We start from the raw sequence: 70,699 nt of genomic DNA, 5'->3' as shown, positions 1-70,699 counted from the left end.
ATGAGATTTCCCTATGCTGCCTAGGCTCATCTCAAACTCCTGGGCTCAAATAATCCTCCTGCCTTGGCCTCCCAAAATACTGGGATTACAGGCATTAGCTATAATGCCCAACTGTACAAACTCTTGCAATTTACAGAATTATAACAGGCATAATTTGTTACTTGATCAATGGAATTTTTTGATAGGCAACATTTTTCAAAACATTGAGCTCATGGAGAAATAATAAAGGAAATGCTAGGTGATGAAAATAATGGAAACAACTCACTTAGAGAAATGAAGCAATATGAGCTGGATGCAGTGGCTCATGCCTGTAATCCTAGCACTTTAGGAGGCTGAGGCAGGGGGACCAAGACAAACCTGGGCAACCTGGCAAAACCCCTTCTCTACCAAAAAAAAAAAAAAAATTAGCTGGGTATGGTGGTGCATGCTTGTAATCCCAACCACTGGGGAGGCTGAGGCAGGAGAATCACTTAAACCCGGGAGGCAGAGGTTACAGTGAGCCAAAATCATGCCATTGCACTCCAACCTGGGTGACAGAGCAAGACTCTGTCTCAAAAAAAAAAAAAAAAAAAAAAAAAGAAATGAAGCAATATGAATCTTGCCCTGTGGTTTCCAGTGTGTTGTAAGACATGATCCCACAGCAAGAAATTCTCAGACTGATGAGAAAGAAGTGGGCTTTATCCATAGAGGTTTCCAGTCAATGAAATAGAATGTGCTAGCTTGGCAGTGGAAAGAAGAAATGGGTCTGCAGGATCCAGGACAGATGGACCAGGTGTGAATCTGAGTGTTTGCTTGCTGCTTGTTTACCATGGTGGTCCTCAGGTTTCAGCACATGCCCTCTCAATTTATTATGAATACATGTATAATTAATCAGACCTTTAGTTAACGTCAGGCCACATCCACGATGGATCAGGGTGAGTTGCAGCTAACCCTCGATGCCGGTTGCTAATGGAAGAATTTCTGGTGGTATTAAATCTTGGGGCAAGAGATCACCCAAAACTATCCCCTATTTGGCTTATACAGATATTCTGGGATGATTCATTAAAATATTCATTTGACTTTTGAATAATTTGCTATATAAAAATATAATAGACACAGTCTAGAAATGTTGAAAAATATGAGTTAAGAGGGAGAGAAATACAGAGGGGAGAGAGAACATTCATGTTCTCAAAGCCAAAGAGAATTACAATTTCTTCCTAAACTTTCTGTTATTTTAATTAGTGTTTTTGTTTGTTTGTTTTGACAGTTTCACTCTTGTCACCAAGGCTGGAGTGCGATTTTAGCTCACCACAACCTCTGTCTCCCAGGTTCAAGTGATTTTCCTGCTTCAGTCTCCTAGTAGCTGGGATTACAGTCATGTACCACCATGCCCAGCTAATTTTGTATTTTTAGTAGAGATAGGATTTCTCCATGTTGATCAAGCTGGTCTTGAACTCCTGACCTCAGGTGATCCACCTGCCTCTGCCTCCCAAAGTGCTGGGATTACAGGCTTGAGCCTCCATGCCCAATCTCAATTAGTTTTTATTATGAAATATTTATACTTAACAAACATAATATCCACAATATCAAATGTATATGCTGTTTTTTGTTCTTTTTTTCTCTTTTTTTTTTTTTGAGATGGAATCTTGCTGTGGTCACTCATGCTTGAGTGCAATGGCGCCATCTCAGCTCACTGCAGCCTCTGCTTCCCATGTTCCAGCGATTCTCCTGCCTCAGTCTCCTGAGTAGCTGAGATTACAGGCACCTGCCACCACGCCCAGCTAATTTTTTTATTTTTAATAGAGACAAGGTTTCACCATCTTGGCCAGGCTGGTGATCCACCTGCCTCAGCCTCCCAAAGTGTTGGGATTACAGGCATGGACTACCATGCCCAGTCTTTTGTTTTGTTTTTTGAGATGAAGTCTTGCTCTTGTTGCCCAGGCTGGAGTGCAGTAGCGCAGTCTCAGCTCACTGCAACCTCTGCCTCCCAGGTTCAAGCTTCTCCTGCATCAGTGTCCCGAGTAGCTGGGATTACAGGGACCTGCCATCACGCCCAGCTAATTTTTGTATTTTTAGTAGAGATGGGGTTTCGTCATGTTGGCCAGGCTGGTCTTGAACTCCTGACCTCAGGTGATCCACCTGCCTCGGCCTCCCAAAGTGCTGGGTGGGATTACAGGTGTGAACCAGTGCACCCAGCTGGTGGGCAACAGAGCAAGACTCGGTCTCAAAACAAACAAAAAAAGAAAACAAATACTGTGTAGTTGTTACATGGATTAAGAACCAGAACATCCTTGGTTGGGCAAGTTGGCTCATGCCTGCAATCCCAGCACTTTGGGAGGTGGATCACGAGGTTAGGAGTTCAAGACCAGCCTGGCCAATATGTTGAAACCCCATCTCTACTAAAAATACAAAAATTAGCTGGGTGTGGTGGTGGGCACCTGTAGTACTAGCTGCTTGGGAGGCTGAGGTAGGAGTATCGCTTAAACTCAGGAGATGGAGGTTGCAGTGAGCCGCGATCATGCCACTGCATTCCCACCTGGGCAACAGAGCAAGACTTTGTTTCAACAACAACAACAAAAAGAACTAGAACATCCTCAATACCTTTGAAGTGCCTTCTGTGCCCCTATGCAATCAGTCCTGTGCTACTTCCCCAGAATTAACCACACTCTGGAATTTTGTTCATCATTCTTTTTTGAGACAGAGATTCCCCCTTGTTGCCCAGGCTGGAGTGCAATGGTGCAATTTTGGCTCACTGCAACCTCCACCTCCCGGGTTCAAGCAATTCTCCTGCTTCAGCCTCCCAGAGTAGCTGGGATTACAGGCATGCACCACCATGCTTGGCTACATTCTTTTTTTTGTTAAAGTGTTACCTTTACTTAAAAAACAAAAAAAAAAAAGTGTTACTTCTGAATGTATACCTAAACAATACATTGTTTAGTTTTGCATATTTTTGAACTTATGTAAACAAAACCATAATGTGTATATTCCTCAGTTCTAGGTGTTGTTTTGTTTGTTTTGCTTTTATCCTTAAACAATTTTTTAAAGAGATGGAGACTTCTTATTTTGCCCAGGCTGTACTCAAATTCCTTGTCTCAAGCAACCCTCCCTCCTCAGCCTCCTGCATAATTGGGACTACAGGTGTGCACCTTTGCTTCCTAGTTTGTTTAGGTCAACACTGTGAGGCTTATCCATATTGGTTTGTGTTGCTGAAGTTCATTCATTGACTCTGCTTATTAGTACTTCACTGTATGACTATCCCAGGCTTTATTATCTGTTCTCCTATGGATGAACATTTGTATGGTTTCTAGTTTTGTTATTATAAGCAATGATGCTGTGAATATTCTTGTACGACATGTCTCTGGGGATCAATGTGCACGAATTTCTGCAGGGTAATTTCTAGTCTTTTATGCACATGTAGTTAATTATTTTTTCCATGATGAAGTCTCGCTCTGTCGCCCAGGCTGGAGTGCAGTGGTGCTATCTCCGCTCACTGCAACCTCCACTTCCCCCTGGGTTCAAGCCATTCTCCCACCTCAGCCTTCTGAGTAGCCAGGATTACAGGTACACGCCACCACACTCCGCTAATTTTGTGTATTTTTAGTAGAGACAGGGTCTCACCATTTGGCCAGACTGGTCTTCAACTCCTGACCTCAAGTGATCTGGCCACCTTAGATTCCCAAAGTACTGGGATTACAGGCATGAGCCGCCGAGCCTGGACTCAAGTAGTTATTATTTTTATTTTTGAGACGGAGTTTCGCTGTTGTTACCCAGACTGGAGTGCAATGGCACGGTCTTGGCTCACCACAACCTCCACCTTCTGGGTTCAAGCAATTCTCCTGCCTCAGCCTCCCGAGTAGCTGGGACTACAGGCGTGCGCCACCATGCCCAGCTAATTTTTCTGTTTTTTTTTTTTTTTTTTTTTTTTTTTTTTTTAGTAGAGACGGGGTTTTACCCTGTTGATCAGGATGGTCTCAATCTCTTGACCTCGTGATCCACCCACCTTGGCCTCTCAAAGTGCTGGGATTACAGGCGTGAGAGCCACTGTGGCCGGCAAGTAGTTAAAATTTTTTAAAAAAAGATTCCAATCATATAAACTATATGAACACATATACTGAATTTTGTGTTGTGCTTTTTCTGTAACCTTTTCCTCTAATTTTTCTAAACCCTTTGGAACATATTTCAAGTGCCTATGCTAGGTGTTACTTGAATATTTCTCTTTTAATATTTATATTGTTAAAAGATTTTTTTCGTTCCTTTTTCTTTTTTTTTTCTCTAGACACAATCTCACTCAGTTATCTAGGCTGGAGTACAGTGGCACCATCTTGGCTCACTGTAGCCTTGATCTCCTGGACTCAAGGAATCCTCCCACTTCAGCCTCCCGAGTAGCTGGGACAACAGGCATGTGCCACCAAGCCCAGCTAATTAAAAAATTTGTTTTTGTAGAGACAAGGTCTCATTGTGTTTCCCATGCTGGTCTTGAACTCCTGGGCTCAAGTGATCCTCTGGCCTCAGCCTCCCAAAGTAGGGGGATTACAGGCATGAACCACTTTGCCCAACTGAAAGTTTCTTTTGACAGTTATTAATAGCATGTCTTTATTAATTGTTTTTTGTTTGTTTAGATATTTTAACCCCCCTTTTTGTTTCTGCCTTGAAAAAAAAATCATGATATCATGCCTGCAATCCCAGCACTTTGGGAGGCCAAGGTGGGAGGATTGCTTGGTGCCAGGAGTTCAAGACCAGCCTGGGCAATATATCTCTATTAAAAAAAAAAAAAAAGTTAGCTGAGCATAGTGGTAGCTTGCCTGTAGTCCGCACTAGTCAGGAGGCTGAGATGGGAGGATCACTTGAGCCCAGAAGATCGAGGCTACAGTCAGCTCTAATTGTGCCACTGAACTCCAGCCAGGGCACAGTGAGATCTGTTTCTTAAAAAAAAAAAAAAAAAAGATAAAATACACATAATAAAATTGACAATTTAAGCATTTGAAGCATAAAATTCAGTGGCTTTAAGTACATTGACACTATTGTACAACCATTATACTACCCATCTCATGAATTTTTCCATCATCCAAAATTGAAATTTTGTACCAACTAAGAATTTATCCTTTTGCTTTGGCATATTTTACTTAGCATAATGTTTCCAAAGTTCATCCATGTTGTAGCAGGTATCAGAATTTCATTCCTTTTTAAGGCTGAATAAATTTTTTTTACATACTAGATTTTTGGTAGAGGGGTTACTCAGTAATGTAATTTCTAAGTGAAAGAGAAATGCATTTTTAAAGGTTCTTGTTGCCTTAAAATTGTCATCCCACATAGCCATATGGAATGTTTATTTCACTATATTCTTGCTAGTAATGAGTATTATACATTTAACAAAACCACAACCTTATTGTTTTCATGACCTGCTTAGTTTTTGTTTTAATTTAGCCTGCTATAAAAACTGGTTTGCTTTCTCCTTGGGTGTTCATAGCTATAGGTAGGACATTCAGTGAACATCTGCTCTGGCTGAGGAGCTATAACGGATGATCTGGGGACCGACTAGAAGGTCTGTCTTGGGGTGATATTTTTACTTTGGATGACATACAAAGTAACAAATCTTTATGTATGTAGTTAGTGGGGTGCTAGTTACACTTCCAGAAGGAAGACCCTAAGAGAGCTCTTGTCAGTAGGTGTATGTGGGCTACCTCCTTGAGATTGTCATCCTGGCTGTGTGGCATTATAGGATATCAGAACAGCAAATGGGTCTGCAGCTAATTCTGATGGCTGCTGTGAGCCTCTATGACCAGACAAAACTGTTATGGGAACACAACCAGGGAGCAACAAGCTCAAGCTCTGAGATGCCCGTTGGTTGCTATTTTTGATATAGACCAATTAGCCTTTTAAATGCCTGCATTTAATTGTATTTCATCTGATTGTATTGTATTTATAAAAAAAGAAAAGGCACTTACAGGCTGAAAACAGCATCTTATCTGATCACATCTTTTCAGATAGTATCAAATATACTTGTTCAATATATTTTTATTGGATATCTGTCAGCACCCTTAGACACCCTGGGTGATACAAAGTCTTTGCCCTCAAGTATTTGATACATAAAATGCTAATTACAAATTTAGTTATAAGCAAGGTAGGACATGGAAAAATGACACAAAGAAGTAAAAGTGTCTGATGAATGTTCAGCCAACAGAAACTGGGAATACTGGAGCAGAGTTGTTCTGGGACCTGAATCACCCCGTGGTTCTCCTCAAAAATGTAACAAGTTTCCCTTTTTGTTGTATCAATTAATTCAAGCATCTCTGCATTCTTCCCTTTCACTAGAAATAAGTTTGAATAAGAACAAGTTAGTGATAGTAGGAGAGGGAGAAGAAAAAGGACAGAAAGTTTGGAGAGGTATATTGATTTAAAAGAAGGAAGAAATGAGTGAGGGGCAGAGGACTAGGAGAATGATAAAAGGGGAAAGAAAAGCAACAAAGAAAAAGAAAAATTGAAAAGAGGGTAAAGGTAAAGGGGGAGGAGGAAAGGAACTGACAGTGTCCGGAGCGGGAAGAAAAATGGAGGAACAAAAGGAGAGGGGGAGGAAGAGAGAGGGGAGGGGCAGGGGGAGGGGCAGAGAGGAAGAGGAAGGTAGGAAAAAAGATGGATCAGGAACCTCATTTTAAAGCAATTTAGAAATAACTCTAGTTTTTTCCTACACACTTTATAAACACATTTTAGAAATGAAAACTCTAAAAATGTACTGACTAATTTATTATACAAATGCTCACCAAATATTTTCAGGTTGTGTTTAAGAGTAGAAATTAAGTTGTGTTGATAATAATTCTTTAAAAAAAATGTGGGGGTGTTTATAGGAGAGCTGGGTGAACCAAAATTCTTTTCTTTTTTTTTTTTAACATGAGCAAGGATTTCAGAAATCAATAGAACCAAAATTCTTTGTAGATTGTTAACTCATGAAAATCAGAAGTCACTTTTAGAACTGTAACTGTTTAGCCAAGTAACTATTTAAAACAAAAATGCAATACTATTAGGCTGAGCCTCTTTTATTTATAAATCTGGTTTGTATATGAAGACAAATTGAACTGTTTTAAATACATTTTTTGGTGATGAAATACTAGTGAAATAATATGTCTTAATTTTTTAAACTTAAAACAAAAACAACAAAATACCCCAACACAGCATTATCCCTTAATAACTTTTGTGGCAGCTCCTGAACAACAACAAAAAATCCTAAACAGGAGCAAAGTGAATTAATCTAATCATTAGGGGTAAAATTTTTAAAAAAGCAAACGAAAATAATTTGCTGTTGAGTTAAAAAATTATTTTAGTTTTACAATGTATAGATGTGTAGCTAAAATTGAAACTTCATGCAGTTTGACATTGTAACTGATTCATTTTGAATTAAAGTAATTTAGATACTTACAAGATATGTTGATTTCAAATACAAAATTGTGTCATTACTATTTCCACCTTAATATTTATATGTGGATTCCTTCTCTTTTGTTGCTTTTTACAATTTGGTTTATTTTGAAAAAATAACATTTATTTCCTTGTCTTTTCTTGAATCATACAATTCCCCCCCAAATGAATCAGTGATCTATTTTGTATTTTGTGCTGTAGGAACCAAACAAAATTGTGCATTATCTTTTACTCAAATGACTCTGGAGTAAAAAAAATTGCAAAAGGGTGGTAAGAATGTAATATAAAAGATGTTATTGACCATTTCTTTTCCATGTGTTAATAGGGGCTGGGTGGAGTAGTTTAACTTACTAACAAAATGAATTTGAAAACATCTCTTTTTAAAGTTAATAAAATAAATGATTCCCTCCTTACCTAAAAGTTTTTACATTGCAAACCTGAACCAAAACAAAAAATTGAGAGGTTTTGTCAAATACACTGTGTAACCCACAGAAAAACAAATGGTTGTCCTTCAGTTCTTTCTTCCCCTTGAGCCTCTTCTGTCTCTGGAATACATACATTGCTTTCTCAGGTCTTAAACACTGAACACTTTTGAATGAATGATAATTTGAAGCAGGAAAATTTCCTTTTCTGCTTACAGTTTGCTTACATTTTATGAGATATCCTAAACACATACTTATCCTTATTTATTTGACAGGAGAAAAAGCTGCATGTGCTTTTAAACTGGAACTAATTTACACTTTCTCAAAGTTTATAGGCATTTAAAAGAACCACACTAAGACTTTAAGTTGCAGGAAGAAACAAAACATCCCAAAGTGGTAACAGTAAAAAAAAAAAAAAAAAAAACAAGCAAGCAAAACCAAAAATAAATAAAATAAAATCCCACCAAACAAAAAACAAATTCCTCTAAAAAAGCACCAATATATCAGAAAATGTGAGCTTTTCTTTTTCTGTATTTTGTAACAACCATAATTTTATTCCAAAATCGATTGATTAATCAGAAAATTAAAAAATTATATTTTAATGTATTTCTCTCCTAGCTGCTTTCCATTTGTTTGTTCTTTCTTCTGTAAAACATGCTGAACTTTAAAAATAGAAAAGTCAGTAAGTGTTAGATATAAAATGCAATATATATTCTGGGGATTTATCCAAAGGAGCTAATCCAAAAAAGGAAAAAGTTATATTCCCTAAAATATCTATTCAGCACTGTTTACAAAAGTAAAAAATTTGATGTAACATATATCTAAATATCATGATTAATGATTACATATATAACTGTACTGAATTGATAGTTAGGAAAACTTGAAGGCAGCCTGGGAAAATACTTATGGTACAAAAACAAGTAAAACATTAAGATATAACAATGACAAAATTTGAAACTAGTATAAATGAACAAATGCTGAAAAATAAACATTTAAAAGTTCATTTTCTATGACAATGATGAAATTATTGATTTTTTATTCTTCTATTTTTTCATTCTTTAAAATTTTTTTCTTTCCTTTTTGTTTCTCCTTTTTTAACTTGGCTTATTTCTCCAAAAAAAATATTCTTTTATTTTTCAATCTTTAAAAAAGTTGTTTTATTCTCTCAAACTTTTTTTTCCTCTCTGCATGTTTTTCTATGTTCACACTGGAGGAAAATGGATTAGAATCCTATCTTTAAAATGGAGTCAAATGTCAGTGTTTCTGAATTCAGATAATTAAATTCCATAACTAGACCAAACTGTTCTCCAGAAAAAATAAAGAAGGAAGAGGAGGAAGAGAAGAACAAGAAGTGAAAATATAACAGTAGTAATATTACCATATAGAATATACAGTATATATTATATAGGATATGCATTATAAAGGATAAGAACAATTATTAAAGAGAAAAAGAACATTTAATCTTGGTAGCTGTATTTTTAACTCTTACACAAGTTAAATGTAACTCTGCACTGAGTATTTATGTCTCAAAGAAGCAATGTAGAAAAAAAATTGAAAATAAATACAATGTTTGATAGTAGTCTTTAATATTAACAAAAACAAAGAAAAGAAATATGAAAAGTTATGGTACCTCAAGTATGCCCATTTTTATCCCTAACCTAGGAATGTCAATCTAGACGAGAAATAACCCTTCTTTCAGGTTAATTTGAGTGCTGGGCTCATTCAGAAGGGAGAGATGAAACACCAATCAACATGATTTAGTTCCCCCAACCCCAGCCTGAAATGGCCAGGTCACTGAGGCAAAACTGATTTGGGGGCTAAAAAGATCTGTATCTCACCCCTGTTGTCTCCTCTCGTATTCTTGCAGCCTTTGCAGCTTCTAACTATACACACATCAGCCCTTTTTGGGGGGGTGGAGAGGAGTAGAATTAAGTAAAACAGCTGATTTTTTAAAAAAGAACTAATCAGTTTCAATTTAGCAGTCATTGGTAATTTTTAATTACCTAATTTAAAAGGATTTTCAAATAGCATATTGTTCGTCAACTTATATTTTCTCTTCTAATATTATCTTAAATACCCTTAAACTGAGTCAGCTAACACTTAGCTAGTGTTGGTGATTTTTACATGGAAAAACAATCAACCTAAAGGTGAGCTGAATTCAATGATTATTAAAAAAATTGTTTCCCATTGAATTTAGGATGGTAAAAAGTTGATTGCATTTTACAGGAGTTTAAGAGGTCTGGATGGAGATTTTTGTGGGGTGTAACTTGCTTTTGTTTTAAGCACACAGAGATGGGGTGTTGGATATGTCCCCCAGGGAGAAAATCTAAGAAGTACTTTTATTATCACCTAAAGATTCAAATTAAATGAAGGAAACAGCACTTAAAGTTTCTAGGAACTGCGTTGCCTTCCTCCTTGTTCCCCAATATAACAGAAAAGATTTAAGGAGATTGGGGCTCCTCTTTAGAAAAAGGCCAAGAAACACAACAGCCTTTTGGAGACCATCTTTTAGCCCTTTCAAAAGTCCACACACACATCACCAAGAAAAGTTCCCGGGCAACAGAGCCACACATTCTGGCCAAGATAATTTTTTTCCCTCTGGACTCGAATTTTCATGAATTCTCTTTGTGGTACTGTTTGTTTTAGATTGTTTTTCATTTAAAAAATGTTTATTGAGTGCCTACTATGCGGCATGCACTGTTTCCAGCTCATTGGTTTGTTTTAAAATAATGCTTGTGATCAAGAGCTAACTATTAAGAGTCAGATAAGGGGGGAGGGTCAGAGGTGTGTGTGTGTGTGGGTGAGACACAGATGTCTCCCATCTTCTTGGACAGAAAATATTCTTTTTCTACTCAGTAACAAATAGCTTATAGTATTTTAATTTCTGTTGTTCCATGGGGGAAAAAAAATCTCAAAATCAAAAATCCGAAAAACACGTGGCTGGGTAGAACAAAACGCTCATTGGGGAGGGTGGGCTCTAAGGTGCTGGAGGAGATAGAGAAAGCGAGTTGGAAGCCCTCCCCCGCCCCCAAGTCCCAATCCTATTTCTTTTCAGCGCGCCGGGAAAACGGGGAGGGGGACAAAGGTGCTGCGTGCTGTCTTTCAACTCCCGACTTTTTGAACGGCATACAATCATCCAGTAGCAGAGCGTTGAGCCGAAGTCGGAGTCAGCTCTGACTCTGCAAACGAAAAATAGTAACAATAAAAAAAATTCAAGGCATTCATATCGGTGTAGTCAACACGTGTTGCCGAGTCGGCCCGGGCCGCAGGCGACTGAGACAATGGGGTCGGGGACTGGGGAAGGGGAGTGACCCCCTTCCTCACCTGCCCTCCCAGCACGCGTACCCCCGACAGAATTATCCTCCCTCCTGCAGAGTCCAGAGTAATAACCCAGTTTCCGCCCTGATCACGGGGACTCCAGAATTTCTGGGGGTCGACCCTCGCTTTTCCCCGTTCCCTAGGCGAGGGGGTTCCATAGTCTCCCGGCCGCGCTCTCCGCCACCCCTGGCGCCATCCCAGCCCCCGCCGCTAGAAACTCGTTGGCCTCGCTCGGCGCTCAGCCGTGGAGCCAGGGCTTGCGCGTGGACCGCGCGTCCCGCTCTCAGCCGCGTATCCGGGACTCCGAAACGCGCGGCTAGCCGCCCCCTCCCCCACCGCCCAGATGGGGTGCGACCGCCCACGTGTCGCCCCTAGCCCAGTCCGGTCCTTCCCTCGGGCTCCTGGAGTCAGAGGATCCGGAATGAGTTGGTCAAAGCCGAGGGAAGGGACCCGGGCGGATCCGCTTCCCCCTCCCCAGGAACGGAGGGAGGGGGGAGGGGCTGCCGCCCCCTCCCCTAAGCTCCCGCCCCTCTCTTCCCCGAGAACGGAGCGGAAATTACCCCCTCCCCCCGCGGGTCTGACCTGGGGACGTGGGCGGGGCTTAGCGCTTAGCCCCCCGCCCTCCGTCCCTCTCCCGCCTTCCCGCCGGGAACGGAGTCCTGCACCCCAAACAAAGTTAGGCGACCCGAACCTAGGGCCTTAGAGAGCTGCCGGAGGTGTCCGGGTGGTGCGGACGCTGGAAGCTCCACCTGTCTGCCCCGACTCAGGGAGGGAAAAGGGGACCATTCAAATCTCCACCCGGTCACTCCCTCCCTAAGACCTCCCCCTTCGGTTCGCTCGGGTTAGCTCCAGCTACCACCCCTCTTCCTTCTCTCCCACCGTCCCCCTCTCCTTGGGTCATCTCCGGCCAGTTCCGCGCGTTCCCCCTAGGACCCCGAAACGTTATCATTTAACAGCCGGACCCCGGGTGCGAACTACCCTTTCTCCCGTGGGGATCTCGAAACATGATTTCCTGCGGCTTCCTCGTTCTCAACTAGGATCCCCCGTGTTCCCAGCTACTCGGTCTCGCGCTTGCAGGGTCCCCCGGTCCTGCATCCCCGGAGGCGGGGGAGTTCCAAGGGGCTGGGGTGGGAAATTGGAGACCCCCCCCCATCTAAACATCTAGGGAAAAGGTGCCTTTCTTTTTAAATCACCAGCTCGTGCGACCCTCTCCTGAAGACCCCAGAGTCTTCGGCTTCTCTTTGTCTATCTCGGCCGTCCCTTGCTTGTCAGTCGCTAGCAGTTAACCGGGGTGGGGTGAGCAACTCCGCCCGGCAAAACGAATAAAAAATAATCGTACATTTTACCCTTTAAGACTTAGGAAATCTGGGCTGGACCATCCTCCCCCAGTTCGGGCAGGGGTAGGGGGATGGGTGGGGGCGGGGCGCTTCCCTAGAGGCCAGGTTCTTGCAAAGGGGGAAGGGGCGAGTAGAGCTTCGGGGACGCTGCCCCACCGTCCTAGTTTACCCCGGGGGTGAGTTGAGTTACCCACCCTCAGGCGCGAGATTATTGGGTTTGGCCGGAGGGCCCAGGGGCCCTGTGGCGTCGGGGGTCTTCCCCTACAGGGTGGGTGGGGGCTGTCACCACGTGGCTTCTCCTTTTTTTTTTTTTTTTTTCCGCTCCATTTTTTTTTCAAGTCGATTTTATTTAGAGGCGGCGCCGGGGCGGCCGCGGAGAAACGTGACACACCAGCCCTCTCGGAGGGGTTTCGGACCGAAGGGAAGGAGCCGCGCCGCGTCGTCCGTCTCCCTGCGCGCCGCTGGCACTTCTCCTGGACTCCCCGAACTCTCTCGCGACCTCTGCGCGCCCTCAGGCCGCCTTCCCCGCCCTGGGCTCCGGACAACTTCTGGGGTGGGGTGCAAAGAAAGTTTGCGGCTCCTGCCGCCGGCCTCTCCGCTTCTTGGCCTAGGAGGCTCGCCGCCCGCGCCCGCTCGTTCGGCCTTGCCCAGGACTGTGTCCTGCCCCGAGACCGCCACCATGAACAAGCTTTACATTGGCAACCTCAACGAGAGCGTGACCCCCGCAGACTTGGAGAAAGTATTTGCGGAGCACAAGATCTCCTACAGCGGCCAGTTCTTGGTCAAATCCGGCTACGCCTTCGTGGACTGCCCGGACGAGCACTGGGCGATGAAGGCCATCGAAACTTTCTCCGGTAAGAGCACAGCCATCTCCCGGAAAAGCCACAACGGGAGCCCCGAACAACGGAGACCCGCACCTTCCGGTTCCTCTCCCGCCAACTCCTCTTTTCCCGGGCCTGCGGGGCTTGGCCTCCGTACCCACCCTCGACCTACCCCCTTCGATGCCCCCTCCCTCGCTCTGTATCCCCCCCAACCCCCGCGCAGAAACATTCGGGATTTCCTCCCAGTCTAAGATAAGAAGCTCTGGCTTCCCCCATCCCTTCTCCCTACCGACGGGGCGGGAGCCCCCAATGGCAGTAGTGGGGGGTGAGTTTAGGGACATGAAGATGACCTCGGCTTGGCGTTATTTCCACGTCCAGCCCCTCCCTATCCGCCAGTGGACGGCCCCCCAGCTGGAAAACCCTGGCTCCCCTTCCTCAGTCTTAGGCCTTTCCAGGCGTAGAAGGGGTCCCCGCACCGCGGGCGATCTAGCCGCTTCGCGTGGGGAATGCAGCCCTCCAGTAGGACTTGCAAGGAAGGGGGTCCCGCCTCTCGCCCAGGGCCTGGGGCTTGAGCCATTTTGATTTGAAAGTGGGGCGTGAGCGGGGTGGCGCGGCGGCGGCGGCGGCGCCGGGTCGCCATGCTGCTTCCCGAGACGCCGAGGCTGGGCCGAGAGGCGCGCGCCGCGGCCGCGAGGGACCCTCCCCGCCCGGCCAGGCTCTGCTCCCCCAGGTCCACCCCTTCCCAAACCAGCCCCGACAGGTGACCTCTCCGCGGCCCGAAGCCTTTCTTCCTGGCAACAGAGAAAAATAAAGTTTAGTTCTACACAACGCCTCCGCCCCCCGCCCCACTTTCTGAGGAATGGGGAGCCCTTTCTCTCCAGGCTCCTTCTCCCCACATCTGGGAACTCTATAGGCAGCGCAGCCACCCAAATAGACTCGCACCTTTACCAAATCGGGCTTCCAGAGCGACCCACTCCACAAGCCTCAGTGATTACACAAAACAAAAATTTCAAAATGAATAATAACGAATTTATAGATTCCACCATTCGTAGAGCAGCCTTTTTCCCATCCTGCTATGGAAGCCACTGCTTGGATTCCTAGGAAGATCTCGAAATCCCAGTAACTCCTGAATTACCCTGGTGTCTTTCCCCTTCCTCTTCTCACCCCTAACCCCTGTTCACACTTATAGTAATTTTTTATTTTTTTATTTTTAGGGAAAGTAGAATTACAAGGAAAACGCCTAGAGATTGAACATTCGGTGCCCAAAAAACAAAGGTAGGAAAGAGCTCTTTTCTCGGGTTGGGGGGCGCGGGGGTGTACTGAGAGGCTGTGTTGAGGGGTCCATAGCGTCTCCAGTGGAAGAAACCCATTACTGGTCTTCCCACCCCCAACTCCGGATGTTGGGGGCAGGGAGGGAAGATTGGCCAAGATCTTGTAATGGGTGGTTTACAGCTTGTAAAAAAAAAAAAAAAAAAAAAAAGTTGGGGCTGGGGTGGCCTAAAAGATGTTAGTTGTAGAATTAAAGGGGAAAGAAAATAAATAGGGGAGAAACCTTGTGGAGTTTAAGCTGTGGGGCCGTTTTTTTGTGGGGAACCTTGAAATCTTTGAAGAGTTCAGACTCATGGCGATTTCTGCAACTTCGTAGCAGGCCTCATTTTCTGTTTTTCTCACTCTTTCCACACCATAATTCTTAAGTAGATTGCCCTTCTACTCCCTAATCGGAGTGGAATGAGTTTCCTGGCCCCCCAAAAATCCCCTTTTGCTTGTAGTTTATTTATATTTCTGTAACAGGCAAAGACTTTTATTTCCCATGGACCGCCCCCCCATCCCCAATCCCTCACATCTCACATCATCCTCCTCCTTGACTGGATTTTCCAAAGAATATGCCTTGGCTGTACTATCCTTTTCGAGCCCCCCTACCCCCACTCCTTCAGCCCATTGTTACAAGGGGACCATCTGGGGTGAGAGCTTTGTGTTGAGGCTGTGAGCTGGGGCTCTTTGGAGGGTCTAGAACTCCGTGGATGAATGGTGTGTGTGTGTGTGAACTCCGTGGATGAATGGGGTGTGTGTGTGTTAATGGGGTGTGTGTGTGTGTGTGTGTTCCAATACCCTATATCCTCTATCCTCTCTCTCCAGCAAAATGGGGTACCTCCATCATGTTTACTGAGAATTCATGGTGGATTTCAAATCTTCCATTGAACTTTGAAATCTTTCCTTGAACTCTGGCTGGCAAGTATGCGGGCAGCCTTTCTACTTTCTCAAATCAGACTTTAAACATGTTGACAGTGTAGAGTTTGCTTTCATGTCCCTAGTTGGAAAGCAGCCCCCAGTAAATCTTTGATCCTCCTCACCCCCCATTTCAGCTGAAAACTTGGTGCATTTCAGAATAGTCTCTCTGGCCTTTTCCGGGTGGGTAGGTGGGGGGCGGCTGCTTTTTTGGGGGGACTGTTGAGAGGGTCTAGAAAGTTCATGTGAAATGACCTATTTAGTGGCTTAGCTTGATACTTAAGTAACTTGGAACTATTGTGTCTATAGATCAATATAGCTTGTTACTATGTTTATAGAGCTTGTGATTTAACCTCAAATGCTTGAAATACCGTGTTATTGGAAAGGCAATTAGAGTTAGGAGTAAAGTGGCAATAAAATGGGAAGGAAGAAAATAAGTCTTAATTTGTTATTTTAAAACATTTTTTGGAGATGTGACTAAGGAACATACACTGACACTAGCAGGTTTATTGAGAAGGATATGAATATTTGAACTGAAAGCTGAGTGTTGGTGAAAAATATCCAGAATAAGTAGAATTATAAAATATATGGATTTTTTTCTTTTGCTCTTGAGGATAGTTTAAATTTTAGAGAATAAAATGAAAGGCAAGAGAAATAGCAAAACGTGATGAAATGGAACTCAAAACATTTATATTTTAATTTTCATGGTGCCCTGTATTTATGAGATCTTTTTCCCCAAGCCATCTGCTGGCTTTTAAGCCATTTCTAGGCTCCTTCTTGTTCCCTCCAAAATGCATTACTGAGGGCTGTTTTTTTGAGTTTTGAGAGGGGGTTTGTGAGAAGACTGGGTTAAAAAAAAAATCTGTCCACACCCATATTAAATTAGATCTTTTGTGTGTTCTCCCCCTTCCTGAAATAATTTTTTTAGCCTAAACATTGAGTCAATTGTGTTTTCTTTGCTTTTTATTTTGGGTGGTGGTGAGAAGGCATTTCATTTTTCTAGAATGAATCAATTTTTGAAGTCTCAGGATTTAAAAAAGAGTTTGTTTTCATTAAGTCAGTTTGCTCTATCATTTTGTGTCTTTGAGGAAGTATGTTGTGGTATGTGTCTTTAGTCTGTATCTGAAAAGTATTTCGTCAGTTAGGTTTGTTACTGACTTTTTCAGTCATTTCATGGATGTATAGAACAGGAACTAGTTAATTATGAGTAACACATTCTAAGTAAAATGAACAACTACACAAATGATATTTTGTATACATATATTCTTGTATGTTCCTTATGAACTTTTCTTGAGACATTCAGTTGCAAATGAATTATGATTTCAATTTCTAAGATAATTTATAAAACCCAAAAACTAAATTTTTTTTAAGAGGGGGAATCAAAAGATGCTATAGCAGTACTTCTTAATGTATTTTGTTCTCACTTTGAATCTATTTGAAAAACATAATTTGTACCTTTTTAAGGACTCGAGACTAAACACTGTGCATTTGAATTGAAAACAGCAATTAGCTTGAATTTTTTAAATGAGGTGGTATTAAATTCTCAGAGATCACCTTCTCAAACCCCCTCTTAGTGTTGGAATTTGGTTAACAATTTGTGCTTTTCTGTTGAGAATTTATATATGTTCACTGTCAGATACTGGGACAAAAGAAAAAAACCAAATGCAATAAAAACAGTTGTTGAAAGGGCTTGTGTATGTTTTATTCTGAGACTTAGGAGTAGTTGAGGTAAAGGGGTACCATTTTAGTGTGACTTGATTACTTTTGAGACATGATTTGCTTTTTAAGGGAATTAAACCTTTGTTACACTTGCCACTTTGGTGTGTCTTTTTCTAGAAGAATGTGACCTAAAGATAGCATATTCACTGTCAACTGGTGTCCTCAAAATAAAAGGTGTTAACTGTTAATTAAGAAAACAATGAAATGAAAGAGAGGCACTGAATTTTTTTTTTTAAGGTGAAATGTGTTCACATTAAAGAATTCTAAGTTTGAAGATTTCTTTAGGCAGATGAATGGTCCTTTCCTCTAGGTTGACTTAAAATGAGGTGGGCTAACTTTCCCTTAAATTTCCACCTATTAAACAACAATAGTTTTATAAGCCATTCATAAAATTGAGAACTCTCAAAAGAAAGTGTTGCACCTTGATTCCTAGTTTTACAGTTTAATTTTTTGAAGTTAGCAGCTTTAAAAATCTGTGAAGGATGTCTTATAAATGGCAAAATATTTTAAATTTATTTTGACAAAATGATTTATTGAGGGACTGAAGAAATCATTGGATCACTAAATGTTTTCCAAACAACCTAAAAATTGCCTTCAGAAATGGATTTGCACTTAAGGAAAAAAAACAACCCACCTTGTACTTTGGGGCTGAAAATGAATAAAGAGGGGTTAAAAAACAAAGGAATGAAAACTACTAGAGTGGGAGGGTTTTCAGGCACTTTTTACTTTAATGGTTGTAATTATGGATTAGTATCCAAATACAAAAGAAAGTTTTTAACCCATGCAAGTTAAAAGATACATGTGACTAGGATTCAAGAAAGCTTGAAGTAGAAATAATTGATTACCCCTTTAAAAATATTTTCTTATTAATATTAGGTTAGAATTTTTTGTTTTTTGCTTTACATAAGTGAAAAAAATGGTTGAATCTAAAGTTTTTGTGCGCTGTTTGGAGGAAAGGTGGAAACTGGGGTATGTTCTTTACCTATTTTAATTTCCATCTAACTTCACAAATTCATAAATTATGTTTCCTTCACTGCTGGTAGAACTCCTTAGCTATTCTCATTTGGGTGGTCAGTATTTCAAGATGAAACTTTCCTAAGGACAGTGTTAGCTGACTGTCCCTTGGAAAAACTAACTGTAGGTTTCCAGAACCCCTTATTTTCTGACCCAAATTAAAGTGAAATTTAACCCTAATGGTTTCTCAGATGGAGAACTTTTTAGTAAAGAAGGGGAAGAATTGCAGTTCCCATTACTAATTTATTCAAAGTATTGTTAACTGTTCAAAAGGTAAAGTTTTAATGGCACAACTTTTGGTGGAAAAAATTTCTTAATTATGTTTCAGAGATGAAATACATGACTTAGCAGTTGGAAGAATCTTGATTCAAAGGTTCTGCTCTTGTAATCTTTTAAAATTACCTTAATATGTATCATTTTAATCTATGTGTGTGGGTACTTTTAAGGCTTACTTTTTAAGAGTGTATTTATACTATAATGTATAGCAGCCAGTTGACAAAGATACTATTGGGATACTCGAGTGAGTTTACAATTTTAAAACATTTAAAAATTCAAGTCTGATTTAGTTGAGTGAGAAGTGGGGAACAGCAAGTGCTGTTTGTTGAAGTTTAAAGGTTTTGTGAAGAGTTACTTATTGGTTAGATCTGTTGATTTTTGTGTGTGGCGTGGTGGTGGTGGTAGTGGTGGTGTTGATGGGGTTGTTAGAATTAATATATGAACCAAAGGCATTTGAAGAACTGGACATTTTCCCAGCTGTTAAAATTTAAATTAAGGCGTGTTCGTTCCCCATCTTCTTTTAAAAAGAGTCTTGAAATGTGGCTAATGTCTTCCAGAACTTGCAGCTTAGAATTTGGGATGGGGGTGTTAGGAAGAGAAAAGGGGAGGAAAAAAGCAGCAGGGGAGATAGGAGAATCTGAAGAGTTAGTCCCGGCTTGGAAATTCCAGAAGGTGGGGGGGGAGGGAAAAAGGGAGGGAGGGGGAGAGGGAAAGAGGGAGGGAGGGGAGATACGGGGTTGGATGGATTTCCCGCTTCCCTTTTAAAGGGGAGCAACTGGAGGCTCACAGTTACCCCTGGGAGAGGGGTCGGAGACCTAGCGCAGGGCAAGGCTATATTTGCTTTTGGAGTTGCCTGCCTGCTTTCCCTCCCTTCCCCTTTTCAAAAAAAAAAGAAAAAAAAAAAAAAAAAGAGAGAGAGAGAAAGTCTCAGCGGCGCTGGAGGCTCTTCCTGGAGCGCTAGCCCCGGCCCCGGCGGCTCTAACCTTCCCCGCCCGCCCCCGCACCGCTGGTCCTAGTCCTAGCCCCAGCCCCGGCAATCTCGGCTCGGCAATCTCGGCTCGCTCTGAGGTGGGGGCCCGCCTGCCTTTTCTTAACAAGCCCCTGACGGAGAACATCCGCTGGCCTGGGTCTCCGAGGAGGAGGACTTCCCCTCCCAGATCCTTGAGACCCCAGGAGATCCCAGGCTGTTTGTCACACTCCTTAGTCCTGGGAAACCCTAGATTGCAAACCTCGCAGCAGATACCCCACGAGGTCACCCCCCTCCCACCGACTTGTGGGTTGTAGACCCTTTCTAGCACCTGGGCTGCCTCGAGCTCTCCATTCTAAGGCAAAAAAGCCAGTAGGTAAATGTGAAGTGAAAAGAGGCAAGGAGAGAGGAGTGGGTAAAAGGAAAATAGGATGAGAGAGTTGGAGAGAAAATAGAGGTGCAAGTAGCTGTTGCTCTCTCCCAGTAGCTGGGGTCTTGGGTTGTGAGTAGAACCTTAAAGAGTTAAGTGTCAATTTAAGTAACCAGCAATCTTTACAAAATGAGCAGTTTGTGTCTGTCCACAGTTTCTGAAGGCTGACGGAAACAGTAACAGAGGCAGTAATAGCAGTCAGAGGTTCTATCCATGGATTTTGTTTATCTTGTAAAAGAGAGACAACAGGCCTTCCAGTTGGCCACTGGCAAGGCTGAGGGTCTTTCTCAGGGTCTCAGCCAGTATCTGATTCCATGTTAGTATAAAAGTTTTGCACCCCATCCATTTCCACCTTTCCTCTTCTCCCCTATACTTTTTTAAATGCCTGTCAAAACAAAAACTGGAAGGAAAAGTCTCCCAAACCTGTACTCAAGAAAGTGTATGCTCATTTGGTTATTGATAGTTTGATTTGGTTAAAATTGATCCTGTAAGAAAAAAAATGAAAAAAAAACCTTAACACAAGCTATTTTATGGGAGTTAAAAAAAAAAATGATCCTGTAAGATAACACCTGATACACACCATTGAAGGAGGCAGTGCCAACAGAAAGCTATTTAGTCCCCAGGTAGTGACTTCATTCTACTAGGAGGACTTGGATGGCCCTTCAGATTTTGATCAGAGGGGACTGTGTATTTAATAGTGGATAGAAAGGGTGGTCATCCTATTACTGAAGTTTATTGCAGAGCCAGCTTTGTAAGCCCTGCTTCCTACCTTGCACCACAGTAGATTTGCAATAATACAACAGGCTGGAGCAAACTTTTGCCCTAAACACAGTCGACTGACATAAAATGTGTGTTGATTACAGGTAAATCACAGAAAAGTAGATCTGGACCTCATACTTTTAATACAGTTGGAAAAAACCTGATTGCAACACCCTGAAATGTAACTGGCAGACAAAACGATCAGAAATGCAGTTCTTTTGCAGAAGTCCAGGCTCCCAGGAGCACGGCTGGTCATAAGCAAACTGCTTTTGAATGAAATACAGAGCAAACAGCTGGATGACTAAAAGAAGTTTTGAGTGGATTGTGCAGATATTTTCGATATCCCTTAGGACAAGTCTGGTTATTAGACAAGTGGCATTTTGGTGCCTGGAAGGCACATAAAGGATGTGTCTGATATGGGATGGCTGGTAAATTTTGCTTATAATTTAGAGGAGGGCTGTGGACAAAAATCCCGTAATAGAGGAGGCAGGAGAAGAGGGGAAGCTCTCCATTTTCTCTTTCCCTTTCTACCACGTGTGGTTAGTGGATTCTAGTTAATCCTTTCTACATTTCCTAAGGAAAAGAGGGTTAAAGGATCCTACCCACCTCCCCTCCCCCCCCACACACAAAAAGACAAAAAGAGGGTTAAGGATAATTTCAACTTTTTTATTTTCATTTTGAATTAATTTCAGTTAAAAACTCAATTACTCATTCAGGCCAGGCACGGTGGCTCACACCTGCAATTGTAGCACTTCTGGAGGCCAAGGCAGGCGGGTTGCATGAGGTCAGGAGTTCAAGACCAGCCTGGGCAACATGGTGAAACCCCATCTCTACTAAAAATTAGCCAGGCGTGGTGGTGCAAGGAGGCTGAGGCAGGAGAATTGCTTGAACCTGGGAGTTGGAGGTTGCAGTGAGCTGACAGGTTGCCTGGGCAACAGAGTAAGACTGTCTCAAACAAAAACCAAAACCAACTCAATCACTCAGTCAGATGTTTCAGCCACTTGAATTGGAAAATAATAAGTCTGAGTGAAATTTGATTGGATAGTTTAGTTTAGTTGATTGGATATAGTTAGGATCTTTGAGTGGAGACATCAGAGAATTCAGAAATATATGTGTAATGGTTGTTTGTGTGGTCTGAGCTCTTTGGCAAAGAGGAATGAGGAGGAAAGGACTAATTCCAAATTCTTAAGGCTTCAGGAAGGAAGAAGTGCTGTTAGAGTCTTAATGACCTACTCTAGGTCCCCCACTCATCCTTTACAGGGGTCTGGAGGAAAGGTCTTCCCAGGAGAATTCAGTGTTTAAAATCTTGAGCTCAATTTCTGTAACTGTAAAGAAGTGATCCTAATAGTAGTACACAATAGCTCTTATTGTTATTATTTTGTTGTAGATATTGACTTGTCTCCCTCCTGCCCTAGCCATTGTTTATCCTCCTTTGAAGCTTTACAGTTCTATGCTACCCTGCCCCATAAAACTGTGGTTAGCTCTGTGAGTACTAGAACTGATCAAGTGTACAGATGCCCAAAAATGTGTCCATGAGAGGTTGTCTTTTCACTGTGTGTGTGTGTGTGTGTGTGTGTGTGTGTGTGTGTCCGCTTGGGGTATATATCTAAGGCACTAGAAACAGTGATGGATAAAGATAGCAGTCATGGATCTATGTGTAGGGTGCTTTGGTAACCTAACTATATGTTGAAAGGAAAAGCCACCTCTTAGCGAAGAGAGATGAAGCTCACCAGGGCAACCCCACAGAGTCCCTAGATGATGGATTCACCCAGTACATTCTCTGAGACAGAAGGCTTGGAGAGATGAGGCAAGCATGGCGGATAATGCTACTAATTGTTCATTAGGGGAAATGGGCCATTTATTCTGTTATCATTTATGCCCTGAACTTGGTCCAGGTTCCTAGCTGAAATTTCACACTTTAGTGCTACTGTCAAAGGTGCATGTAGAGTGGGGACATCAGTGAGAGGGGAATTACCCTAACTCTGCATATAAGGTAGGTGCTGTAAGAATTCAGGATGAAGGGGACTGTATGGATCCTCTTGGGGGTCTGAGGAAGGAAGAAATGAGAGCAGCCTCCCCCATCTGCTGGGATGGCTTCATGTCCTGCTCTTGGTAAGCTAACAAAGTAGGCATTCAGAAACTGGGAATCCCTAGATCCCCAGGGTGTGACTGCATACGTTGCTCCCTACTTCTTCTGCCCCTGTAATATACTCACATTCTCTCCCTGGTTTGGAACCAGTCCCCAAAGATGCACTCAGAACCCACCTTTATTCCCATTTCTTCATTTCAGCCCTCTGCTCAAAGGCTGTGTGCCATAATTCAGGCACATGGATGGGTGCATACACATACATACATACATGTCCACAGCCCCAGCCCTGGGAATAAGAATTGAACCTTCTTACTGGGATGGGGAGGAAAAGGGCTTCCCATCCGGATGTGGTTTTCAGTCTTTTAACAGGCTTGTGACTTTAATCAGTTACTATAAAGGATTTTACAATTAGTTTATGCAGAATGATGTGTGTTGCCTCTTTTCTGGAGTGGCATTTGGCATCGCTTGGGGCTCGTCAACTTTCCATTAGGGACTCGGAGGAGGAGAAAATGAGGGGAGACAGGAACTGAAATGGGAGCTGCTGGGTGGAGGAAACTTGTTGAGGATGTCTATTCAAAGTTAGAAATATTTATTCTACTTCCTCCTTAAGGTCTCTAAGTTACTTGGGAGGAGAATTCCAACTGTAATAGAGACCAGTTGCTTTGGCAAGATTTGGAGATGAAGTTCTAAATTAAAGGGCAGGCTGGGTACAGTGACTCATGCCTGTAATCCCAGCACTTTGGGAGGTCGAGGCTGGTGGATCACCTGAGGTCAGGAGTTCGAGACCAGCCTGACCAACATGGTGAGACCTCGTGTCCACTAAAAATACAAAAATTAGCTGGGCATGGTGGCTGGTGCCTATAATCCCAGCTACCCTGGAGGCTGAGGCAGGAAAATCCCTTGAACCCAGGAGGTGAAGGTAGCAGTGAGCAGAGATGGCGCCAGTGCACTCCAGCCTGGGTGCATCTCTGGGGAAAAAAAAAAGTAAAAAAAAGTAAATTAAAGGGCAAAGATAATTCCTTACAGAGAGACATGGCTGTTGGTGGCTGCAGCCAGTGTATTCCAAACAAGGACTAGAAGTACTAGGATGTTGGCCGAGGAAGCAGCTAGATTCAGAAGAATGCACTCTGGTTAAGAGTCTTCCTGAAACTTATTTAAAATATAGCAGACTGAGATCATGTATAGGATTTTCTTCCTCTCTATATTATTGCCATTTGGTTAAGATACGCTGCTGCTGCTGTTGGCTTTCTGGACTAGAGTGGAGTGATTCCTGTCCTGAATGAGCTCTGGGTGTAGGCAGGAGGGGGAACAGAATGATCGTCACAAACCTAATATTTCTGTGAGATAATCTTTATTCCACTCTGTTCTTGCCCCTCTTGCTGTCCACCTTGAATGAATAGTTTCCTTTAAACTTCTAACTAGAAGAGGAACGCTGTCTGTCAGAACCCCATGGTTAGCAACCTGTAGCCTGGGAGCGTGTGTGGGGTCCTTGCCACTCAGTCACTAGCTGTTTGCAAAATAACTTAAAAATAGATATTTACAATGAAAAGCCATGGGAGAAAACATTTAACAAGATGCTACAGGCTTCTGTGATAGCTTGCATATTGCTGCAAAGATTGGTACCTCTAATGTATTCATCTATTCATTCATGCATGCATTCATCCAGTTAATCTATTAAGAGTCTACTATTGGGTGATATGCCATTTGCTAGGTATTAGAAATACAGAAAAGACCTTTCTCTTTCAGAGCAGACTGAAGGAAATTTATATTTTTTTGTTTTTGGTTTTTTTTTTTTGAGAAGGAGCTTTGCTCTGTCATCCAGGTTGGAGTGCAGTGGTGCAATCGTAGTTCACTGCAACCTCCGCAACGTGCCTGTAATCCCAGCTCCTCCAGAGGCTGAGGCAGGAGAATCGCTTGAACCTGAGAGGCAGAGGTTGCAGTGAGCTGAGATCTTGCCATTGCACTTCAGCCTGGGTGATAAGAGTGAAACTCTATCTTAAAAAGAACAACAACAAAAAATCATTTTTAATTGTAAAATACATAAAAAGGTTAGCCATTTTTAAGTATATAGTTTAGTGACATTAAAAACATTCACGGCTGAGAGCAGTGGCTCACACCTGTAATCCCAGAACTTCGGGAGGCTGAGGTGGGTGGATCACCTGAGGTCAGGGGTTCGAGACCAGCCTAGGCAACATGGTGAAACCCTGTCTCTACTAAAAATACAAAATCAGCAGAGTGTGGTGGCATGCACCTGTAATCCCAGCTAATCAGGAGGCTGAGGCAGGAGAATTGCTTGAACCTGGGAGCTGGATATTGCAGTGAGCCAAGATTGCACCACTGCACTCCTGCCTGGGCCACAGAGTGAGACTCTGCCTCAAAAAAAAAAAAAACAAAAAAAAAATTCACGTTGTTGTGCAACCATCACCTTCATCTATCTCTAGAACTCTTCATCTTGCAAAACTGCAACTCTGTACCCATTAAATAATAACTTACCCATTCCTCTTTTCCTCTGGTCATTTCCAGTAAGTTAGTAATGCTGGGATTAAAAAAAATGGCCATTTTAAAACCATTGTCAGTTTTACTTTTTCCCACATGGTGGTCGCCTGTTCATCCTAAAGAAAATGGAAGCCTTTGTGTGTCCCCTTTTCTGCATTAGATACTGATTATTTACTGAATTTTTATTTAGCATTTATTGGGTCTTTTCAGGTGGGGCAGTGAGTGAGACATAGAGGTGGTAAGGACTCCCAAAAGAGGGAGGTACAAGGCTAAGTCTCTGCCCTCTAGCATTTTCACTTTAAATCCAGGAAAAGCTGAAAGTACAGAGTCCAGGAGTCCATGCACTAAAATGCGAGGCACACAACCTCAGGAATGAAAATAGAGGAGGGAGGCTTAGAGCTAAGCTGGGTTTTGGAGGCTAGGCAGAAAAAATAGAGGAGTGGATTAAGAAGAGCCTTGTGGAGTAGCCTGGCTAACATTGAAACCCTGTCTCTACGAAAAATATAAAAACTAGCTGGGCGTGGTGGCAAGTGCCTATAATCCAAGCTACTTCGGAGGCTGAGGCAGGAGAATCACTTGAACCTTGAGGTTGCAGTGAGCCAAGATTGTGCCACTGCACTCCAACCTGTGTGACACAGTGACACTCTGTGGATAGACTGGGAGCTGCTTTTGGGCAGACCATTCATTCACCTAGAAGAAGGAGATATTCAGTGAGGAGTCACAGAACTGAGGCTCTTAGTAGGTAGGGCAGCCACTCCTATTTATTTCCCTTATTAAGCATCTTTGCTTCCGAACAATGCAAGGCGATGAGGGTCAAAAGATCAGTTTCTACTACAATTACAGGAGCATTTATGGAGTATCTACTCAGCTCGCACTGTTACTTCACTGAATTCCCCAAGAACTCTGAAGGTATTATCTTCATTCTACAGAATACTCTGAACTAAGGTCATACCATCAATAAGTAAGAGTGCTGGGAGTTCAAATCCAGGCATTTCTTTTTCAAAGCTGAGCTCTCTTAGAAGGTGGGAACTCGGGAGGTTGAGGCAGGAAGGTTGCTTGAGCCCCGGTGTTTCAGGTTACAATGAGCTATGATGGTGCCACTGCACTCCAGCCTGGGCAACAGAATGAGACCCTGTCTCTTAAAAAAAAAGTTGGGATATCCTCCAATATTTAGAGAGGTTGAGGTTTTCTTGAGGATTTTTTTGCAGGGGCTAGAGGGTGGGGCATAAGCTTAGCAGATAAAATTTCTCTTTGCTCTGAACCTTCATCCTCCCCAGGCATTTCATACATACCTTGCATTGTATTTTCCTATCACTGTTGAGATTTTCAGATTATCTTGAATGGCTGAAGAATATTGTTTTAATTTTTTGGAGATGGAGTCCCCAAGGGCAGAGTGCAGTGGTGCAATCTTGGCTACTGCAACCTCTGCCTCCCAGGTTCAAGCGATTCTCCTGCCTCAGCCTCCCAAGTAGCTAAAGGTATGTGCCACCATACCTGGCAAATTTTTGTATTTTTAGTAGAGAAGGGGTTTTGCCATGTTGGCCAGGCTGGTCTTGAACTCCTGATCTCAGGCGATCTGCCCTTCTTGGCCTCCCAAAGTCTTGTTATTACAGGCATGACCTACTGCGCCTGGCTGGTTGAAGAAAATTGAGTTGGATGGGTCCAAATTTTCTCCCCTTGTCTGGGCAGCTAAGATGGGAAATGGTTCTTCTGTTGGAATGAAATAATGCACTGAGAGGGAGCTGAACAAAGTAGAAGAAAGATCTGAGTGGTTAGAACTTAGGTGTCAGCCTCAGCTTGTCCTTTTGCAGATGTGAAAGGTGTGGGATCTGGGATCACTATCTCTCTTCCTGGATATCTGTTTCCTCACCTGAATCCTCCCTATCTCCAGAAGCCTCATAAAACCAGTGGAATTAGTATTTTGAGTTCTAGGCACCTTCATCCTTTGACGCTTCTGGAAGGTACCAAGGGCTGGAGCTTTTGGCTGACCTCCCCCCCTCCTCTTTTGTTTGGGTTCAACCCAGGGGAAAATGGGAGCTTGGGGGGAAGGGCAGGGATTGAGCTGCTTTCCTTCCCCTCCCCCCACTCCCAGCAGGAAGGGACAAAGAGTTGACCTTTGTTACATACAGGTCTACAGAATCATAATTCATAGTTCATACATGTTAGTTTCTTTTTTCTTTCTTTAGACAGGGTCTCCTTTTGTCGCCCAGGGTGGAGTGCAGTGGCACAATCACAGCTCATTGCAACCTTGACTTCCAGGGCTCAAGGAAGAGCCTGAGCCTTCCAAAGTGTTGGGTTTACAGGCACTAGCCACAGAGCCTGGTTTCATACATGTTAGTTTCTAAAAAACAGTAACCTAGTTACCTTTTTTTTCCTGGCAAGCAGGAACAGGCTGCACAGTGTAGTGACACTTGCTGGCCAGTGTCACCTTGACCTCTCTCAGCCAGTTTTCTGACCTGCAGAACGGAAGTAGCAATATTCTGCCTACCCTGGTTGTTGACAGGCTCAACTTGTGGTAGTTCCAGGTTCATAGTGTGGGCATAAAGAAGTACTTTGTGAACTCTAAAGCACCATGCAAAGGTGAGTTACTAACAAATCATTCATTGCTGACACCCCTAAAGGGCTGAAAGGTCATTCTCACCCCCAAACAAATGTCCTACTCTGCATGGGGGCGAATATGACTTCTATTGTGACTTGGCTGTGGAGCTTCCCAGAAGGCCTTCTGTGGGGACTTGCCTGGGAGGAAAGAGTTATTTTCTCTGCGGCCCCGAAGGCTCCAGGTTCCGTGCCCCCACCCTGCTCCCAGGCCTCAGTTCCTGGCCTCTCAGTGGGAGGCCTCCCTCCCCGTCCCGTCGCCTCCCGCGGCCCAGGCCCAGCCAAGGTCTCGAAGGAACGCCGCCTCCTGGGCCATTTTCTCCCCTCCAGCCTCTGCGGCCCCACTTCCAGCCTCTCCCCGGCTCCCCACCCCCAATCGGTTGCCACTTAAATGCTTGCAGGCCTGGTGCAGGCGGGAAGCCCCCTCCCCCACAGGACCACCTCAGTCACAGCCCTGACCACGGGGAGGTCGGGACTGGATTTACTAAAGGATCCCAGAGGGGGAGCCTGCTCCTCGCCGGCTGCCTGGCTTCGCCACGGGGTTGGGTTTCGACCGGCCGGTGGCTCTGGTGAGAGACAAAGGGCAAAGTCCTGGTCCCCACCCCCACCCCGCAGCCCCTGCCGCGGGTCCCCTCCCCCTCGGGGCCCAGGGCGGGTAGCCTTGGGCCGCTAGTCTCCGCCGGACAGGTTTGGAGCGAGTCGGGGCGCTCGGGGGCCCCGGCGGTAGAACATTCGAGACTGTGCGGAGCCTTGTGGCGGAGGGGCTGGGGGCTGCTCTGTCCCCCTCCTTGCGCGCTACGGCCTCAGCCCACCCAGAGGCCGGAGTGGGAGGGCGAGTGCTCAGCTTCCCGGGTTAGGTGAGAGGGGTTGGGGAGGGGGCGGCTTTGGGCACAGGCGGGGACAGCCCACCCCTCAGCTGCACCGTCTCAGTTCTCAATTGCCCGTTCACCAGGGCGCCCCTCCCCCGCCTCAGCTGCCGCCGCCCTTCCCAAGCACAGTCCCCCTCAGTGGTTCTCCTCTCAGTCCCCGTCCCCCCCAGTGGTTCTCCCCGCAGTCCCCATCCCCCTCAGTGGTTCTCCCCTCAGTCCCCGTCGCCCTCAGTGGTCCCTTGCAGTCCCCGTCCCCCTCAGTGTCCCCTCAGTCCCTGTCCCCCTCAGTCTCCTCAGTCCCCATCCCCCTCAGTGGTTCTCTCTTCAGTCTTCCCCTTAGACTCCCCGCCTGTCTCAGCACCCCCACTAGTCGCCGTCCCCTTCAGTGGCCCGCTCTGCTGCTCTTTCCCTGCTCCACCACCGTGTTCTCCGCCTAGGTCTTCTTGGCTCTTGAAGAGCTGCCCCTCCTCCTGGTCAAAGATAGGCGGGAACCATCTTGGAAGGCACTCAGTCCTCCCAGGCAGCATCCGTGGTGGTAGAGCATTCTAGACCGTGGGGAGCCCTGGGGAGGAAGACCTCTGCAGAGAGGGCACTTGAGGGGAAGGAGGGCCACGTGGGGCCACGTGGGGCCGCGCAGGGGAGAGACTGGCTGAGGAAGCCCCGCCAGAAGGAAGCCAGCAGCGGTGTCGGTTTCCCACCAGCAGGTCTTGGTTGCCAGCTGGGGGAAGACGCGGATCCCTGATCCCTGAGGGCTCCTGTGCAGCGCTGGCCACTACGGGCACGCACATGCTTGTAGGGCTGGTGCCCAGATGCTTACCCATCCTCACCAGCGGTCACTAAGGACCCCGAAGAGCACGCGGATGCCCGCTGGGTCCTTCTCACGGTGCAGTGGGAAGCTGCTGAAGTCGGATTGCTTTGGAGGCTGGTCTGGTTTCCTCTATTTGCTTCTGAGAGGGCCACCTCTGTTGTTCCCTTCGGAGGAGAGAGCGGGACTCTGTCTCTTTCCAAGGCCCCTCTCATGATGCCTTCCACTGGGCTCCAGCTCCATCCTCGGGCGGGCCTCTGAGCCCCCGAGGGCTCTAGCGTGCGCCGTGTCGTCCAGGCTGGAGTGCAGTGGCGCTATCTTGGCGCACTGCAGTCTCAGCCTTCTGGATTCAAGTGATTCTTCTGCCTCAGCCTCCTGAGTAGCTGGGATTACAGGCGCCCGCCACCACACCTGGCTAATTTTTGTATTTTTGGTAGAGACGGGCTTTCACCATGTTGGCCAGGCTGGTCTCCAACTTCTGACCTCAAGGGATCTGCCCACTTTGGCCTCCCAAAGTGCTGAGGTTATAGGCAGAAGCCACCGCGTCTGGCCATGAGCGTGTGACTTTTAAGCTTTCTGGAGAGAGGCTGGCATCTCCAGCCAGGGTGAGAGCTAAACCATCATCTCCAGGGAGGCGGGCTGGGCTGCAGATGGTATTCTTGCCCCCCTGCCACCTTTCCCTGTGTAGTAGCTTAGTGAGCTTAGTAACCTTCCCGATCTCCAGGGATGATTCTGGAAACTCTTCCCTTCCCACTGCCAGTCTGAGAAGGATGGTGAGCAGTGTCCTTGAGGGGACCTCTCCATCTCTGCTTCTAGCAGGAAGGCTCAGTTGCACAGCTCCTGTTGGGTCACCTCTTTTCCATTTGTCCTCCCACTTTAGGTTTGTCCTGATGGTTTTTTCTTCACATTCCTCAGTCCACCCCGCGGGTCCCCCATTGTCTGTGCTCCTACATGACCAGCTCCCCTTTGGGAGCCACTCAAGGTTGGGGAGAGGGTGGCAGGTGGCCCAGGGTGATGTGGAATTTGTCTGGAAAGAGCTGGGCTGTCCCGGAGCTTCTGTTTTGGTCTACTCACCGTCAACTACAGATGGTTTTTCTGTCAAACTGTTTCCGAGATAGGCGAATTGAGCAAAGTATTCATGCTGAGGTTGGCTTGACCCCACTGCCATTTAGCACCTTCCACAAGCTGCTTCCTTCCTCCCCCAGACCAAGATGACATTTTGTGTGGTAGGAATTTTTGGTGAGCACCCTTTCACCCTGTTAACAAATCTCCCTGAAAGCCATCCAGCCGTATTATAGGGCACTTAGCTCTTCTGCGAGTGAAATCCCGTGCCCAAATTAGAGCCGCATGCAGTAAAAGCCAGTTGGCACGCACTTAACCATACAGAATATGGGCACTTTTCCTGCTCCTGACGTCGGGGCTGTTCAGGCTTCTGCTGTATTAACACTTGTCTTCAGAGAGAAAGTAGCGCAGTTTGGTGCAGTGAGCGCAAGCAGCCTACGAGTCCTGCCTCCAAGTTGGCAAGTTGATATCCTTCTCTGAGCCTCAGTTTCTCCATCTGTGAAATGAGGGTGACTGTTTCCCATCCTCTCAGGCTTCAGAGGCTTACCCCCTTTCCTTTCTGCCTCAATGTATGAGTCTGATGTTTTTCAACTGGAGCTTCTTGGTGACAGGTTAAGATGTGTGTATTGCATGTGTCTGTGGTCCTGTCTGTGGTCATATAGGCTGAGTGATTCTCTCTGTGTGTCTGTCCTTATATAAGCTGAGTGATTCCCTTGTCTCCCCTAAATATGGGTGGAAGAGCCTTCCAGAGTGGGAAGAAGGGTTCAGCCCAGAGTAGCTCTTGGTGACCTGCTTTTCCTTCCTACTTTTCCCCAACAAGTAATATAGGAAGGAGGCAGTGCATGTATGCCACATACATTAAAAGACCTTGCTCATAGGGCAATAGTTGCATTCCAGTGGTGTCTTTGCCTTCCAGTCCTCTCACACTCTGCCTTTCTTTGTGATGGTGGCATCTGCTCTGCCCAGTCCCACATATCCCAGTAGGTCAGTGTTTTCTGGCCCCTATCCCTGCCAGCCTGCCACCCGACAGCCCGCCCGCTTGCCTGTCCTCCCGCCTGTCTGGCTGCCCTGCCTCTGGATCAGCCTGGCACAGAGCCCTGGGCTTTCGGCCAGCTCCTCCTCCCTTCCCCGCCCCCGCCTCCTTTCTCCGCTACTGCCATGCCTGAAGCGTGCCAGGTCCGCCCCCTTCAGAAGTTTTCTTGGACAATTTTTTTTTCACCACTTCTCCACCCTGTAGGGATAAGGAGGCGGGGTGGGGAGTAAGGACTGAGTCAGTAGTGATTTTCTGGAAAAGGCAGAGGTTGGCACCTTAGGGCAACTTCCAGATGAGAGGGACAAGTGGGAGAGGGGCCAGCTTTGGGAGGGGGCTTCTACTCTGGTGTCAGCCACATGGAACCCTCTTGTTGAAGAGTCAGCAGAATCACCTACTTCTGAAGGGGTCTGATGAACCGCCCTCCCTCACTCCCAAGTTAGCTTTCTCTATTCTCTTATATCAAACCAGGTCCTCTGCTGCACTGTTAACCGCACTGTTAAAGCAGGGACCATGCCTATCACTGTATGCTCAGTACTGTAGCACAGTGCCCAGCACTGTCCGATAGAAATGCAGTGTGGGCCATATATGTAAGTTTTTGTTTTCTGTGAGCCATATTAAAGAAAGAAACGTGATATTAATTTTAAAGATATTTAACCCAGTATATAACATTATTTCAATGTGCAATCAATATAAATGATTATTAAAGAGATATTTAATCTTTTCTGGAAAGGTGTTCAAATTTTAGAAATCCAGTATTCTAAACTAGATTAAAATTATTTTATTTTAATTTAATTTGTTTTTTGAGTCAGAGTCTCACTCTGTTGCCCAGGCTGGAGAGCAGTGGCATGATACCAGCTCACTGCAACCTCAGCCTCCTGGGTTCAAGTGATTTTCCAGCCTCAGCTACCTGAGTAGCTGGGATTATAGGCATCTGCCACCACACCAGCCAATTTTTTGTATTTTTCGTAGAAACGGGGTTTTACCATATTGGCCAGGCTGGTCTCAAACTCCTGACCTCAGGTGATTCACCTGCCTCGGTGTTCCAGTGCTGGGATTACAGGCATGAGCCACTGTGCCTGACCTATTTTTAAATTAAAATTATTTATTTTAGGGGCGGGGCACGGTGGCTCAGGCCTGTAATCCCAGCACTTTGGGAGGCTGAGGCGGGTGGATCACAAGGTCAAGAGATCGAGACCATCCTGGTCCACATGGTGAAACCCCGTCTCTACTAAAAAATTAACTGGGCATGGTGGCGTGTGCCTGTAATCCCAGCTACTCAGGCGACTGAGGGAGAATTGCCTGAATCCAGGAGGCAGAGGTTGCGGTGAGCTGAGATCATGCCATTGCACTCCAGCCTGAGTAACAAGAGTGAAACTCCATCTCAAAAAAATAAAATAAAATAAAATAATTTATTTTACTTTGAGATGGAGTCTTGCTCTGTCGCCAGGCTGGAGTGCAGTGGCAGGATCTTGGCTCACTGCAGCCTCCGCCTCCTGAGTTCAGTCAATTTTTCTGCCTCACTCCAGTAGCTGGGACTATAGGTGTGCGCCACCACAGCTGGCTAATTTTTTGTGTTTACTGAGATGGGGTTTCCCCATATTGGCCAGGATGGTCTCTATCTCCTTGCCTAGTGATCCACCCGCTTTGGCCTCTCAAAGTGCTGGGATTACAGGCGGGAGCCACTGCACTTGGCTAAAATTATTATTACTTTTTTGAGATGGAGTTTCGCTCTGTCACCCAGGCTGGAGTGCAATGGTGTGATATTGGCTCACTGCAACCTCCGCCTCTCAGGATCAAGCAGTTCTCCCTGCCTCAGCCTCCTGAGTAGCGGGGATTACAGGCACCTGCCATAATGCCCAGCTAATTTTTGTATTTTTTAGTAGAGATGGGGTTTCGCCATGTTGGCCAGGCAGGTCTTGAACTCTTGACCTCAGGTGATCCACCTGCCTCAGCCTCCCAAAGTGCTGGGATTACAGGCATGAGCCACTGCGCCCGGCCTAAAATTATTTTTGAGACAGTCTCGCTCTGTCACCCTGGCTAGAATGCAGTGGCGCGATTTCAGTTTACTGCAACTTCCATTATCAAGCAATTCTCCTGCCTCAACCTACTGAGTAGCTGGGATTACAGGCTTGTGCCACCACACCCAGGTAATTTTTGTATTTTTAGTAGAGACAGGGTTTCATCATGTTGGCCAGGCTGGTCTTGAACTCCTGACCTCAGGCAATCTGCTTGCTTTGGCCTCCCAAACTGCTGGGATTACAGGAGTGAGCCACTGCACCCAGGTTTTTTTTTTTTTTTTTTTTAGACGGAGTTTCACAACTCCAGTTGTTACCCAGACTGGAGTGCAATGGCACAATCTCGGCTCACCGCAACCTCCGCCTTCTGGGTTCAAGCAATTCTCCTGCCTCAGCCTCCCGAGTAGCTGGGACTACAGGTGTGCACTAGCATGCCCAGCTAATTTTTTTGTATTTTTAGTAGAGACGAGGTTTCACCTTGTTGACCAGGATGGTCTCAATCTCTTGACCTCGTGATCCACCCACCTCGGCCTCCCAAAGTGCTGGGATTATAGGCGTGAGCCACCGCGCCCGGCTGCACCCAGTTTTTTAAAAAGCCTACATACAGCACCTGCTATTCTCAGGTAGTCTCCCATCCAAGTACTAACTGGGCCCAAATCTGCTTAGCTTATGAGATCAGGTGAGATTGGGTGTGTTCAGGGTTGGTATGACCATAGACTATATTTTAATTAGTTTTGTTATTTTGAGATGAAGTGTCACTCTGTCGCTTAGGCTCTGAGTGTAGTGGCATGATCTCAGCTCACTGCAACCCTGCCGCCCACGTTCAAGTGATTCTCCTGCCTCAGCCTCCTGAGTAGCTTACAGGCATCTGCCATGGCGCTTGGCTAATTTTTATATTTTTAGTAGAGATGGGGTTTCATTGTCTTGGCCAGGCTAGTCTTGAACTCCTGACTTGGTGATCCACTCATGTTGGCCTCCCCAAGTCCTGGGATTATAGGTGTGAGCCACCCCGTCTGGCTGTATTTTGTTTATACTTACAGCACATTCCAGATTCAAGTGCTGGGTTTTGACTGGAAACACTTTGATCTGTTTTTAGATTTCATAAAGTTTACAGATGAGAAAGTTAAACACTTAAAAATTTTTTTTTTTTTTTGAGATGGTCTTGCTCTTTTGCTCAGACCGTTCTGTCGCCTGGGCTGCAGTGCAGTAGCATGATCTCTGCTTACTGCAACCTCCACCTCCTGGGTTTAAGCAATTCTCATGCCTCAACCTCCGAAGTAGCTGGGATTACAGGCAGGCGTCACCACACCCAGCTAAGTTTTGTATTTTTGGTAGAGACAGGGTTTCTCACCATGTTGGCCAGGCTCTTTTCAAACTCCTGACCTCAGATGATCCACCTGCCTTCCAAAGTGCTGGGATTATAGGTGTGAGCCATTGCATCCAGCCTAAGACTTAAAGTTATAAAATTAAAAAATCCAGTTGCTTAGTTGGACTGGCCACATTGCAAGTGCCTCAGTAGAGTAGCCACATGTAGTAATTAGTGGCTTTTGTAGTGGACAGTGAAGGCCCAGTGCATAGTAGCTGTCAAGATAACAAAAAAGAATGGCTCTCAGCAGCTAGACTCTTAACAGAAACCATGAGGAAAGTCATGGTAACTAGCTTTTTGACTTCTGATTGGAAATCTCGTACCTATTAGATGACATGAGCATTAAACCTCTTTGTTGCTTACTCTTTTCCAGCATCCTGGGAACCCCAAACTGGCTCCCTGTCTGGCTTTGTTTTCTGGTCGCCTCAGGCCGATTCCTTCTCTACATTTTGCGATGCCTGCAGGCATGACTGAAGACTAAGATATCCTTGGGATGAAGTTAAATGTGTTAGGTGGGATGGAAGTTAGGGAGTGTCTTTACTTTGGGGTTATGTATGGATTCCAAAGTCTTGATTAACTCCTGAAATCTTGAAATGGTGTGCAAAGGGTTTGCATTTTTCTGTTGGAGGTTTCTTGCCTTTTATCACATTCCTAATAGGAACTGTCTCAAAAAATAAAAAGAATTATTCAGACTATTAGGGAACAGAAAATCCCTCTAATTAAGAAGGTGTTTCCTTATAGGTGGATAGGGTTGATTCCTGTCTGGAGACACAGGACCCTCTAAGATGGACTAATCCTGCTCTTAGTTTCCCATATGTGAGAAACTGAGGTCCAGAGTTGAAGGCTTGACTTGTCCAAGACCACACATGGAGCCGGAAGCTTGGCCTGGGGGAGGAGTGGAGGTGAAGGTTCTAATCTGAAGATCCTGATTTAATCCTACTTCTTTGCTGGAGATGAAAGTCCAGGCTTGACTCATGACAGAGGCTCTAGGGGAATTGGGGCCTCAAACTTGACAAGATTCCAAAACCTGTTCCCCACCTTGTCCTCTTTCCTTCCTTCAACTGGCTTGCCCCACCCTAGTTAAAAGGCACTCCTCCTTCTAGGGAGGGGCGAGGGAGAACATAAACATGTTTGAAGATCGAACCCTCCCTTCTGGGTATGGGGGCTGAAAGAAGGAGCAGGTTTGCAGAGGATTAGAGAAATCCCATTCCGGGGCTGTTTTCAGCCTTCCTCCCTGAGACCTGGAGTTCCTATTCACATTGTGCAGTGCTCTCCTGGGAGGCCTCATTCTGAGACAGTTTGTTTCATCTGGTGTGCTTGCTCATTCCTCCCTGGGACCCCAACCCCTTGTCTCCTTCCACACCCCAGCCCCCCGCCCCAACTCCTTAGGGTTCTGGATTCTTTCAAATAGAACACCATTAGGAAAATTTTATTACTTCATACTAGTTTCTATTAATTTGGAACTGTTAATGACTTGAGAAGTGGGTGAGCTGGAATTACCAGTCTTTTTTTTTTTTTTGAGACAGAGTTTCGCTCTTGTTACCCAGGCTAGAGTGCAATGGCGCGATCTCGGCTCACCGAAACCTCCGCCTCCTGGGTTCAGGCAATTCTCCTGCCTCAGCCTCCTGAGTAGCTGGGATTACCAGCACGCGCCACCGTGCCCAGCTAATTTTTTGTATTTTTAGTAGAGATGGGGTTTCACCATGTTGACCAGGATGGTCTCGATCTCTTGACCTCGTGATCCACCCGCCCCTGCCTCCCAAAGTGCTGGGATTACAGGCTTGAGCCACGGTGCCCAGCCTATTACCAGTCTTTTGTTTTTACCTTTTTGTTATGGAAAGAAATATAAACATAAAAGTAGAAAGGATAATGTAATAACCCCTCTGTGTACTGCCCATCACTTAGCTTTAACAATTGCCAATGCATATGCAATCTGTTTTTATTTTCCCCTGCCCTGATTATTTTGGAGCAAATCTTAGACATGTCCTTTTATTTGTAACTATTTCAGTATGTATTTCTAAATTACAAGAATTAAATATGACTTTAAAAGAATGACAACAGGAGTGAGTCATGTGCTTGGCTCCTAACTTATACTTTATTTAGTTTGAGACAGGATCTCACCACTCTGTCACCCAGGCTGGGAGTGCAGTGGTGCCATCTCGGCTTACTGCAACCTCTGCCTCCCGGGCCTAGGTGATCCTACCACCTCAGCCTTCTGAGTAGCTGAAACCACAGGTGGATGCCTGGCTTTTTTTATTTGTTTGTTTTTTGTATACACACATACACACAAACACACACACACTTTTTTGGGGGGTGGGAGGGCAGAGTCTTGCTGTGTTGCCTGGTTAATTTTTTTTCTGTATACACACACATTTTTTTGCAGGGTGGAGGGGGCAGAGTCTTGCTGTGTTGCCTACCTAACTTTTTTTGGATACACACACACACACACTCTTTCATTTTTTGGGGGGGCGGGGGGGGCAGAGTCTTGCTGTGTTGCCCAGGCTGGAGTGCAATGGCGCGATATTGGCTCACCGCAACCTCCACCTTCTGGGTTCAAGCAATTCTCCTGCCTCAGCCTCCCGAGTAGCTGGGACTACAGGCGCGTACCACCATGCCCAGCTAATTTTTTGTATTTTTAGTAGAGACGGGGTTTCACCATGTGGACCAGGATGGTCTCGATCTCTTGACCTCGTGATCCACCCGCCTCAGCCTCCCAAAGTTCTGGGCTTATAGGCATGAGCCACTGTGCCCGGCTAATTTTTGTATTTTTAATAGAGATGCGGTTTCACCATGTTGGCCAGGCTGGTCTTGAACTCCTGACCCCATGATCCACCCACCTCGACCTCCCAAAGTTCTGGGATTACAGGTGTGAACCACTGCGCCTGACCCTAACTTCTACTTTAAATGAAGGGAATTAACATGCCAGACTCTGATTCATGATCTCATACAATCCTCCCTACCCACTAAGGTGGTATCAACAGCTATTCTACAGACCAGGGCACTGAGATGGGGAGGTTGGTTATCTTGTCTAAATCACACAGCTAGCCACACAGAGCCACAACCAGAATTTGAACCCAAAGCCTGTTTGAATCCAGACTCTTTGCACTGTCCCTATGCTGCCTTTTTGATGGCATAAAGGGGACAAAAAGCCTTTGCCAAAGTAAACTCACGTTAGGCTGGAGGGCAAAGTAAAAGACACTAAGAGTTCACATGACCCAGTGAACAGTGGGTCTGCGCCATGGAATTGGCACTCTGATAAATCAAAGCATCCCATCTATAATTCTTTAAGCTATTAACTTGTTTCTCCAGCTGTCTATTCCATAGTTAGTGGAAAAGTGATTCTTGGGCATGTTGAATATTGACAACAAGAAATTATTGTCATTTGGGTGCAGTGGCTCGCGCCTATAATTTCAGCACTTTGGGAGGCTGAGGTGGAAGGATCGCTTGAGTATAGGAGTGTGAGACCAGCCTGGAAAACATAGTGAGGCCCTGTCTCTACAAATTAAAAAAAAAGAATAATTGGAGCCAACCATGATGGCACATGTTCCAGCTGCTCAGGAGGCTGAGGTGGGAGAATCGCTTGAGCCTGGGAAGTTGGGGCTGCAGTGAGCTAAGATCCCACCACTGTGCTGCAGCCTGGATGAAAGAGCAATACCCTGTCTCAAAGAAAAAAAAAAAAAAGTATAAGTTAGGCTCTTCCCAAATTGAGAACTGTTTTCTTTTCTCTTCAGTTTGAGTCAGTGACACTTCTCTGAACTCTTGAGGTATGAAAGGATGAGAACTCTCAGCCCAGGGAGAGTTCCCAACCTCATCTCCCTCCCAGGGGCCCTGCTCCCTGTGCTCCCAGAATCTCCTACTTCCTATATAGCTTAAGCTGTGGCAAGGATGCTCTTTCCCTCTGTTTCCTCCTGAATTGCCCCCGCCCCCCCAGCCCGCGCATTTCCAAAGAATGGTCTTAAGCCCCCTCCTTGGCCCAGCAGCCTTTGAGAGGCGAGTCCTCAGTAGTTGCTATGTATCTAACAAACTGCCCACCACAACCCCCGCCACATGCCCCATCCCTGACCCAGGACCTGGTAACTGCTCTGTAGGTCAATGCAGGCAGAGAGCACCAGAAGCCACAGCATGTTGGCACCCAAGAAAATAGGCTGGTGCAACTATTGCCTTTATTGCCAGTGACTGGTTGCTTCATTCTTTCCATCCACAGGTTTATCAGCTTTAGGAAGGTGGAGGAGGGTGGGGGGAATTAATGAACTCAGAATTCACTTTCCTTTTCTGAACAATGGATGTTCATCAGTTTAGGCAATCCAGGCATATAGAAGGTACCCAGGAGATACTACAAAGATAGGGCAAAGGCACTGCTCAACTCTGGTAGAAGCTGGTCTACTGGAGTACTGGAGTGGGTCTCTGGTCCCTGGACCCTTTTACTAGGGAGATGGGGGAGTAGAGGGGGGACTCTAGGCAGTGGTATTTTTCACTGTATCCCCACCAGTGCAGAAATAAAATCTTAATAACTGTTACCATTGTCAACCCTACCTGCCTGCTAGTCTTAAAACTCTAGTTCCCTGGGACTGGGGACTTAGACATGGATTGAGTGCTTACTACATGGCAGAGAGCTTGTTTTATACACTTTTTCTTTGAAGTCTTCATAGAAGTCTTATTGAAGTTTCATAGAAGGTAACTTAAGGTTCAGAGTGAAGAAATAACCAGTTAGGGTGCGCTTAGCTTTCATCTGGATCCCCCAAGTTCCCAACACACTACCTCAGATCAGCCCACACCAGGCCTTCTGTAAGTGTGCAATGAATAAGACTGGAACCAAGAGAAAGGAACACAGGTTACAGTTCTCAGCAATGCTCCAAGTGCTTTGGGCCTGAAAGAAATTAGGTAGCACCATACTTTAATAGAAACCAGGCCAAAGGCTTAAAAAGACAAAGGTTCTTCGTGGCCTCTGTGTCTCCCTGCCTGCCCTGTTGTGTTTTAATCAGGGCTGGGGGCTTTGCTGAAAGGAGGCCTGGAGGGGCCTGGAGTGGGTTCCCAGGGTGGGGTGTGTGCCCTGGAGGGCTGGGTGAGTCTTTGCTGGTTGGGGTGGGGGAGGGCTGCCAGGATGTCTTTTCTTTCATTGGTTGGGTGGCCCTGCCCTCCTCCCCCTCCCTCTCCTGGAACATTCCAGACATTCCAGACGATCTGCCTGCCATTGCTTTCAGGATATGGATTAACATCCCAGCAGAGATTTGATTTCACCACTGCCACCCTTCTCCCTCCCCCCATTCCCTCCTTGAAAGAAAGTCCCTAAAACTAGGAGTTTGAAGTGAGAGGGAATTTTGACCTTTGACCTTAGATTGTACTAAGGGACCATCTTGAAAAAGCACACTTTAAACTGGGCTCCTAAGCTGGGGTTCCCATAGGCCTTTACTGGTTTGAGCCACCCTCACCTCTCTGCCCTTCAACCAGAAGTGTTCCCTTGAGGGGGTCCCGGTGCTGGTCCTGGATAATATCTTGTTACAGGTGCTAAACTGGGTATGTGTTCTCAACCTTTCAATGGCATGGCCATTTCTTTTCCTCATTTCTCCAGCAATTTTGCTTTCATTGTGAGCGCTTCTGCACTTTCAGTCTGTCTAGTTGGTCATCAAATGAGTTGTGGGAAGTTCCTCACAAGGGTAGATGTGGGGATTCCCTCTTGGCCAATGAATTGAATCACCAAAAGGTGGTCTAGTGGCATCTGGGGAACTGGATTTCTATATTACGGTTTTGTCCTGCTATAATCTGACCTACTCAAGTCAACTTAATGAACAAACCAATGAAGAGAGCCGCAAACATAGATTCTCTTCAATACTGATTGCCTTCATTCCCCATTATTTCATCCCTGGGAGAGATGACCTTAATGTATTTTATGGATGAAGACTCTCCACATTTTAGAATTGCAGGCTAGAAATGATCATAAAGACCTTGCTGTACCAATTGTAAAGCTGGAGATACTGAGGTCACAAGGGTGAAGTGAGTGAACTGGCCCAGGACAGCCAAGTTCAACACTTTGATAGCTAGAGCTTAGCATCCCTTTTCCCTGGCCCTTATGTTTACAACACCCCTTTGCCCAAGCTTTGCAACGGCTGGTACTGTCCCCATTGCTTGTCAGGTTGGAATACCGAGGTCCGAAGCTTAAGAGAGGCTTAATGAGAGGAACAGCCAGTCCAGGGGCAGGTTAAGGTCTAGAACTGGACTTTCTTATTTTCTAGTTAAGTTTTCCTTCAAGCCACTAGAATTTTTTTGGACATTGTCCCTGAACTAAGAGTGTATGATCAAGGATAAACAAAGATATAAATGGCAGTTGACCAATATATCAAGTCAATTTAAAAGTTTTAAGCCCAGGGATTAGTGCATTGATTTGGGTGGTGAGCAAGTGATCTCCGAGTTAACCCTGAACCTGAAAGCCTTCCTCATGGAAAATTACTTTTTTTTTTTGAGATGGAGTTTCGCTGTTGTTACCCACACTGGAGTGCAATGGCATGATCTCGGCTCACCGCAACCTCCGCCTTCTGGGTTCAAGCAATTCTCCTGCCTCAGCCTCCCGAGTAGCTGGGACTGCAGGCGTGCACCACCACGCCCAGCTAATTTTTGTATTTTTAGTAGAGACGGGGTTTCACCATGTTGACCAGGATGGTCTCGATCTCTTGACCTCGTGATCCACCTGCCTCGGCCTCCCAAAGTGCTGGGATTATAGGCGTGAGCCACCGTACCTGGCCGAAAATTACCTTTTTTTTGTTCTCGTTGCCCAGACTGGAATGCAATGGCACTACCTTGGCTCACTGCAGCCTCCACCTCCCGGGTTCATGTGATTCTCCTGTCACAGTCTCCTGAGTAGCTGGGATTATAGGCATACACCACCACACCCGGCTAATTTTGTAGTTGGTCAGGCTGGTCTTGAACTCTAGACCCCATGGTGATCCACCTACCTCAGCCTCCCAAAGTGCTGGGATTACAGGCGTGAGCCACCGTGCCCTGCCTTTTTTATTTTTTATTTTTAAATGGAGTCTTATTCTCACCAAGGCTGCAATGCAGTGGTGTGATCTCGGCCTACTGCAACCCCTGCCTCCCTGGTTCAATAGATTCTCCTGCCTCAGCTTCCCTAGTAGCTGGAATTACAGGCATGTGTCGTCACACCCTGCTAATTTTATTTATTTATTTATTTTAAAGACGGGGTTTCACCATGTTCGTCAGGCTGGTCTCCAACTCCTGACCTCAAGTGATCTGCCCGCCTCGGCCTCCTCAAGTGTTGGGATTAGAGGCGTGAGCCAGCATGCCAGGCTAAAAATTACATTTTAAAGATGGGAAGAAGAAATTACCCAGGCATGGTGGCCATGTGCATATGATCCCAGATATATAGGAGGCGGGGTGCTTGATCCCAGGAGGTCTAGGCTACAGTGAGCTGTGTTTGTGCCGCGGCATTCCAGCTTGGGTGACAGAGCACTTTATAAGATTGTTAATAGTAGTAATGATAATAAAGATGGGAAGAATAAAGTACTGTATAGTACATAATGACATAGTGGTTATTATGCTGACTTGTGTATGTGTTAATCACTCCCACCATAGTATTCACAGATGCATGTATTGTTACACTTTAAGTACTTATATTTTCTAGCATCACCTCACCAACCTGTGAAAAAGGTATTATCTCTGTTTTCCATAGGAGGAAACAGCCTCAAAGAGGTTATACAATTTTGTAAAGGTCAATACTAGTGGAGCATAGTTTTAAATCCATATCTGTGCCAAGGGCTTAACCACTGCACTATATCCTGCTGTGATTTGTTTGAGTATATTATTTCACCTAATAAATTGTGAACACCTTCAACCAGGAAGTTTGTCTCTTCTGTTTATTTCTGTGTCTCCAGCATCTGGAACAAAGCAGTGCATGAAGTGTAGATATCAATTAAATGGTTGTTAGAATAATTAATAATAATGTCTTGGGCTGGGTGTTGTGGCTCATGTCTGTAATCCTAGCACTTTGGAATGCCGAGGCTGGTGGATCACCTGAGGTCAGGAGTTTAAGACCAACCTGGCCAACATGGTGAAACGCTGTATCTACCAAAAATAAAAAATTAGCTGGGCATGGTGGCAGGAGCCTGTAATCCCTACTAGGGAGGTTGAGGCAGGAGAACCCGTGAGGAGAGATTGCAGTGAGCTGAGATCATGCCACTGCATTCCGGTCTGTGTGGCAGAGCAAGACTCCATCTCAAAAACAAATAAAAAATAATATCTTATTTAGCTTTGTATTCCTAGTGCCTGAAACATAGTCATGGTAACCTGCTTACTGAATAAAGGAATGCGCAAGAAAGTAGTGAGACAAACAAAACAGTTGTGTTTTTTTTTTTTTTTTTAAAAACGGAATATTACTTGAGTGCTTAGAACATCTGAATCTGCATTCCTAGGTGTGGTAGCATTCATGATAATTTTGGTTTCTTTATTTTTTTTTTGCCCTGCCTACCCCTCGATAATTTTGGTTTTTAAAGTGAGATACCCCTACTCCGTGTCTTCATTCCTAAAAGGTTATCATTCTTAGATTTTAAGACTGTGGTGTTGGTGAGCAGAACATAGGGAAACAGAAACCGAGGCAAGGATTAGAAACTGCGAGTTCACAGACCCCTAATACGTTTAGAGGTTTCGCTAACTCTGCTCCCTCTTTACTTTCAGGAGCCGGAAAATTCAAATCCGAAATATTCCACCCCAGCTCCGATGGGAAGTAAGTGTTTAGGGGAAATTCTCATTTTTTTCTCCCTCCCTCCCTCCCTCCCTCCCTCCCTCCCTCCCTCTCTCTCTCTCTCTCTCTCTTTCTTTTTTTCTTGTTCAGAAACACGAGCATGAGCTTGGGGGAAATTCTCAATGGGGTGGGATAGTGGAGCCTGGAAAGTAAGTCTGGACCAGCTGGAATTGCCAGAAGTTGTTGGGAGGTCTGGGGCCAGGCTAGGGAGGCTTGGGTCTTGTCCTGGTTTTTTGCTTTTATTTTTTATTTTTTTGAGTTGGAATTTTGCTCTTGTTGCCCAGGCTGGAGTGCAGTGGCGCTATCTCGGCTCACTGCAACCTCCGCCTCTTGGGTTCAAGCCATTCTCCTGCCTCAGTCTCCCAAGTAGCTGAGATCACAGGCTTGCACCACCATGCCCGGCTAATTTTGTATTTTTATTAGAGATGGGGTTTTCACCATGTTGATCAGTCTGGTCTCAAACTCCTGATGTCAAGTGAGCCACAGTGACTGGTCTCATCCTTTCTTAACCCACAGCTCCACCTTTTGGGTTGTCCCTATGGTGAGAGGCTTTAGGGAGGTAGATGAATGTTTCCTGAGCCCTAAACTTGGTAATGGCAGAAGATAATTTAGGGACTCAGGCAGCTCAGGTCTGCTTCCCAAAAGGCCCTTAAGGCAGAACTTAAGTACAGTCCTGCAAAGACACCCCATCAGCATTGGCACCCCAGAAAGGTCACACTGGACAGGTAATAATGCTGAAACCCTACTATGGCTCTGCCTATTCCCCATTGCTTTGGGATGCAGGGTATTCAGTGGCTGATTTGCAAGGGTCCTGTGACTCTCAGAGTAAGTACCTTTCTTCCCTTCTCCATGCTCCTAGGTACTGGACAGCCTGCTGGCTCAGTATGGTACAGTGGAGAACTGTGAGCAAGGTAAGAGTGGGCTGGGCATGGGGTGGTGCTCATGCTGGGGGCTGGAGGAGTTTGGTGTGTCTGCTCTGCTTCACTTTCCATGATCAAATCTACATTGCAAAGCAGAAGAAAGACAGATAGAATGTGTTACACAGGGAGTTACATTGGATTGGGGGCCTGGACTCCTGGCCTTGGCTTTGGGTCTTGGTTATCTGTGGTACTGGATTTCTTTTCTGTTTAGCAGAAAGCTTGAACAAAGCCACTCCTTCCCCACATGGAGACTCCAGGCTCTTAGAGATCAACCAAAGTAGAAATGGCTATTCTGGATTTTAGAAAAAATCTTAGAACAGAAATCTTGCATTCAACCTGAGTTCCTCAGCAGCCATTTTACTTTAAAAGCTTCATGTTTTCTTGTGTTCCATTTGGCTGGAATAATCAACTGATTGTCTCTTTTTAGAAGCTCTGATTGGTAGCAACATATGTCTTTGGTCAATTAAAATAAAAGGCAGAGGATTCATTACTTAGTTGATGTAGTTTGCTAGGTAAGCAAAATCTTTTGAAGAGTAGGCCTACAGAAGGAAAAACGATAAAGAATTCTAGGTCATAAAAAGTTTGCCAGCTGGGTGCAGTGACTTGCACCTGTAATCCCAGTACTTTGGGAGGCCAAGGTGGGAGGGTTTCTTGAGCCCAAGAGTTTGAGACTAGCTTGGGAAACAGTGAGACTCCATGTCTGCAAAAAATTAGCTGGGAGTAGTAGTGCATACCTGTAGTCCCAGTCACTAGGGAGGCTGAGGCAAGAGGATTGCTTGAGCCCTGGAGGTCAAGGCTGTAGTGAGTTGTGATTGTGTCACTGCACTCTAGCCTGGGTGACAGCAAGACCCTCTCTTGTCTCAAAAACAAAACAAAACAAGTTTTGTCCATTTAGTAATGGAAAAAAAGTTTCTCCATTACAAGGGTTATAAGTTCTTTTCTAAGGAAATGACTTTAAAATGAAGTGATTTTGGTTGGACATAAGGTAGTCTTTAGGTAGACAAGTTACTGGGTTAGGTTGGGAGAGCTTCAAGAAACAAATAGATCATCACTTGGTTTGAGATTTAAATATTCCTCTGCAAATTATTTGTGGAAAGGGGCAAGCTATAAATGATTACAATGATGAAAATCTTTACCCGCCCAAGAGTAAACTGCTGAATCTATCAAACAGGTTCTAACCTGCTCTAATTTTGTAGCTTGCCTTTTATCTTAAATGCCAGGATACAACAGGACTCACTGATAACTACTGCCCAGTACTGTTCACAGTTTAGACTAATGAATAAATTACTCCTGGACAAATAGAGAGTAAGATTGAGCAGTGGCTTGGGAGCAAGTGCATGCTGAGTTTCACTAAGAGGCGTATAAGGAGTCAACACTAGTTTAAATTTATCCAAGGCTCACCAGGGAGCGGTAACACACCGTATCTCGAAAGGATATCTGCTACCGGGAGAGAACAGTATGGGAAATGTTTGACTTTGTTGGACAATAGAGAAAGTCCTTGAGTCTGCTCAAAAGTCATTTTCTGAGTGAGGTCCATTCTTTTTACCCATCCCATCTTCTTTCATCTGATTTATATTTCTCTGTAGCAGTCAACACTGTCAAATATTCTATAGAATTTGCTTATTTATTATGCTTATTGTTTCTCTCCATAAGCTCCACGAAGGCAGAGGTTTTGTTGGTTTACTACTGTATTTCCAGTCACTGGAAGATTGTTCTTGCAGAAGCTTCCTTACCACTGAGGAGGGAGAGACCTGATGAAGGCCAAAGCAGTTAAGAGTGGTCTGGGGCCCAGCGTGGTGGTGGCTCATGCCTGTAATCCCAGCACTTTGGGAGGCTGAGATGGGAGGAATAGCATTAGCCCAAGAGTTAAAGGCTGCAGTGAATTCTGATCATGCCACTGTACTCCAGCCTGGATGACAGATTCTTTGCCCTGAAGTTTGTGGCCACGTGCCTTATCTGTCCTCAGTGTTGTGGGGGCAGAGGCTTGACTTAAGTCAGGGTTCCTCACCCCATGGTTGAGCAAGTCCAGGGGTCCCAAATTCACAAGACATTGATACAGGAGAAAGGTTAACTTTATTTACTTATTTGTTTTAGAGGCAGAGTCTCTAGCTCTGTCTCCTAGGCTAGAATGCAATGTGATCATAGCTCACTGCAGCCTCAAACTTCTAGGCTCAAGTGATCTCCTGCTGCTTCAGCCTCCCAAGTAGCTGGGACTGTAGGTGTGTACTACCACACCTGGCTGACTTTTATTTTATTTTATTTTTTTAAATTTTTGTAGAGATAGGGTCTCCCTGTGTTGCCAGGCTGGTCCCACCCAAATTCCTGACCTCAAGTGATTCTCCCACCTCAGAAGGTTAATTTTAATAATTGTAAGTGAGAAATATGTGCTCAGACTACTTGGGATTCTAATGTCAGCTTGCCGAACCATTCTAGTTAGAGCCAAGAACTTCGATGGGATCAATGGTAGCATCCTGAGGCTACAGTGGCCACATCCAAGACAGGAAACCTTTTCCCCTGGAAAACATGCAAATTCTTTTATTTTCTTTCTAGACTTCTGCAGCCACTCCTGTCAGTCCATTTAGCTGGATTTTTTTTTTTTTTTTTTTTTTTTGAGACAGAGTCTCGCTCTGTCACCCAGTCTGAAGTTTAGTGGCGTAATTTTTGCTCACTGAAACCTCCGTCTTCTTGGTGCAAGCAGTTCTCCTGCTTCAGCCTCCCAAGTAGCTGGGATTACAGGCATGCACCAGCATACACTTGGCTGATTTTTGCATTTTCAGTAAAGATGGAATTTCACCATGTTGGCCAGGCTGGTCTTGAACTCCTGACCTCAGGTGATCCACCTGCCTCTGCCTCCCAAAGTGCTAGGATTCTAGGCATAAGACACTAAGCCCTGCCTGGTAGATTTGAATTTTCAAGTAGCTCCCTTGAAATGGTAAATTTTTTGCTTTTTTATTCAAGTTGGAGTATGTGCCAGATGTCTTCAGTTTTGTTTTTTGGTTTTTTTTTGAGAGTCTCCCTCTGTTGCCCAGGTTGGGAGTACAGTGGTACCATCTCGGCTCACTGCCACTTCTGCCTCCCAGGTTTAAGCAATTCAAGCAATTATCCTGCCTCAGCTTCCCCAGTAGTCAGGACTATAGGCATGTGCCACTACACCCAGCTAATTTTTGTATTTTTTAGTAGAGACAGGATTTCACTGTGTTGGCCAGGCTGGTCTCCTGGGCTCAAGCTATCCATCCGCCTCGCCCTCCCAAAGTGCTGGGATTTGCCGGCATGAGCCACTGGGCTTGGCCTTCCAGCTGTCTTCTTGGTCCCCAAATGTGGAAAGCTGGAGCTGGGGATTCATTGGTTGGACCTCTGGATTTCCCTGCTCTGACACTGCCCTCTGTTTTCTCTGCAGTGAACACCGAGAGTGAGACAGCAGTGGTGAATGTCACCTATTCCAACCGGGAGCAGACCAGGCAGTGAGTGGGCTGGAAAGTGGGGCTGGGGGTGGTGGTGGGGGCTCAGTGGGGGATGGTAGGAGCTTGGTCCCTCTTTACTCAGGGGGTCTAGGCAGTCTGGGGTCCCCATCGGGGTTCTGATATTAGCCCACGGCAAACCCAGACTCCTGCATAAAATGTCTCTTCAGGGGGTTTCCATCATGTCCTTTGTTTCAGGGATCTCAAAGGCTCAGAAATATCAGGATTGATAGCAAAAATACATAGAAGGGAGGGATCCAAAGTCCTCCCAGAGAAGTGGGAAATCCCTTGCCGAGAAAAGGTCCACCGCTGATTGGTCTCTGGTTGCTCCAGCACCTTAGAGTCCTTTGCTGTGTTCAAGGCGCCATCTAGTGATAATGATGAGGAACTTCGGGGTTCAAAAAAGATTGCTCAACATTGGGATGCTGGAACAGACATTTTATTGCAGTGATGGTCGTGAACCTAGGTGGTGATAGTTGTGGGATCCTTTCATTCCCATCGCACCCACAATTTTAGCCCCTAGCCCTTTGGTTGAGCAATTTTGCTTCTCACCAGCTTTTACAGACAGACTATACATTTTACACATTACTCATTTTTCTTCATACCTGAGCCTGTTATAGGCTTTTTCCACATTTTGCTTTGGGCCTTCTTGCTTCTTCAACATGCTGCCTTCTCTAGTCTAATGCTGCCTTCTCTAGTCTAATAATACTTTGTAAAATCCCACCTCTTCCTCAAATATCTACTATTTTCTTTTAGATACCTCCTGGGCCCAGAATCTTCTAGAGGTTCCTGCTGCCTCTTGTGGCCACCAGGGCCCTTTGGCTTTAAAGCTCATGTCAACACTTGCTCGTTCTCTCCCGCCTATTGTTGCCTTGTTCTTGGTTTTTGGTGAAAAGTCTCTGTCACCCAGGCTAAGTGCAGTGACGTGATATCGGCTCACTGCAACCTCAGTCTCCTGGGCTCAAGCAATCTCCTGCCTCAGCCTCCTGAGTAGGTGGGACTACAGACATACACCATTATGACTGGTTCATCTTTGTATTTTTTGTACAGATGAGGTTTCACCATGTTGCCCAAGCTGGTCTTGAACTCTTGGGCTCAAGTGATCCGCATGCCTTGGCTTCCCAAAGTGCTGGGATTACAAACTTGAGCCACCTCGCCTGGCCTTTGTTGCCTTGTTAACAAGCTCCTGAGTAGCTGAGACTACAGGCATGAACCATCATGCCCAGCTGTTTTTTTTTTTTTTTTTTTTTTTAATTTATTTATTTTTAATTTTTTTTATTTTATTAAGATGGGGTTTCACCATGATTGCCAGGCTGGTTTTGAGCTCCTGACCTCAGGTGATCCACCCACTTTAGCCTCCCAAAGTGCTAGGATTACAGGCATGAGCCACCGCACCCGGCTATTTTTAAATTTAAATTTAATTTTTTTTTTTTTTTGAGACAAAATCTCGTTCTGTCACCCATGGTGGAGTGCAGTGGCACATCTCTGCTCATCACCTTCCAGGTTCAAGTGATTCTCCTGCTAAGGTCTCCCAAGTAGCTGGGATTACAGGTGCGCACCACCACACCTGGCAATTTTTGTATTTTTAGTAGAGACGGGGTCTTGCCATGTTGACCAGGCTGGTCAAACTCCTGACCTCAAGTGATGACCCACCTCAGTTCCCCAAAGTACTGGGATTACAGACATGAGCCACCGTGCCTGGCCACTTTGTTAACATTTCTAGCCAGCATCAGCCTTGGGAATGGATTATGCTTGTGCCCTCTCTTTATTCAGCCCCATTTTACAGACATACCAAATATACTGAGACTATAGTCTATAAGTGGTAAGCAAGCCATTCTGTCTCTAATTCTTACATCATTGCCACAGTTTTAAAAAAAAGTTATTTTTTTGAGACAGAGTCTCTCCCTGTTGCTCAGGGTGGAGTGCAGTGTTCCGAACACAGTTCGTTGCAGCTTCAACCTCCTGAGCCGAGGCAATCCTCCTGCCTCAGCCTCTGAAGTAGCTGAGGTAACAGGCATGTACCACCATGCTGGGCCAGTTTAAAAATTTTTCATATTTAGAGATGGGAGTCTCACTATGTTGCCCAGGCTAGTCTCAAACTCCTGGCCTCAGCAATCTTCCTACCCCAGTCTCCCAAAGTGCTGGAACTATATCATGTTTTGCCAATTAAAATTTTTTTGTTGGTGTTGTTTTTTGAGATGGAGTCTTGCCTAGGCTGGAGTACAGTGGTGTGATCTCCATTCACTGCAGCCTTCACCTCCTGGGTTCAAGTGATTCTCCTGCCTCAGCCTCCCGAGTAGTTGGGACTATGGGACTACAGGCACCCGCCACCATGCCTGGAAATTGTGTATGTGTGTGTGGTTTATTTTTATTTTTTTTAGAGATGGGGTTTTACCATGTTGGTCAGGCTGGTCTCAAACTCTCGATCTCAGGTGATCCACACATCTTGGCCTCCCAAAGTGCTGGGATTATAAGCATGAGCCACCACTCTGGGCCAATTTTTTGTATTTTTAAGTAGAGACAAGGTTTCCCAACACTGGCCAGGACCTCAGGTGATCTGCCCACCTCAGCCTCCCCAAGTATTGATATTGCAGGCATGAGCCACTGTACCCAGACTTTTTTTTTTTTTAAATCTCAAAATCTTTCAAAATTTGGTTGGGCTCAGTGACTCATGCTTGTAATTCCAGCACTTTGGGAGGCTGATGCACAGTGGGTTGTATGAGCGCAGTAGTTCAAGACCAGCCTGGACAATGTGGACAATCTCTACAAAAAAATACAAAATATTAGCTGGGCATGGTAGCATATGGCCAGCAGGTTGAGGTGGGAGGATTGCTTGAGCCCAGGAGGTGGAGGTGGAGGTTGCAGTGAGCTGATTTCATGCCCCTGAATTCTAGCCTGGGTAGCAGAGTGAGACCCTGTCTCAAAACAAAACAAAACAAAAAAAAACGAAAAAAAAATCCCCAACAAAACCAAAATACAAAGCCTTTCAAGATGGAATCCGCAGAGGTGGATTCAACCAAAGGAGGTGCCAGACTTATTGGTGTAAAACCGACAAATCCTTAATTTATTACATGCTTTCTTTCGCTTGTGATTGTCACATAAAATCCTGTAAAATAGGCAGTTTTGACTGACATTGACAAAGATGATCATGAAGAAATGCAAGGGACCCGGAAAATCCTTAACAGTTTTGATTTTAAAACATCTCAAAGCTACAGTAATCAAATTAGTGTGGTACTGGCATCGGGATAAACATACTGATGAACGGAATAGAATTCAGAGCCTAGAAATAAGCCTTTATGTTTGTTTTCATTTTCACACTAAGTGCTAAAAAGACAATTTATTAGGAAAAATAAGGTGTTTTCAACAAATGGCGCTGGGGCTATTTGATGATATACACATGACAAAAGATGAATTCAGACTTCTACCTTACACTGAACACAGAAATTAATTCAAAATGGATTACAGACCTAAATGTATTAGCTGTAAGGTAGGCAGGGCACAAGTATCAAATTTCCCTTTACGGTTGATGAGACTTAGTTTTACACTGGGTTGTAAGCTTCCTGCTTCCCTTAACTAGTGAGCAATAGAACTAAGATTGGAATACTGGTGCCCTAACTCAGTTATCTTTGCCCTGGGAGCCTGTGCATATGGGGTGCTGGGAGTGGGCAGCGGTTTGGGCCAGCAGCCTATGGCGGGTTGGCTGGTTGGCTGGTTGGCTGAGACCGCGCAGCCTCTCTGCGTGCATGCGCGTGTGGCGCCTCCCTGAGGGCGTGCACTTGCAGTGGTGACGGTGGCTGGGGCACCATGGGTGGGCCGGGGTGCTTGCGCTGGGAATGGGACGCCCTGCCCTCTGAGGTCGCCCCCAGGCCGCTGTCCGTGCCATTTTTTGGACTGCTGGCCTTCTAGAAGTTCCTGCAGGAAGCTGGTGATGGTGGCCTCCATGACCCGGGCCCCGCCCCGACCACTTTGCTGGAGGTGAGTCAGATTCCAGCCAGGATACCTAGCAGTAGCTTGGTGGCAGGCCACAGAAAATGGTCAAAAGCCCTAAATAGCTGGAAGGCAAGCCAGGGGGATAGATCTCCTTGCAAGAGGGCTGAGAACTGCACGAGGCGGTTGTGGAGGCTCCAGGCTGGTCTCGGCCTGGTAATTTCAAACCGCCAGCGGGTTTACAAACTCAGTTATCACGGCGGCCGCATCGTTCCTCTGGGTCAAGTGGTGTAGGTTTGATTCGATGCTACTGGCGTAGAGCTTGGCAAGTATATAGCAGGTAGTAAATGGCTGCCAGCAGACATGGTAATTTTGAAAGTCGGCTTTGTGATGGGTTTGGGCTACGGCATCTACTGGTGGCATGTGGTATTAAGCTCAGTGCATGTGGACCCCGTTGGGTTGGGGCGGGTTGTGAGATTGCGGCCCAGAGCCAAGTAGGCGGTTAGGGGTTTCTGGAGACTGTGGAAGGAGAGGTAGCACAAAAGACAATGGGGTGTTCCCTTCGACAGCACATACACTAAAATTGGAACGGTACAGAGATTAGCATGACTCCTGCGCAAAGGCGGCACGAAAATTTGTGAAGTGTTCCATCAACAACAACAAAAAAAAAAACAAAGGAAGAAAAAGACATTGGGGACTGCGGAAGAACTAAATTTCAAGACTGCATTTTTTTTTTTTTTGTAAGACCAGAAGCTCATTAGAAGAGTTCCTCAATTGCTGCTTCTCCACCCGCTGCGTTGGCGCTTGACCCTGCATATAAATTTAACAACTTTCTGGTGGGTTGCCGTGAAATTTGAAAAACAGTAGCTGAAGCAAAGACCACAAGAAAGGAGAATTGAGATCAAAGAGGAGTGTGTGCCATGGCTGTGGAGGGGTTTCAGTTATGACTCATGAAATGTCATGTAAACAATTTCAAGGAGTTTGAATTTTGTGTCAGAAACAATTGGGAAGACACTGCAAGTTTTTAAAGCAACATCTCAGACATGTCGAAAAAGATGTTTTAATCCCTAAAATAATGACAGAAAAGGCCAGAGAGAGGTGTTCTGAACAAGTTCAAGATTTTACCAAATATTGCAATAATTCTGGAATCTTGATGGAGGAAAATGCTGGAAAGAAAATTCTACATTGAAAAAACGTCTAACTGCTCAACTATAATGGTCCAGCCTTTTATGAAGAATGCAAAATGGAATACCTGAAGGAAGGAAGAATTCAGAAAAACTGGAATTTCTGCAAAGAGAAGGCCTCAGAAGCTTTCCCATAAGCCTGTAGGCAAATATTCAAATGACATTTAGGAACTCTGATATTCATGGAAGTTCCTTATAGTATAAGTCTCCTTAAGTAGTGGACTCAAGAATGTGTGTTTGCTTTATCTTAATTATGGAAATATTAATTTTTGTCTGAAATAAAGATCTTTAATTTAAAAAACTTTCAGAATTAAGATAAAGCAAACACATTCTTGAGTCAATCGAATCTCATACTTCATTAGGAAGTATGCTAGAGCAGGATTAACATTTGAATTCTACACGTATACATTTCACTGTTCTTTGATCTTGGTTTCATCATCTCTAAAATTAGGATTAATTATGTAGTAGTTAGCAGTTGGTTTCCTCACCTTGTGGTAGGGATTTCTCAATCTAGAAAGTCTGTGTCAGTTTCGTGAAGCCTCTTCAGGTCTGTGGTATGCTTTCCAGTTGTCATGGGAGTACTTGGAGATCAATGGCTTGCTCTTCCTTTTTAGGCTTGCAGAATCCTATTCTCTATTGGACTGGAAGCCGATTTCTCTGATGGTTCCAATAGAAGGCCTTTGTGAACAATAAATCCCAACTAAGTGTTAGGGATCACTGTATTTATGTGCTTTTCCTTTGAAGTCTTTGATGCTATTTAGACCAGAAAGTTCTGAAAGATGAAGGTGGGAGTGGTGGGCAGGTAGCTATCTCCTTTTTTCTTTCTTCCTTTTTTTTTTTTTGAGACGGAGTCTCTCTCTGTCACCAGGCTGGAGTGCAGTGGCCTGATCTCACTCAAGCTCACTGCAACCTCTGCCTCCAAGGTTCAAGTGATTCTCCTGCCTCAGCCTCCCAGTGGACTACTACAGGCACGTGCCGCCATGCCCAGCTAATTTTTGTATTTTTGGTAGAGATGGGGTTTCACCATGTTGGCCAGGATGGTCTTGATCTTTTGACCTTGTGATCTGCCCGCCTCAGCCTTCCAAAGTGCTGGGATTACAGATGTGAGCCACCACACCTAGCCTCTTTTTCTTTAGTGTGTTCCAAGCTGTAACTTATTAGAGTGCTTTGGCCAAGAGAGCATATGGTTTGATTGGCATAGATTGGAATGACCTGTAGGCTCTTACTCTGTCCCTAGAGCCATCATGAAGCTGAACGGCCACCAGTTGGAGAACCATGCCCTGAAGGTCTCTTACATCCCTGATGAGCAGATAGCACAAGGACCTGAGAATGGGCGCCGTGGAGGCTTTGGCTCCCGGGGTCAGCCCCGCCAGGGCTCACCTGTGGCAGCGGGGGCTCCAGCCAAGCAGCAGCAAGTGGACATCCCCCTTCGACTCCTGGTGCCCACCCAGTATGTGGGTGCCATAATTGGCAAGGAGGGGGCCACCATCCGCAACATCACAAAACAGACCCAGTCCAAGTGAGTCTTGACTCCTAGGGAATGGTGGCTGGGTGTTAAAAAACAATGGTTGGTACCTAAAGAGGCCTCGTGGAAGCATGCTGGGGACATCAACATTTACCTTTTAGGAAATGTTGCCTGGAGTATTCAAGGGGTCACTGCTTCCAATCCCAGCCTTGTGGGAAAGGGAGGTCAGATGGGCAGGGAGAGTGGGTCTGGGGTGCTGGGCCAATACACTTATTAGCAAGAGAGGTTCTATAATTTCTCATGTTGAGTTTCATAGAAAGTTTCCAAGTAAACCTTATTTTGATATGTCAGCCACTCCTCAGTGCTCTGTGATTTAATGACCACTTAGTGTGGTAACAGGGCTGGCCAACCTGTCCAAAGTCAGGACCATCATAATTGGGTCCCATCTCCCATTCTGCCACAGCCACCTTCTTTCTCTGGTCTTTATAGATGATCAGTGTACTCGTCGGCAAAGAAAGGTCACATTATGTCCTTATCATAGTAAATCTTGTTATTTACTTTGAGTTTGAGGCACTATCTTCTCTTTATATTTGTTTCAAGCAGAAATGCAGCTTTGGAGCTATGGACTGGTAATTCCCACCCCTGCATTTGTGTCATAGGCTGTGTTCTCCCTAACCACCTGTTTAAAAAAATTATTTTTGGTATTTATTTATTTATTTATTTTTGAGGCAGAGTCTCACTCCGTTGCCCAAGCTGGAGTGCAATGGCGTGATCTCAGCTCACTGCAACCCCTGCCTCCCAGGTTCAAGCAGTTCTTGTGCCTCAGCCTCCTGAGTAGCTGAGTACCATCACACTCAGCTAATTTTTTTTCTATTTTTAGTAGAGATGGGATTTCCCCTTGCTAGCCAGGCTGGTTTCAAACTCCTGGCCTCAAGTGATCTACCTGCCTCGGCCTCCAGACATGCTGGGATTATAGCTGTTAGCTACTGTGCCTGGATCGAGACATTGCTGGTCTAAGACAGAATCCAGAGTAACAGATGGGTTGTGTTTCTCCAGTCCACTCATTGCTCTTCCCAAATTTGTACTTGTTTGACCTTGTTCCAAGAAGAGCAGGTTCTATGCCTTTGACTGAGGAGTGGTGGTGGTGGTGGGGAGCCTGAAGTACTGGTATCACTGGGGACAACTAACCAGACTTCTCCTTGTCACCCCCAGGATAGACGTGCATAGGAAGGAGAATGCAGGTGCAGCTGAAAAAGCCATCAGTGTGCACTCCACCCCCGAGGGCTGCTCCTCTGCCTGTAAGATGATCTTGGAGATTATGCATAAAGAGGCCAAGGACACCAAAACGTGAGGCTCTAGCTTTTTTCTTGGATTTTCAGGGGCTGCCAGTCTAGTTGAGCCTCCCCAACTCAACTTTTTACAGCAGTAATACAGACGTGCAGGAAATACAGTCATCAGTCGCACAAAAAGATGTGAACTGAGAAATAAAATCTTCTTACAGGGCTCTGTCACTTAGGCTTGGGTATAGTGGCATGATTTTGCCTTACTGCATCCTCTGCTTCCGGGGATCAAGGGATCCTCCTGCCTCAGCCTTCTGAGTAGCTAGGATAGCAGGCGTGTGCCACCACACCTGACTAGATTTCTGTAGAGATGGGGTTTTACCATATCATCTAGGCTGGTCTTGAACTCCTGGACTCAAGTGACCCTCCACCTCGGCCTCCCAAAGTGCTGGGATTACAGGTGCGTGCCACCACACCCCACCCCTTCTTACTCCTGTTGTATACCCTAAAAATTCTGTGCACTCACAGGTATGTGTATGCGTGCCTACATGTGTACACATGAGTTTTAGCTCAAAGAGAATCACACTGAACAGGCTGTTCTATACTTTTTTTCATTTTCTGTATCAACACATATATTAGTACATATGGACAGACCTCATTGTTTTTATAGAGAATTCCACAGTATAGCTATCCATAGTTGATGTAATGAATCTCCTATTTCTTGATGGATATTTAAATTGTTTTAAAGTTTTCCTCATCGGAAAACAGTAATGGAAGGAATCTGCTTTCATATGCTCCTTTATACACTTGTGCTGTTTAAAACAACTTTATTGGCTGGGCACAGTGGCTCATGCCTCTCATCCCAGCACTTTGGGAGGCTAGGAGTTTTAGACCAGCCTGGGCAACATAGTGAAACCTCACCTCTACAGAAAATAGAAAAGTTAGTTGGATGTGGTGGACAGTGCCTATAGTCCCAGGTACTGGAAAGGCTGAGAAGGGAGGATGGCTTGACCCTAGGAGATCAAGGCTGTGATGAGCCTTGATAGTGTGCCACCGCACTCCAGCCTGGGCTGTAGAGTGAGACCCTGTCTCAAAAAATAAAATAAAATAAATTGGCTTTTTCTTTTTTTGAGCAGTTCACTGCTAAAAATAAATAGGCTTTATTGATGTTCAATTCATATATAATAAATCACATATATTTTTTAAGTATGCAGTTTGATAAGTTTTGAGATGTTTTACTTGGAAATGTCAAATCAGGGGTCTAGAGTGGCATGGTAATGGAGTCTTCATGATGGCCACAATTGAAGGAGATTTTGTCTTCCACTTCTTCCCTTGTCTTCCCAAGGGCTGATGAGGTACCCCTGAAGATCCTGGCCCATAATAACTTTGTAGGGCGTCTCATTGGCAAGGAAGGACGGAACCTGAAAAAGGTGGAGCAAGACACCGAAACAAAAATCACCATTTCTTCGTAAGGCTCTCTTCTGTTTCCCTTTTTATGAGTGGGGGATGCATGTGGGCCAGGGTCAGTATTTCATCATGGAAGCTTGACTTGTGCTGTTTTAAAATTGATGCTCCCTCTGCCTCTGGAAGAAAAATAGTCGAAATGGTAAAAAGTATTTAAAAAAATCTCTATAAGGACTGGATTTGCCCATTTCCACTGTCATATGAGGTGGGGGTGTTGTAGGGTGCTGCCTCTGTAGTCCATGTCCAATCACATCACAGCCCTGTTTCTCTGTGGCTTGAGGACAGCCTGCAACTAGGAGCTAGGGACTCAGGGCTTTAGGGCTGTCACTATGAGAAGTGACTCTGGCCCTTTTCTGTCTGTGGTGGGCTGCTGCTGCAAGCAGTGTGCCTGTTTATTTCATCAGAGACTAGCCTGTGGGCAAAGTAGTTGCTCTTGTCCAAAAAGGTACAGAACATGGATTGTGTAGAATCAGTGGAGAAACTTGGCGGCACAATTCTCTTTCCTGTTTGACCAGCAACCATAATCTGTCTGCGATTGGATCCATTTGCTAACAGAGGGGTTTGAGCTGGGTGTTGTCATCTCCCTCCATCTTACCCCCTGCCCTGGTTACAAACTGGGGACACCAAATACTGGAGATGCAGAATCGTTTGCCGGAAGTTGACTAGCCTGCAGAAATGGTAGGCCTGTGACTCAGCTGGCCTCTTGTCTTTGTTCCTTCCGGGGCCTGGTCCTGGCCTGCCAGTGAAAGGACACGGCTCTGCTCTTCCTGCCAGGTTGCAGGACCTTACCCTCTACAACCCTGAGAGGACCATCACTGTGAAGGGGGCCATTGAGAATTGTTGCAGGGCTGAGCAGGAAATAATGAAGAAAGTTCGAGAGGCCTACGAGAATGATGTGGCTGCCATGAGCGTGAGTGCTGGGCTAGAATCCTCTGGTTATCCTTTCCTGAGTCTTAGCAGTAGCAGCTGGTGGGGTACGGGGTGATGGATATGTGCCCTGTGCCATGTGGCCTTGAAGCTTTAGTTGATGCTTTTGGACCTTGGCAGTGAGAAATAGGTTTTTAAATTGTATTTAATTAGCAAGGATTCTTCACCTGGTTCCTAGGATAGGGGTCCAATCTTGGGCTTTGAGTCCAAGTATGTGGTTCCAAGTATGTGTACAATTTGTGTTTGTGTGCACTTTAGTGAAGTGGGGAGGTTCATCATTTTCATCTGATTTTTATATCTTTTTTTTTCTTTATTTTATTTTATTGAGACAGGGTCTTGCTCTGTTGCCCAGTTGGAGCACAATGGCACGATCATAGCTTACTGCAGCCTTGACCTTCTGGGCTCAAGGGATACTCCTGCCTCAGCCTCCCAAGTACCTAGGAGACTACAGGTGTGCACCACCATGCCCAGCTAATTTTTTAAAATTTTACTTTTTTGAGACAGGGTCTTGCTGTGTCACCCAGGTTGGTCTTGAACTCCTGGGCTCAAATGATTCTCCTGCCTTGGCCTCCCAAAGTACTAGGATTATAAGCATGAGCCAATTCATGCAGCTTATCTCATTTTTTAAAGGAGACTTGGGTTGGGGTACAGACCAAAAATTTTTAGAACCAGAGTCCTAGAAGTCAAATGGAACTCTGTTTCTGTACCTTCTTTTCTTATATAGGGGCATTATAATAGAGTGTCATGAGTCTATTATCTGTCTCCAGCAGTCTGAACAGCCAGAGAGAAAGGACTTCTGAGGTTGTGTAACTTTGGCATTTCTGGTTGCTGTTGCTAGCCCTTAGTCCAATGAGAACATCCTATCACTTAAAATTTCACACCCGAAGTGTGTAGGTGAGAGTGTATGAAAAGCACAAAGTACGCTTTTGTGTAAAAGCATGTAATTAATGTTTTTGGCTCTGGGGCTCCTTGCCCTTCTGGTTCAGCCAGGGCCACACACAAGGGACTACCAGGCCCTGTCAGGGTGTGCTGACTCCTCCTCCTCACCTTTCTTCCACAGCTTCAGTCTCACCTAATCCCTGGCCTGAACCTGGCTGCTGTAGGTCTTTTCCCAGCCTCGTCCAGCGCAGTCCCGCCACCTCCCAGCAGCGTTACTGGGGCTGCTCCCTATAGCTCCTTTATGGTAGGTGGAAGCTCTTATTACATGGGACCCCTGGGCCCATATGTAGCCTCCTTTAACGGGGGGCCAAGCACCCTATGGGAGTTGGCTGCCTGGCCATTTTGCAGGCAGAGGGAAGGAAGGGCTTGGGGTGTCCCTCCTCTCTATTGCTCCTAGCCACTGGCTCTAAGGTTCCCAAGTGTCTGCCTAGAATGCTGTCGGGGCACAGGCAGCACTGTTTCCTCACTCTTTCCTGGCCTTTTCCCTTTACTCCTTCCTCGTTGAGTGAGGATGCAAGGCAGGGGAATGGAGGGTTTCTGGGCCCTGCTCCTTGGTCCCCCAGGTAATAACATTCTGTGTCCTGGCAGCAGGCTCCCGAGCAGGAGATGGTGCAGGTGTTTATTCCCGCCCAGGCAGTGGGCGCCATCATCGGCAAGAAGGGGCAGCACATCAAACAGCTTTCCCGGTTTGCCAGCGCCTCCATCAAGGTGATCTGCTCTGTGGGTCTTCCTGTTTCTGGAAAGGGAGGGGGCTCTGCTTCTATCACTCTATACTTTCTCCCAGATTCCCCATACTCATTTGAGAATTCTGTGTCTCATGTGAGGGGGCTTTCCCCCATAGAATTGCAGTCCTCTTTCTTTTTAACCTTGCTTGATCCCCATGGAATGGCTTCAGTGCTTCTGGGTTTTCAGGCTGGGCAGGGCAGGGTTGTAACATAGAAAGAGAACTTAGGTTCTAACACAAATAGAATTGGGTTCAAATCCCAGACCCACTTTATCACCCCTTCCCCCATACGCTATGTGATCTGAGTCTCACTTTCCTCATCAGTACAATGTAATGAGGCTATGCAGCCAAAACCTTTGGCTCACATAGTAACACCAAGTGTTGATTATTTGTCACCTTCCCTAGCCAGTGTCTAGGGGAGAGAGAAGGGAGATCTGTCATCGTGAAACAAAGGTACTGTTAATTTTCACAAACTAAACCCAGTTGCTTCAGTTGTCTTAAAGGCGTTGGGCAGAAAACTTGATTGCTCCCCAGTGGAGGTGCAGTTATTGTCCTCTATCTGTTGGTCATTTTATTTATGTCCTTACCTGTTGGCAAGACTCCACTGAAACCTCTTGGGAGATCAGGAGATTGGTAGGTGGAGGGGGCAGGAGGTCCTACTTAGAAAATGTCATTGAAGCCAGTCCTTCTAACTGATCACCTCTGCCCTCCTAATAATTCTGGTGTGCAGGGGTGATGATGTGGGCTTCAGGGTCTTTGTTCTTCCTTTCCTAAGTCTTCAGAATGGGTAGTTCGAGTAAGGGTGGTAAAGGGGAACTGGATGAAGTAGGTATGGTGGGGGTCTTCCCATGGCGGGTCCATCATTGATTAGCTTTTTTGCTCTTTAGATTGCACCACCTGAAACACCTGACTCCAAAGTTCGTATGGTTATCATCACTGGACCGCCGGAGGCCCAATTCAAGGTTTTGGTCTTTATTGTTTTCCAAGCTGAACATGGAGGAATTGAGGTTGGGTATTTCCTCTGTGGTAGGAAAAAGGCTGGGGCAGTTTGCCATTAGCCATCAAGTCCTCATCATATATTTAAGCCTTCCCTGCAGGATAAAGGGCTGCAGAGCTATTTTCAAATTGACGTCAAACTCAATTTCTGTTGACTTCCACTTCCCTTTTTAAAGTCAACAGAAGAAGATGGGAAGGAAAGAAGTCCGAAGGCATCTTATTTGCACTCTGCCTTCATTTCTAAGGAAGGCCTTTGATGCCAGATTCTCTTCTTTTATGTCCCCGCTAAATCCTAAGGTTCTCGAACTTCTGATCAGACAGCCAAAAAATGAACCATCTATTAGCTTAACTTAACCTGTAGAGGACTGGGACGGCTCTCTGGGCCACTGGAATGTCAGGCTACCCTGCCCTCTGTGTGACTTGATTACTTTCCATTTAGGGCCTTGAAATGCTGGTCAATGTAATCATCCCAGACCCCATAGGTCTGGTTTGTAGCTTGTGAATTACGTTCCTCTGGGAAATATTTTTTCCCTTGGGGAGTGTTTATTCGCTTACTCATAACTCATAATCTCCACTCAGGGTCTCCAGTGTGATAGCTAAGCAGAAGGAATGCTGACAAGCTGCCCACCTGCGCCTTGCCCTTCAGCTGCCTTAGATGGTTGGCCCGACTAGGATGGGGAGGGCCTGTGGGCCAGAGCTTGGGGGCTATACTTCCTTTTCCCCACTTTTCCTTTTTGTCACAGATACATGATCCACTGATTAACAATTACCTCCTCTTCCCAGGCTCAGGGAAGAATCTATGGCAAACTCAAGGAGGAGAACTTCTTTGGTCCCAAGGAGGAAGTGAAGCTGGAAACCCACATACGGGTGCCAGCATCGGCAGCTGGCCGGGTCATTGGCAAAGGTGGCAAAACGGTGAGCTGTGAGGGCCAGGTTGAAAGCCCTGGGCCTTGGTCTCCAATCCCAACAGCTCTCTTTGGGCTCCTGTGCTGCTCAACTTCAGGTCTCCTAATTTGTTCATTTACTTGATTCTACTTCCCAAGCTCAGCTCCTGACTCTTCCAGTTTCTCCCCACTAGTCACCCTGGCTCCTCCCTGCAGCCCCACCCATGCTTTTTTGATGGCACCCTGAGCTCCTCTCTGGCCACCCCCAGGTGAACGAGTTGCAGAATTTGACGGCAGCTGAGGTGGTAGTGCCGAGAGACCAGACCCCTGATGAGAATGACCAGGTCATCGTGAAAATCATCGGACATTTCTATGCCAGTCAGGTACATATGGTGCTCCCCCATTGCGGGAGGGCTACAGGAGCCCAGGGAGCAGAGAAGCAGAGACTCCAGAGGTTGACTTGCATGACCTTGGCAAATCCTGTGGCCTCAGCCACATCTGCCTGCCTCTGGGCTAGGTTATTACCCTCTTTCAGATGCAGAAGTAGGATGCGTGGATGACTTACTCCTTCTGATTACTCTCTAGGGAAAGTGATTTGACAACTTTCATGTTTATATATTGTATATTAACATGCTACATATATTGTATATTGTAACACACACACACACACACACACACACATATAATATGTTAAACATTAGTCCCCTCCCTAGCCCCTTTCTGCACTGGTTAGGAAAGAAGATTGGTTTTGTTCATGGAATAATGATCACAGTACTAATACCCTGGATTGACTGCATTTTTGAAATGTAATTCCTCTGCTTTTCTCAGAATGGCTATTCCCTCCCTGGTTTCTGCTCTTCCACCCTTCCCTTCCTTTCCCAGAACTCATCATTGCTGTCCAGCACTGGGACAGGCTCCAGAGCCTAGAAGGAAAGGCCAATATCAGGTTCAAATTTTGCTGAACCTCAACAAGGCAGGCAAACAGGTGGTTGACAGCTAATGGTGTTTTCCTAAAATCTTAAATCCATCAGTGTTAGAACTGGAAAGGAACTTTGGAGACTGTTGATGACGGCTCCTACAATTCATAGAGGATATCTGGATCTCGGCAGGCTTGTGGTCTGCTGGGGCTGCTAGAGCAATTGGAGCAAACTGGCTCTTGGATTTTTGGCTTTCAGTGCCATGTGGTGTAGCATCGAGTACGAAGGTTTTGGAGCCAGGGAGCTTTGACCTCAAACTTCACATACATTGCCTTTCTGCTATGTGACCTTGGATAAGTAACTGTCTGATAACCCTTTGAGAAGTATTAATAAGATAGGTTTTAGTTACATCTCAATAATATATACATATGTATGTGTATGTGTGTATATATATGAAACAAACAAAAGAAGTATTAATAAGAGCCATAATAATAATATCTAAGACTTACAGGTTGGGTACCTTTGACATAAACAAGCACTGTTTTATATGGTTTATATATATATTAACTCATTTAATTCCCACAACAATTTCATTTTATAAACGAAGCTTAAGAGGGTAAATGGGATCTTTAATTCAGCTGTTTTGTTTTTTAAAGAGAGTAAATATATCCAAAGATGGACAAAGTCAGGATATATGAATATTAAACACTGAAGCAATTTCAGCTGATGAGACTAAGAATTAAATGAAAAGCTATATAAAACATCAAGCCAGGGTTGATGAAGTTGGACCTCTTACTGACTTCCACATTATTTCCCCAACCTAGATTAACTTCCTTTTTTCTTTTTTTGGTGGAGACAGGGTCTTGCTCTTGTCTCCCAGGCTGGAGTGCAGTGGTATGATCATGGCTCACTGCAGCCTCTACCTCCCAGGCTCGAGTGATCCTCCCACCCCAGTCCCCATAAGTAGCTGGGACTATAGGCTGGCAGCACCACACCCAGCTAATTTTTGTATTTTTTTTTTTGCAGTGACGAGGTTTCACCATGTGGTCCAGGCTGTTCTTGAACTCCTAGGCTGAAGCAATCTAGCCATCTGACTGCCTCAGCCTCCCAAAGTGCTGGGATTACAGGCGTGAGCCACAATGCCCAGACTCAGCTTCTCCTCTTAAACCAGGAAAGGAAGCACTCATTTATGGAAAGGAGACATTCTTCTGATCTTCATTCTATGAAGTGAATCCCATTTTGCAGTTGATTTCCCTTATACAACTTTATTCTTAGGGAAGAACCTTTTTTTTTTTTTTTTTTTTTTTTGAGTCGGAGTTTTGCTCTTGTTACTCAGGCTGGAGTGCAATGGCGCGATCTCTGCTCACCACAACCTCCGCCTCCTGGGTTCAGGCAATTCTCCTGCCTCAGCCTCCTGAGTAGCTGGGATTATAGGCATGCACCACCATGCCCAGCTAATTTTTTGTATTTTTAATAGAGATGGGGTTTCACCATGTTGACCAGGATGGTCTCGATCTCTTGACCTCGTGATCCACCCACCTCAGCCTCCCAAAGTGCTGGGATTACAGGCATGAGCCACTGCGCCCGGCCCCAGGGAAGAACCTTTTAAGAAGGAAATAATAAAAGATTTGGTATTTTGTCCATTTTCACAGTGAAGCTTATGTATTTATGCTTTTTGACTAACCCATATCTGGACTTTAGTATTTATTTAAAAAAATTTTTTTGAGACAGCGTTTCACTATGTCACCCAGGCTGGAGTGCAGTGGCACGATCTTGGCTCACTGCAACCTCCACCTCAACCTCCTTACCTCAATCATTTGCAACCTCCGTTCAAATGATTCTCCTGCCTCAGCCTCCCAAGTAGCTGGGATTACAGGCATGTGCCACCACACTTGACTGATTTTTGTATTTTTAGTAGAGATGGGGTTTCACCATGTTGTCTAGGCTGCTCTTGAACTCCTGACCTTAGGTAATTCACCCACCTCAGCCTCTCAAAGTGCTGGGATTACACAGGCATGAGCCACTGTACCTGGCCATATCTGGACATTTTATTCCTTTTCCTGGGGTATTAAAATGAGGCATGGATTTGTGATGATATCTCTTAAGTTATGATGCTCTTCAGCAACCCTCTACAACAGGGGTCCCCAAGCCCAGGGTCAGGAACTGGTACTGGGCCGCACAGCAGGAGGTGAACAGCAGGCAAGCGGGCTTTACCTCCTGAGTTCTGCTTCCCGTCAGATCAGTGCGGCATTAGATTCTCATAGGAGCAGGAACCCTGTTGTGAAGTACTCGAGGGATGCACAGAGCATTGGAGGTATCTGGGTTTCGCACTCCTAATGAGAATCTAACTAATGACTGCTGATCTGAGGTGTCATCCTAAACCACGCCCACATCCCCACCCCTGTCCATGGAAGAAAAATTGTCTTCCATGAAACCAGTCCCTGGTGCCAGAATGGTTGGGGACCACTGGTCTACAACATGTAATATATTTCTACCTAGAAACTCTAGGCATTCTATTTTGGGTTCGGTAATGTGTATCAACTTTGTCAAGTTTTAGATTCTGATGAATGGGTTTATACTACTGTTTGTTCTCCCATCACATCTCCCAACCCCATCTCCCACCCACATCCACCATGTTTGCTGTATTTTCCAGTGGATGCTCAGGCTTCACTGGAGGCAAAGAAATAGAAATAACAAGGTCACCCCAACCCTCATTCTTCCTCTTTATCTTTCCTCTGAGTCCCATGTGACATGTTTTGTTTATTGCCTGTGTCTGGACCTGATGACTTCTCTTTTGTGGAAGACTGTTTCCTTGAAGGTCCTCACCCCTTCTTGCTTGTTCTTGCCGCAGATGGCTCAGCGGAAGATCCGAGACATCCTGGCCCAGGTTAAGCAGCAGCATCAGAAGGGACAGAGTAACCAGGCCCAGGCACGGAGGAAGTGACCAGCCCCTCCCTATCCCTTCAAGTCCAGGACAACAACGGGCAGAAATCCAGAGTGTGCTCTCCCCGGCAGGCCTGAGAATGAGTGGGAATCCGGGACACCTGGGCCGGGCTGTAGATCAGGTTTGCCCACTCGCTTGAGAAAGACGTTCTAGTGAGGAACCCTGATCTCTCAGCCCCAAACACCCAGCCAATTGGCCCAACACTGTCCGCTCCTTGGGGTGTCAGAAATTCTAGTGCAAGGCGCTTTTAAACGTGGATTGTATAAAGAAGCTCTCCAGGCCCCACTAAGAGGGTGGATAACACTCCAGTGGGAAGAAAAATAAAATTTCTATCAGGTTTTAAAAACATGCAGAGGGGTGTTTTAATCAGCCTTAAAGGATGATTTATTTCTTGACCCTACTAACACTTTTCCAGTATTCTTCCTCCTACTTGGGTAATTGATTAAAATACCTCCATTCTCCACCTCTTTCTATATTTACACTAATTGTTTTATCTTTATTGCTACCAGATAAAAATGGGAATGAATGCATCGCTTTGCTTACAATATTGACTCAAGGGAAAAGAAAAGTCAGTGTCTGTAGATTACTCTCTAACCAATCAATAGGTATAATAAGGAATGAAGAAGAGGGAAAAATGGAGAGAAAGATGGTTAAAATACATAGTAATCCACGTTTAAAAGGAGTGCCCTTGTGGCTGATCTGTTCCAGTTCACCATCTTCAAATTGGCACAACTGAAATTCCCCCACTCTGTTGGGGCTTCCCCACATTCACGTCCCTCTCCCGTGTAGGTTCCACATTATGTCCAGGTGCACATAGGTGGTATTGAATGCTCAGCAGGGTAGGGGCTGACCACTGTCCCAGATTCCCATCGTTCTCAGGCAGATTTTATATTTTTTTAAAGTCTATTTTAATGATTGGATATGAGCACTGGGAAGGGGATGCTAACTCCCCTTGATAAAGTCTCAGTTCCATGGAGGACTTGAGTGGCCCCAAAGGCTGCCACAGTGCCCTCACCCCAGCCCATGTGTTCCCATAAGGGCTGGTTCCTGGAGGCAGGGGTTGTGGGGCACTCCCAGCCACGGCACTGTTTCCTTGGTAGTGGGACTTGGAACGCAACCCTGAACTCCTGATAAAGCTAAAGTCCATCATCTGGCAAATTCAGTAAATTGGAGAGTACTTGCTTCTGTTTGTATCTGAGAGGAATTTTTAACGGACGGTTTCTGTCTCCGTGAATTATTATTGGCATATTCCGAATACCAGCAGCATTGTACACCAAGGGGGTAAATAAGCTTAATTTATTAATTTACCAGGCTCAATAAGATCCCATGGAGTGTTTAGCCCTTGTAGGGGACAGAAGCCATCAGTTAAATGAGGTTAGGCCTCCCCTCCTAATATACTGATTGACAATGCATATTAGCCAGGTAATGCACTTTAGCTACCCTGGACAATGCTATCAAGTGTGCTGGGAAGAGAGGAAGGCCTCTCTACATGTGGAAAAGCCCATGTGTGGAGTTCCCTCCTTTCAACATTGCAACAACGGTAACAACAAGACAACCGCAACATGTGGGCGTAGTCAGGCAATGCTGTGTGCGAAGTAAACTACCTCAAGGTATGAAGTTACCTCAGCAATTATTTTCCTTTTTGTTCCCCCAACCCCATTAAAAAAATTTTTTTTTGATTTTTGTTTTTTTGCGGCTTGCTGATATTTTATATAAAAAAGCAAAGCAAAGCAAAAGAGAAGCTGATAGTCTTGAATATTTTATTTTTTTAATGAAAAGAAAAAACAAGAAAGTTATGTTTCATAATTTCTTACAACATGAGCCAGTAACCCTTTAGGAACTCTCTATGGAGAACAGGCCTGGTGGGAAAGGCTGTGGGGGCTGGCCCCTTAGGAGGAGGCTAGTTAGTGCTAAGAGGGAAGGCCTAGGTTTTAGAGAGCCCAGAGGGGCAGAGCCCAGAGGCTTATTTGGCTCTGATCTCTGACTTCTAGAGCCCCAGCTGCTGGCCGCTGCTGGAATATCCTACCTGTTAGGGTTAAAAGGCTTAGCAGAGCTGGGGGCCCTCAGTGTGGCAAAACAGTATCTAATAACCAACCACTGACCCTTGGTCTCCTCTTTCCTCCTCTGGTTAAACAGCATCCCAGCCAGCTTTTCCCACCAGTGGTGCTGTTGAGATATTTTAAAATATTGCCTCCGTTTTATCGAGGAGAGAAATAATACCTAAAAAATATACCCTTTAAAAAAAAATCTATATTTCTCTGTCTAAAAATATGGGAGCCAAGATTCCATTCATGGAAGAAAGACAAGGCCACCCTCTCGCCCTCAGAGAGGTCCACCTAGTTTGGCATTGCAATGCTTTTCATTATTTTTGTTATTGTTTCATTTCAATTCCATCTTGCTATTCTTCTTAATCTGTATCCATAGATCCAAGGGGCAAATGGATACTAGATAACTGCCCCCACCTCTTTCTCCCTGTTTTCTTTAGATTGGTCTGATTGATTTTAAAAGTGGACCCAAACTTAGGAAATTACTCATTTAGGGTGGCTGGTGGCAAGGAGGGGCAGGGGATATGGAGCCATGACTGGGACAGGTTCCTGCTTTATCACTTTCTCCCTAGACATTCCCTTGTAGCCCCCAGAACTGTCTGGCCCAAATTGAAAAGAAGCAGAAAAGCATTTAAGGATCACATCAGGCCAGTAGAATTAAGCCTCTCCACCTGTCCCAACCACAGAAAGGGTCTCCCAGCTTTCCATCTCTGGCTCTATATGCTTTATCCCAAAACAAAGCAGATAACGTTCAGACATCGGCCATGTAGTAATTTAAAGCGAGTTTCCAGCAGCAAGCATGCTTTGATATCTGGTTCAGGCTATCATCAGGAAGAAAAAAATATCCCACAGTACCTGAAATGTGATTGTTGCAGTGTTCAGTTTCCTTGGGGGCCTGCTCCCTTCACAACTTGAGTCCAAGTCCTTTTCCGTTGGCTGATTCAGCTCCCAGAGGAAACCAGGAAGTGGGTGGCAAGGGACTGGAAAAACTTGACTTGCTTGCATTAGGCAAGGCTCCACTCATTGTTGATATTTGCCTAGCAAGAAAATCGTGGAAGTTATACCACTAGTAAGCAAAAGGAGCGTGGTTTGGTGGTTAAGGTTTAGTGGGATGAAGGACCTGTCTTGGTGGGCCCTCCTGTGCCCTGTAGGCTAGGTCTTAGGGCAGCTCCTTGCCCTCCTACTCAGTGCCTCCATTTCCCCATTCTTGGTGAGATAACAAGCTATTGCGAAAAGCACTTGGGAGATTTGGATGATTTGAGAAGAGTGACTTAAAAAAAAAGCTTCTGTGCTCTAAGATATATATGTGTGTGTGTGTGCTACATATATATTTTTAAGAAAGGACCATCTCTTTAGGATATATTTTTAAATTCTTTGAAACACATAACCAAAATGGTTTGATTCACTGACTGACTTTGAAGCTGCATCTGCCGGTTACACACCAAATGGCTTTAATCCCCTCTCGGGTCTAGTTGCCTTTTGCAGTTGGGGTTGTGGACTCAGCTCCTGTGAAAGGGTCTGGTTAGGAGAGAGCCATTTTTAAGAACAGGGAGTTTTATAGCCCTTCTACTTTTTCCTGACCCTTCCTTCTGGCAGCAGTTGGGAGCTATTCTCTTATTTAGGCCTCACTGTTGGCAGAAAAGACCCCATTTAAAACCCAGAGAACACTGGAAGGGGATGCTCTAGTTGGTTCTATGTGTCCATTTTCCTCTGTGCCAAAGACAGACAGACAGAGGCTGTTTCTGAATCAAAGCAGTAGCCAGCTTTGGACACATACCTGGCTGTCTGAGGAGGAAGGCCTCCTGGAAACTGGGAGCTAAGGGCAAGGCCCTTCCCTTCAGAGGCTCCTGAGGGACTAGGGTGTGGTGTTTGCCAAGCCAAGGGGTAGGGAGCCAAGAAGTTGGTCTGTCAGCTCCTGGTTGCACTTTGGGGAAGGAGAGGAAGTTTGGGGCTCCAGGTGGCTCCCTGTTGTGAGACTGCTCTCAGTCCCCTACCCCTACTGCAGAGATAGCACTGCCGAGTTCCCTTCAGGCCTGGCAGACGGGCAGTGAGGAGGGGCCTCAGTTAGCTCTCAAGGGTGCCTTCCCCTCCTCCCACCCCAGACATACCCTCTGCCAAACTGGGAACCAGCACTGCCAGTAACTACCTCACAGAGCCCCAGAGGGCCTGCTCGAGCCTTCCTGCTCCACAGGAGAAGCTGGTGCCTCTAGGCAACCCCTTCCTCCCACCTCTCATCAAGGGTAGGGGGGTTCTCCTTTCTTTCCCCTGAAGTGTTTATGGGGAGATACTAGTGGCTTTGCCATTCAAACCACTCGACTGTTTGCCTGTTTCTTGAAAACTAGTAGAAGAGAAACAGCACAGCCTGTCACAGTAATTGCAGGAAGATTGAAGAAAAATCCTCATCAGTGCCAGGGGACATAAAAGCCATTTCCCTTCCAAATACTCGATAATTTAGATGCAGAACATTTTTCTGTATTCAGACTTAGAGTAACACCAGCTGAAAACTTCAGTTTCTTTCCTTTGGATACATAAGTCTTCTCTATTGGGGTACAGGACAGGGAGGAGGCCTCATGTCTGAAGGGGGATTTAGGGGCGAGAGCCCCAGCCCTGACCCTTGGCCCTGTGCCCCGCTTTGGGGCACAGTCTGATGGCGCCTTTGCTGGTGCCTTAGTTTGGTTGACTCCGGATGGACAAAAGAAAAAGAATTTTTTTTCTTGAATGAAGTAGCAGGAAGCTCCTCGGGAGCATGTGTTTTGATTAACCGCAGGTGATGGATGCTACGAGTATAAATGGATTAACTACCTCAATCCTTACAGTAAGATTGGAACTAAGGGCAGGGACTCGTGCATAAGGGTATGAATCCCAGCCAGG

The 70,699-nt window shown here is 45.4% G+C and overlaps 1 protein-coding gene, 1 non-coding gene and 1 pseudogene across 4 annotated transcripts; all 3 read left to right on the top strand.

The window, feature by feature from the left end:
• The first annotated feature begins 12,586 nt into the window (after positions 1–12,586).
• On the top strand, positions 12,587–66,967 carry IGF2BP1 (insulin like growth factor 2 mRNA binding protein 1). Of its 3 annotated transcripts, none has more exons than XM_002748460.6 (15): positions 12,587–13,317; positions 14,499–14,559; positions 43,688–43,736; positions 44,614–44,665; positions 48,072–48,135; positions 54,481–54,762; positions 55,921–56,055; positions 57,334–57,456; positions 58,227–58,362; positions 59,440–59,562; positions 59,907–60,026; positions 60,930–61,004; positions 61,822–61,953; positions 62,192–62,305; positions 65,691–66,967. In XM_002748460.6, the coding sequence occupies exons 1-15, from the start codon at positions 13,143–13,145 to the stop codon at positions 65,781–65,783; spliced, it is 1,734 nt and encodes a 577-aa protein (XP_002748506.1). In that variant the 5' UTR covers positions 12,587–13,142; the 3' UTR covers positions 65,784–66,967. The 3 variants fall into 3 exon arrangements, with proteins under 3 accessions (XP_002748506.1, XP_017828179.1, XP_035157198.1); XM_017972690.4 differs by having other exon boundaries at positions 12,602–13,317; positions 59,910–60,026; XM_035301307.3 differs by lacking the exons at positions 12,587–13,317; positions 14,499–14,559; positions 43,688–43,736; positions 44,614–44,665; positions 48,072–48,135 and adding an exon at positions 51,872–52,107.
• On the top strand, positions 52,613–52,716 carry LOC118154285 (U6 spliceosomal RNA). The gene has a single exon (XR_004744164.1). It is a non-coding gene; the product is annotated as a U6 spliceosomal RNA (small nuclear RNA).
• Positions 52,997–53,474, top strand: LOC118154035 (COX assembly mitochondrial protein homolog pseudogene; annotated as a pseudogene).
• Positions 66,968–70,699: the final 3,732 nt, after the last annotated feature.

The sequence above is a fragment of the Callithrix jacchus genome, chromosome 5 (assembly GCF_049354715.1).
Source record: "Callithrix jacchus isolate 240 chromosome 5, calJac240_pri, whole genome shotgun sequence".
In the NCBI taxonomy this organism is placed as follows: domain Eukaryota; kingdom Metazoa; phylum Chordata; class Mammalia; order Primates; family Cebidae; genus Callithrix; species Callithrix jacchus.
This window is presented reverse-complemented; position numbering and strand designations above follow the sequence as displayed.

What these genes read in the sequence shown, in the direction of transcription:
- IGF2BP1 (XM_002748460.6), top strand. Translation starts at nt 13,143, where the DNA reads ATGAACAAGCTTTACATTGGCAACCTCAACGAGAGCGTGACCCCCGCA. An exon ending in ATGATGTGGCTGCCATGAGC is followed by an intron (nt 58,363 to 59,439) that starts GTGAGTGCTGGG and finishes TTTCTTCCACAG; the next exon opens with CTTCAGTCTCACCTAATCCC. An exon ending in CTCCCTATAGCTCCTTTATG is followed by an intron (nt 59,563 to 59,906) that starts GTAGGTGGAAGC and finishes GTGTCCTGGCAG; the next exon opens with CAGGCTCCCGAGCAGGAGAT.